Raw genomic sequence first — 72,089 nt, forward strand, 5'->3', positions numbered from 1 at the left:
CTCTGCAGAGTGTTTGAAAACTGATATATCAGCCGTGCTCGCGGTTATGAGCGGCCAAGGGAGCTCCAATGATTAGTGGTACTTGATCAGAGACATTGTGGTACAGGTGGCAATGAGATTGATGGTTTTAGTTATGACTATGGTGCTGGTAAGTGGTATTCTTTCCGTTTGGAAAGGGTACATCGGGTTAATAACTTGGGTTAATGCTAAAACTTGGCTTTCTACTAGTAAGTAATAATCTGACCAACTAAAAGCAACTGCTTGACTTATCCCCACATAAAGCTAGTCCACTACAGCCAAACAGGATACTTGTTGAGTATGTTGATGTGTACTCACCCTTGCTCTACACACCAAACCCCCCCAGGTTGTCAGCATTGCAACCACTGCTCAGGCGAAGATGAAGCTGTGGAAGGAGACTTCCAGGAGTTCCAAGACTACGACGAGTTCTAGGAGTGGGTTAGCGGCAACCCCCAGTCGGCTGCCTGTGAAGGCCGCGTTTATCTACGTTTCTTTTCCGCACTTTGATTTATTGTAAGAACTATATGGACGTCTCAGACGTATGATGTAATCAACTATTATTCCCTTTTAATACTATTTTGAGCACTGTGTGATGATGTCCATATTATGTAACTGCTGTGTACGTGAATAACTGATCCTGGCACGTACATGGTTCGCATTCGGTTTGCCTTTTAAAACCGGGTGTGACATAAGTGGTATCAAAGCCGTGCTGACTGTAGGACCGCTAACCTATAGTAGAATGGTCGTTCTAAGGACTATAGACCTCTGTCCCTTCCTTGACTTTGTCATCCCTTCAAAAGTTGGTCATACCGACCAAACCTATGTTCTACTATATATTATACCTTGCTGAAAAACATGTTTTATTCTAATCCTTCATTCACTTATGATTCATTATTTGCTGGTCATATTGATTCTGTTCTCACCCTTTTGCTTGCGATGTCTTTTGTAGATGACTCGACTTAGACACACTGCACGTAAGTCAGTCATCCCCTTCTTACTCTCCCGCCTTGCTGAGCGTCCGCTTCGCCGTCCCGTGGCCGGACAGTCCAGCCACTTGGAGAGACTGCACCACCGCCTGCTTGAGGAGCAGGAACGTCGACGACAGGAGCAGGAGCAGCAGGGCTCTTCCTTCTCGCTCCACCAGGAGATAGGGTCTGTGAGGAGCTGCTCCCCTGTGCTTCCTCTGGAGCCGCCCCCTGCACCACCACTGGGCGCCCCAGCTTCTGGAGTAGCTGCTGGAGGAGACCCAGACGACGGAGATGGCGACGACAGCTCGAGCCACGACACCGACTTCTCTGCTAACCTTGAGCCGGAAGGATGGGTTGCTCGACCCATCACTCGCGACGCTGCTCGCGGGTGTCACTTCCACGATGCGCTCGACACCCTGCTACGTCGGGCATTTGACCGGCATACTTGGTCCGTCGAGTATCGCTGTGTGGTCTACCAGCATAGTCGCGGGGTCCACCCGGACCGCTGGGAGGCAACCTGCTTGGTGCGCTGTCCGGAGAACAGTCTCCAGGGTGCTGAGGTCTGCTCAGAGCACTATTCTATCTCTGAGCGGGACTCAGCTGAGGCAGCCATGCAAGATGCTGCACGACGTGCGCTTTCGCACTACTGCTCGGTTTTCGGTGGGTCAGCTGATGGTCTTGACCTGAAGTATTACCCCCGCCGTTCATCTGGCAGCACAGGAGGCGTGATTGTCTCACCTGTCGGTGAGGGCAATCCTAGGTTGAGCAGCACAGTCAACCTAGCCGCCGTGCTAAACACGGAGCTGGACCATGCATTAGACGAGCTGAGTAGGGCTCGTGCTGAGATCGCCTTGTTGCGGGCTGAGCGCGCGGAACGTCGTCACTTGGATGGTGGTTCCCCCGCTCCCGTCGGGACTCAGCACCCGTACCGCTCACCTCAGCGTGGACACCAGTCTTATGGCAATCCCGACTGCAAGACCAAGATAACTCTAGAACCATAGATCGTTAGAGTTGGATCTTGTAATTAATACGAAATATATATACATAGAAGCTTCAGTCTTAGCGTTAGTCTCAGTTTTAGTTAGTCTTAGTTAGACAGGGTAGTTTGCTATATCCTGTGCATTTATGTTTGTCATGATGAACTTTGTTTGGTTTGGATCTTTGTAATGATTGTCACCAGAGTGTGGGTATCCCCTGCATTTTGGTTTACCTATTATGGTAATAAAGTTAGTTATATAGTTGGGAAACCCATTATTCTCCTTTCCTCTTTATCTGAGAAGCTGTGTGGTCTGTGTTGGAGATCAGCGAAGATGCTCATCTGTTCAGTGCTGTTGAAGAATTCTATTCTCTTTCCTTATGCTGCAAGATTTGCCAGATCAGTTCTGATGTGTGGTTGCATTCTGCAGATGTCAGAGAACATGCGCAGAGGAGGAAGGCGTGCTCAGCAGGAGCGAGCCGCTCAACAGGAAGAGGTGCCCCAGCAGCAGCACCTGCCGCCCCCGCCCCCGATATCCATCGAGCAGATGTTTCTGATGTAGACTCAGGCAATTCAAGCCATCGGTCAGACCTTGGCCGCCATTCAGCAGCAGCAGCAGAAACAGCAGCAGGCCCCACCTCAGCCTCAGATGCCTCAGATGCCCAGAGACAAGCGTGCTGAATTCATGAGAGGTCATCCACCAACGTTCGCTCATTCTTCTGACCCCATGGATGCTGAAGATTGGCTGCGCACTGTGGAGCGGGAGTTGCATACCGCTCAGTGCGATGACAGGGAGAAAGTTCTGTATGGTCCCCGTCTGTTGAGAGGAGCAGCCTAGTCATGGTGGGAGTCTTACCTCGCCACCCATGCCCACCCTGACGCCATCACTTGGGAAGAGTTCAGAGGAAGTTTTCGTCAGTACCATGTCCCTGCAGGTCTGATGACAGTGAAGAAAGAGGAGTTCCTGGCTCTCAAGCAAGGGCCATTGTCGGTCAGTGAGTACCGAGACAGGTTTCTGCAACTGTCTCGTTATGCTCCTGAAGATGTCAACACCGACGCCAAGCGACAGTACCGTTTCCTGAGAGGCTTGGTTGACCCTCTGCAGTACCAACTGATGAATCACACCTTCCCGACATTCCAGCACCTGATTGACAGAGCAATCATGACAGAGAGAAAGCGTAAGGAGATGGAGGATCGTAAGCGCAAGATCAGTGGACCCCAGCCTGGAAGCAGCAGTCGTCCTCGTTTCTCAGGCAATCAACCTCATCAGTTCAGGCAGAACCAGCGTCCACCTCAGCAGCATCAGTAGTTTCAAAGGCAGTATCCTCAGCACCAGTACCAGAACCGTCAGAGCAATCAGTCAGGAGGTCAGTTTCAGAAGCAGAATCAACAAGCACCTCGTCTTCCCGCCCCAGCAACCCAGCAGAACAATCAGGCAGCACCAGCTCAGGTTGGAAACAGAGCGTGTTTCCACTGTGGAGAGCAAGGCCACTGGGTGATGCAATGTCCGAAGAAGGCAGCCCAGCAGCAGTCAGGCCCCAATGCCCCAGCGAAGCAGAATGTGCCTCAGCCTGGAGCAGGCAATCGCCCTCAGCCGCGCTATAATCATGGAAGGCTGAATCACTTGGAGGCTGAAGCAGTTCAGGAGACCCCCGGCATGATAGTAGGTATGTTCCCAGTCGACTCCCATATTGCAGAAGTGTTATTTGATACTGGAGCAACGCATTCTTTCATTACTGCATCATGGGTAAAAGCACATAATCTTCCAATTACTACCATGTCAACCCCCATTCAAATTGACTCAGCCGGTGGTAGCATTCGAGCCGATAGCATTTGTTTGAATATAAGTGTGGAAATAAGGGGGATAGCGTTTCCCGCCAACCTTATAGTAATGGGTACTCAGGGAATAGATGTCATCCTAGGGATGAATTGGCTAGATAAGTATCAGGCAGTTATCAGTTGTGATAGAAGGACCATCAAGTTGGTGTCTCCACTAGGAGAGGAAGTGGTGACCGAGTTAGTCCCGCCTGAGCCAAAGAAAGGAAGTTGTTATCAGATAGCTGTTGATAGCAGTAAAGCAGACCCAATTGAGAGTATCAAGGTTGTGTCTGAGTTCCCAGATGTGTTTCCAAAGGACTTACCGGGTATGCCACCAGAGCGGAAAGTTGAATTTGCCATAGAGCTTCTTCCTGGAACCGCCCCTATCTTTAAGAGAGCTTACAGAATATCTGGACCAGAGTTGGTTGAGCTTAAGAAGCAAATTGATGAGCTGTCAGAGAAAGGTTACATCCGGCCAAGCACCTCGCCTTGGGCCGCCCCTGTCCTATTTGTGGAGAAGAAAGATGGCACCAAGAGGATGTGCATCGATTATCGAGCTTTGAATGAAGTCACGATCAAGAACAAGTATCCCTTGCCCAGAATAGAAGATCTGTTCGACCAGTTGAGAGGAGCCAGTGTGTTCTCCAAAATTGATCTGAGGTCAGGTTATCATCAGCTCAGGATCCGACCTTCGGACATTCCGAAGACGGCATTCATTTCCAAGTATGGTTTGTATGAGTTCACGGTGATGTCATTTGGTTTGACCAATGCGCCAGCGTTCTTCATGAACTTGATGAACAGTGTATTCATGGATTACCTTGATAAGTTTGTGGTGGTATTCATTGATGACATTCTGATTTACTCTCAAAGCGAAGAAGAGCATGCAGATCATTTGAGGATGGTGTTGCAGAGATTGCGAGAGCACCAGTTGTATGCAAAGTTGAGCAAGTGTGAGTTCTGGATCAATGAAGTCCTGTTCTTGGGTCATATAATCAACAAAGAAGGATTGGCTGTGGATCCGAAGAAAGTGGCAGACATTCTGAACTGGAAAGCGCCAACAGATGCTCGAGGAATCAAGAGTTTCATTGGAATGGCCGGATATTATCGGCGATTCATTGAAGGGTTTTCGAAGATTGCGAAACCTATGACAGCGTTGCTACGCAACAAAGTTGAGTTCAAGTGGATCCAGAAATGCCAAGAGGCCTTTGAAGCGCTGAAAGAGAAGTTGACTACAGCGCCTGTCCTAGTCTTGCCTGATGTGCACAAGCCCTTCTCGGTGTATTGTGATGCTTGCTACACAGGTTTGGGATGTGTGTTGATGCAAGAGGGAAGAGTTGTGGCTTACTCGTCCCGACAGTTGAAGGTTCATGAGAAGAATTACCCAATCCATGATCTAGAGTTGGCAGCAGTGGTTCATGCACTGAAGACATGGAGGCACTATCTGTATGGACAGAAATGCGATGTTTACACAGATCACAAGAGTCTGAAGTACATATTCACTCAGTCAGAGTTGAACATGAGGCAACGAAGATGGTTAGAGTTGATCAAAGATTATGAGTTGGAGATTCATTACCATCCAGGCAAAGCAAACGTAGTGGCAGATGCTTTGAGCAGAAAGAGTCAAGTCAATCTGATGGTCGCTCGTCCGATGCCTTATGAGTTGGCCAAGGAGTTCGACAGGTTGAGTCTCGGATTTCTGAACAATTCGCGAGGAGTCACAGTCGAGTTGGAACCTACCTTGGAGCGCGAAATCAAAGAAGCGCAGAAGAGTGATGAGAAGATCAGTGAGATTCGGCGACTGATTCTAGATGGCAAAGGCAAAGATTTTCGAGAAGATGCAGAAGGCGTGATATGGTTCAAAGACCGCTTGTGTGTTCCCAATGTCCAGTCTATTCGGGAGTTGATCCTTAAGGAAGCTCATGAGACAGCTTATTCGATTCACCCTGGCAGTGAGAAGATGTATCAGGATCTGAAGAAGAAATTCTGGTGGTACGGAATGAAAAGGGAGATCGCAGAGCATGTGGCTATATGTGATAGTTGTCGAAGAATTAAGGCAGAGCACCAGAGACCTGCTAGATTGTTGCAACCGTTGCAGATCCCTCAGTGGAAATGGGATGAAACCGGTATGGATTTCATAGTCGGATTGCCTCGCACTCGAGCCGGCTACGATTCCATCTGGGTAGTAGTGGACCGCTTGACCAAGTCAGCCCACTTCATACCTGTCAAGACCAACTATAGCAGTGCAGTATTGGCAGAATTGTATATGTCTCGGATCGTTTGTCTTCATGGTGTGCCAAAGAAGATAGTGTCAGACAGAGGAACGCAGTTCACCTCTCATTTCTGGCAGCAGTTGCATGAAGCTTTGGGCACGCATCTGAATTTCAGTTCAGCTTATTATCCGCAGACAGATGGTCAGACCGAAAGGACCAATCAAATTCTTGAAGACATGTTGAGAGCCTGTGCGTTGCAAGATCAGTCCGGATGGGACAAGAGATTGCCTTATGCAGAGTTTTCCTATAACAACAGTTACCAGGCCAGTTTGAAGATGTCACCATTTCAGGCGCTCTATGGAAGGAGTTGTAGAACTCCGTTGCAATGGGATCAGCCTGGAGAGAAGCAAGTGTTTGGGCCAGACATTTTGCTTGAAGCCGAAGAGAACATCAAGATGGTTCGAGAGAATCTGAAGATAGCGCAATCGAGGCAGCGAAGCTATGCAGACACAAGAAGAAGAGAGCTGAGTTTCGAAGTCGGAGACTTTGTCTATCTGAAAGTGTCACCGATCAGAGGAGTCAGAAGATTCGGAGTGAAAGGCAAGCTAGCACCCCGCTACATTGGTCTGTATCAGATTCTTGCAAGACGTGGAGAAGTGGCCTATCAGCTCAGTTTGCCAGAGAATTTGTCTGCTGTGCATAATGTCTTTCATGTGTCTCAGTTGAAGAAGTGCTTGTGTGTGCCAGAAGAGCAGTTGCCAGTGGAAGGTCTTGAAGTCCAGGAGGACTTGACCTACGTTGAGAAGCCAGTGCAAATCCTTGAGGTTGCAGACAGAGTCACCCGAAGGAAGACCATCAGAATGTGCAAAGTTGATAGTCGCCTAGAGGGGGGGTGAATAGGGCGAAACTGAAATTTACAAATATAAACACAACTACAAGCCGGGTTAGCGTTAGAAATATAAACGAGTCGGAGAAAGAGGGCGCAAAACAAATCCCAAGCGAATAAGCAAGTGAGACACGGAGATTTGTTTTACCGAGGTTCGGTTCTTGCAAACCTACTCCCCGTTGAGGAGGCCACAAAGGCCGGGTCTCTTTCAACCCTTCCCTCTCTCAAACGGTCCCCCGGACCGAGTGAGCTTTTCTTCTCAAATCAAAGCCGGGAACAAAACTTCCCCGCAAGGGCCACCACACAATTGGTGCCTCTTGCCTTGATTACAATGGAGTTGTGATCTCAAGAACAAGTGAGAAAGAAAAGAAGCAATCCAAGCGCAAGAGCTCAAATGAACACGGCAAATCACTCTCACTAGTCACTAGGGCTTTGTGTGGAATTGGAGAGGATTTGATCTCTTTAGTGTGTCTAGAATTGAATGCTAGAGCTCTTGTAGTAGTTGAGAAGTGAAAAACTTGGATGCAATGAATGGTGGGGTGGTTGGGGTATTTATAGCCCCAACCACCAAACTTGACCGTTGGCTGGTGGCGTCTGCTCGATGGCGCACCGGACAGTCCGGTGCACACCGGACAGTCCGGTGCCCCTGCCACGTCATCACTGCCGTTGGATTCTGACCGTTGGAGCTTCTGACTTGTGGGCCCGCCTGGGTGTCCGGTGCACACCGGACAGGTACTGTTTGCTGTCCGGTGCACCGGTATGGGCATGTCTGACGTCTGCGCGCGCTGTGCGCGCATTAAATGCACCGCAGAGAGCCGTTGGCGCCGGAAAGAGCCGTTGCTCCTTTCTTATGTAACATTTTGGACCACGTTTGCACCACATGTTTTGTTTTTGCAAATTCTTTTTGTAAATCCATTTCAAAGATCTTTTGCAAATAGTCAAAGGTAAATGAATAAGAGTTTGTAAAGCATTTTCAAGATTTGAAATTTTCTTCCCCTGTTTCAAATGCTTTTCTTTTGACTTAACAAAGCTCCCCCTAAAAGAGATCCACCTCTTAGTGTTCAAGAGGGTTTTGATATACCATTTTTGAAATACTACTTTCTCCCCCTTTTGAACACAATAGGATACCAAATGATAAATACTTTTGGAAAGCATTAAGTTTTTGAATTTGGTGGTGGTGGTGCGGTCCTTTTGCTTTGGGCTCATTTCTCCCCCTTTTTGGCATGAATCGCCAAAAACGGAATCATTAGAGCCCTCAGAGTAATTTCTTCCCCTTTGGTCATAAGTAAATGAGTTAAGATTATACCAAAGACGAAATCCGGTCCTTTTGCTTTGGGCTTTTACTTTCTCCCCCAAAGACAAGGTCCTTTTCTTGGAGCGATGGCGAAGGATGAGTTACGGAGTGGAAGCCTTTGTCTTCGCCGAAGACTCCAATTCCCTTTCAATATACCTGTGACTTGGTTTGAAATAGACTTGAAAACACATTAGTCATAGTATATAAAAGAGATATGATCAAAGGTATTCAAATGAGCTATGTGTGCAAGCTAGCAAAAGAAATTTCTAGAATCAAGAATATTGAGCTCATGCCTAAGTCTGGTAAAAGATTGTTCATCAAGAGGCTTGGTAAAGATATCGGCTAATTGATCTTTAGTGTTAATGTAAGAAATCTCGATATCTCCCTTTTGTTGGTGATCCCTAAGAAAATGATACCGAATGGCTATGTGCTTAGTGCGGCCATGCTCGACGGGATTGTCGGCCATTTTGATTGCACTCTCATTATCACATAGCAAAGGAACTTTGGTTAATTTGTAACCGTAGTCCCGCAGGGTTTGCCTCATCCAAAGCAATTGCGCGCAACAATGACCTGCGGCAATGTACTCGGCTTCGGCGGTGGAAAGAGCGACCGAATTTTGCTTCTTTGAAGCCCAAGACACCAAGGATCTTCCCAAGAACTGACAAGTCCCTGATGTGCTCTTCCTATTAATTTTGCACCCCGCCCAATCGGCATCCGAATAACCAATCAAATCAAATGTGGATCCCCGAGGGTACCAAAGCCCAAACTTAGGTGTATAAGCCAAATATCTCAAGATTCGTTTTACGGCCGTAAGGTGTGATTCCTTAGGGTCGGATTGGAATCTTGCACACATGCAAACGGAAAGCATAATGTCCGGTCGAGATGCACATAAATAAAGCAATGAACCAATCATCGACCGGTATACCTTTTGATCCACGGACTTACCTCCCGTGTCGAGGTCGAGATGCCCATTAGTTCCCATGGGTGTCTTGATGGGTTTGGCATCCTTCATCCCAAACTTGGTTAGAATGTCTTGAGTGTACTTCGTTTGGCTAATGAAGGTGCCCTCTTGGAGTTGCTTGACTTGGAATCCTAGAAAATACTTCAACTCCCCCATCATTGACATCTCGAATTTCTGTGTCATGATCCTACTAAACTCTTCACATGTAGACTCGTTAGTAGACCCAAATATAATATCATCAACATAGATTTGGCATACAAACAAGTCATTTTCAAGAGTTTTAGTAAAGAGTGTAGGATCGGCCTTGCCGACTTTGAAGCCATTAGCAATAAGGAAATCTCTTAGGCATTCATACCATGCTCTTGGGGCTTGCTTGAGCCCATAAAGCGCCTTAGAGAGCCTATAAACATGGTTAGGATACTCACTGTCTTCAAAGCCTGGAGGTTGCTCAACATAGACCTCTTCCTTGATCGGTCCATTGAGGAAGGCACTTTTCACGTCCATTTGATAAAGCTTAAAGCCATGGTAAGTAGCATAGGCCAATAATATGCGAATTGATTCAAGCCTAGCTACGGGTGCATAGGTTTCACCGAAATCCAAACCTTCGACTTGGGAGTATCCTTTGGCCACAAGTCGAGCTTTGTTCCTTGTCACCACACCATGCTCGTCTTGCTTGTTGCGGAAGACCCATTTGGTTCCTACAACATTTTGGTTAGGACGTTGAACTAAATGCCATACCTCGTTCCTTGTGAAATTGTTGAGCTCCTCTTGCATTGCCATCACCCAATCCGAATCTTGAAGTGCTTCCTCTACCCTGTGTGGCTCAATAGAGGAAACAAAAGAGTAATGTTCACAAAAATGAGCAACACGAGATCTAGTGGTTACCCCCTTATGAATGTCGCCGAGGATGGTGTCGACGGGGTGATCTCGTTGTATTGCTTGGTGGACTCTTGGGTGTGGCGGTCTTGGTTCTTCCTCATCCTCCTTTTCTTGATTATTTTCATCTCCCCCTTGATCATTGCTATTATCTTGAGGTGGCTCATCTTCTTGATTTTGCCCTTCATCAACTTGAGCCTCATCCTCATTTTGAGTTGGTGGGGATGCTTGCATGGAGGAGGATGGTTGATCTTGTGCATTTGGAGGCTCTTCGGATTCCTTAGGACACACATCCCCAATGGACATGTTCCTTAGCGCGATGCATGGAGCCTCTTCATTACCTATCTCATCAAGATCAACTTGCTCTACTTGAGAGCCGTTAGTTTCATCAAACACAACGTCACATGAGACTTCAACTAGTCCAGTGGACTTGTTAAAGACCCTATATGCCCTTGTGTTTGAGTCGTAACCAAGTAAAAAGCCTTCTACAGTTTTAGGAGCGAATTTAGATTTTCTACCTCTTTTAACAAGAATAAAGCATTTGCTACCAAAAACTCTAAAATATGAAATGTTGGGCTTTTTACCGGTTAGGAGTTCATATGATGTCTTCTTGAGGATTCGGTGAAGATATAACCGGTTGATGGCGTAGCAGGCGGTGTTGACGGCTTCGGCCCAAAACCGGTCCGGTGTCTTGTACTCATCAAGCATGGTTCTTGCCATGTCCAATAGAGTTCGATTCTTCCTCTCCACTACACCATTTTGTTGAGGTGTGTAGGGAGAAGAGAACTCATGCTTGATGCCCTCCTCCTCAAGGAAGCCTTCAATTTGAGAGTTCTTGAACTCCGTCCCGTTGTCGCTTCTAATTTTCTTGATCCTTAAGCCGAACTCATTTTGAGCCCGTCTCAAGAATCCCTTTAAGGTCTCTTGGGTTTGAGATTTTTCCTGTAAGAAGAATACCCAAGTGAAGCGAGAATAATCATCCACTATTACAAGACAATACTTACTCCCGCCGATGCTTATGTAAGCAATCGGGCCGAATAGATCCATGTGGAGTAGCTCAAGCGGCCTGTCGGTCGTCATGATGTTCTTGTGTGGATGATGGACTCCAACTTGCTTCCCTGCCTGGCATGCGCTACAAATCCTGTCTTTCTCAAAATGAACATTTGTTAATCCTAAAATGTGCTCTCCCTTTAGAAGCTTATGAAGATTCTTCATCCCAACATGGGCTAGTCGGCGGTGCCAGAGCCAACCCATGTTAGTCTTAGCAATTAAGCATGTGTCGAGCTCAGCTCTATCAAAATCTACTAAGTATAGCTGACCCTCTAACACACCCTTAAATGCTATTGAATCATCACTTCTTCTAAAGACAGTGACACCTACATCAGTAAAAAGACAGTTGTAGCCCATTTGACATAATTGTGAAACAGAAAGCAAGTTGTAATCTAAAGAATCTACAAGAAAAACATTGGAAATAGAATGATCAGGAGATATAGCAATTTTACCCAATCCTTTGACCAAACCTTGATTTCCATCCCCGAATGTGATAGCTCGTTGGGGATCTTGGTTTTTCTCATATGAGGAGAACATCCTTTTCTCCCCTGTCATGTGGTTTGTGCACCCGCTGTCGAGTATCCAACTTGAGCCCCCGGATGCATAAACCTACAAAACAATTTTAGTTCTTGACTTTAGGTACCCAAATGGTTTTGGGTCCTTTGGCATTAGACACAAGAACTTTGGATACCCAAACACAAGTCCTTGACCCCTTGTGCTTGCCCCCAACATATTTGGCAACTACTTTGCCGGATTTGTTAGTCAACACATAAGAAGCATCAAAAGTTTCAAATGAAATAGCATGATCATTTGATGCATTAGGAGTTTTCTTTCTAGGCAACTTGGCACGGGTTGGTTGCCTAGAGCTAGATGTCTCACCCCTATACATAAAAGCATGGTTAGGGCCAGAGTGAGACTTCCTAGAGTGAATTCTCCTAATTTTGCTCTCGGGATAACCGGCAGGGTACAAAATGTAACCCTCGTTATCCTGAGGCATGGGAGCCTTGCCCTTAACAAAGTTAGACAAATTTTTAGGAGGGGCATTAAGTTTGACATTGTCTCCCCTTTGGAAGCCAATGCCATCCTTAATGCCAGGGCGTCTCCCATTATAAAGCATGCTACGAGCAAATTTAAATTTCTCATTCTCTAGGTTGTGCTCGGCAATTTTAGCATCTAGTTTTGCTATATGATCATTTTGTTGTTTAATTAAAGCCATATGATCATGAATAGCATCAATATCAACATTTCTACATCTAGTACAAATAGATACATGCTCAACAATAGATGTAGGGTTTGCAAGATTTTAATTCTACAACCTTAGCTTGTAATATGTCATTTTTAGTTCTAAGGTCGGAAATAGTAGCATTGCAAACATCAAAATCTTTAGCCTTAGCAATTAAATTTTCATTCTCTAATCTAAGGCTAGCAAGAGATACATTCAATTCATCAATCTTAGCAAGCAAGTCAACATTATCATCTCTAAGATTGGGAATTGAAACATTACAAACATGTGAATCAACCTTAGCATTTAAGATAGCATTTTCATTTCTAAGGTTGTCAATCATCTCACGACAAGTGCTTAGCTCACTAGATAATTTTTCACATTTCTCAATTTCAAGAGCATAAGCCTTTTTAACCTTAACATGTTTTTTGTTTTCTTTAATTAGACAATCCTCTTGGGAATCCAAAAGGTCATCCTTTTCATGAATAGCACTAACCAATTCATTCAATTTTTCCTTTTGAGCTATGTTAAGGTTGGCAAAAAGGGAACGCAAATTATCTTCCTCATCACTAGCATTGTCATCACTAGAGGATTCATATTTAGTGGAGGATTTAGATTTAACCTTCTTTTTGCCGTCCTTTGCCATGAGGCACTTGTGGCCGACGTTGGGGAAGAGGAGTCCCTTGGTGACGGCGATGTTGGCGGCGTCCTCGTCGTCGGAGGAGTCGCTTGAGCTCTCGTCGGAGTCCCATTCGCGACAAACATGGGCATCGCCGCCCTTCTTCTTGTAATACCTCTTCTTCTCCTTTCTTCTCCCCTTCTTGTCGTCGCCTCGGTCACTGTCACTAGATATAGGACATTTAGCAATAAAATGACCGGGCTTACCACACTTGTAGCAAACCTTCTTGGAGCGGGACTTGTAGTCTTTCCCCCTCCTTTGTTTGAGGATTTGGCGGAAGCTCTTGATGACGAGCGCCATTTCCTCATTGTCGAGCTTGGAGGCGTCTATGGGTTGTCGACTTGGTGTAGACTCCTCCTTCTTCTCCTCCGTTGCTTTGAATGCAACGGGTTGAGCTTCGGATGTGGTGGCATCATCAAGCTCGTTGATCTTCCTCGAGCCTTCGATCATGCACTCAAAACTTACAAAATTCCCGATGACTTCCTCGGGGGTCATTTTAGTATATCTAGGATTACCACGAATTAATTGAACTTGAGTAGGGTTAAGGAAAATAAGTGATCTTAGAATAACCTTAACCACCTCGTGGTCATCCCACTTTACGCTCCCGAGGTTGCGTGCTTGGTTCACCAAGGTCTTGAGCCGATTGTACATGTGTTGTGGCTCCTCCCCTTTGCGAAGCCGGAACCGACCGAGCTCCCCCTCAATCGTTTCCCGCTTGGTGATCTTGGTGAGCTCATCACCTTCATGCGCGGTTTTGAGTAAATCCCAAATCTCCTTTGCGTTCTTCAACCCTTGAACTTTGTTATACTCCTCTCTACTCAAAGAGGCTAGGAGTATTGTTGTTGCTTGAGAGTTGAAGTGCTCGATTTGGGCCACCTCATCCTCATCATAGTTCTCATCCCCTACGGATGGTACCTGCGCACCAAACTCAACAACATCCCATATGCTTTTGTGGAGCGAGGTTAGATGAAATCGCATTAAATCGCTCCACCTAGCGTAATCTTCACCATCAAAAGTTGGTGGTTTGCCTAATGGGACGGAAAGTAAAGGTGTATGTTTGGAAATGCGAGGATAGCGTAGAGGGATCTTACTATACTTCTTGCGCTCTTGGCGCTTAGAAGTGACGGAGGGCGCATCGGAGTCGGAGGTTGATGTTGATGAGGTGTCGGTCTCGTAGTAGACCACCTTCCTCATTCTTTTGTGCTTGTCCCCTTTCCGATGCGGCTTGTGGGAAGAAGATTTTTCCTTCTTCTCTTTGTGGTGAGAAGAAGATTTCTTCTCCTTCCCTTTGTTGGAGGAGCTCTTCTTCTTCTCCCTCCTTTTGGTACGGGACTCTTCCGATGAAGTGCTCCCGTGGCTTGTAGTGGGCTTTTCGCCGGTCTCCATCTCCTTCTTGGCGTGATCTCCCGACATCACTTCGAGCGGTTAGGCTCTAATGAAGCACCGGGCTTTGATACCAATTGATAGTCGCCTAGAGGGGGGGTGAATAGGGCGAAACTGAAATTTACAAATATAAACACAACTACAAGCCGGGTTAGCGTTAGAAATATAAACGAGTCGGAGAAAGAGGGCGCAAAACAAATCCCAAGCGAATAAGCAAGTGAGACACGGAGATTTGTTTTACCGAGGTTCGGTTCTTGCAAACCTACTCCCCGTTGAGGAGGCCACAAAGGCCGGGTCTCTTTCAACCCTTCCCTCTCTCAAACGGTCCCCCGGACCGAGTGAGCTTTTCTTCTCAAATCAAAGCCGGGAACAAAACTTCCCCGCAAGGGCCACCACACAATTGGTGCCTCTTGCCTTGATTACAATGGAGTTGTGATCTCAAGAACAAGTGAGAAAGAAAAGAAGCAATCCAAGCGCAAGAGCTCAAATGAACACGGCAAATCACTCTCACTAGTCACTAGGGCTTTGTGTGGAATTGGAGAGGATTTGATCTCTTTAGTGTATCTAGAATTGAATGCTAGAGCTCTTGTAGTAGTTGAGAAGTGAAAAACTTGGATGCAATGAATGGTGGGGTGTGAAAGTCGCCTAGAGGGGGGGTGGATAGGCGAAACCTGAAAATTAAAACTTTATCCCCCAACTAGATCCTTTGATTAGTGGTTAGAACAAGATGAACAATTATCGGAGTATAAAAACTAAGTTCTTGCTAGTAAAGAGTATAGCTTTCAAATAATGCGGAAGTGATAAATCAATACAACTAATAATTCTATGATAACAAAGCAAGAAAGCTTAGATGGAAAAGGGCACTAACTCAAGTTCTTTTCTTGCAGAGTGTTGCTTCACTTAAATGAGATTTTAACTTGAAGCAACACCAAATGATATGGGCAAAGAATAGTGCAAGAGAACTTAGAGTAAGGGAAAGCAAACAAATCACAAGCAAAAGCACAATGAACACGGGTGATTTGTTTTACCGAGGTTCGGCCCTCGAAGGCCTAGTCCCCGTTGAGGAGTCCACTTAAGGACGGGTCTTTTTCAACCCTTTCCCTCTCTCCCGATCACACAAGGATCGGCGAGCTCTTCTTCTTCTCAAGGATCACTCTCGATCCCACAAGGACCACCACAATCTTTGGTGTCTCTTGCTAGCTTTTACAAGCCTCCAAAACTTTGGAGGAAGTTTGAATGGGAGTCAAAACTCCACGCACAAATGAACACAAAGATGTAGTACACACTATCTCTCAATGAATCTCACAAGGCGCTAGGGTTAAACTCAATTGAGTAGCTCTTGATTGCTTGCTCTCCCTTTTGTGGCACTTGTGTTGGTTGTAGTGGACTAAATCTTGTGTATAGGATGGATCAATGAATATAGGTGGTTGGGAGGGCTTGAGTATGTCAACTAGATGACTTGGAATGTTGCTTGGACTCCCACCTCTCAAAGTGGCCGGTTGGGGTGGTATTTATAGCCACCATCCAATTTTGTAGCCGTTGGAGAAGCTGCTGGCGATGGGCGCACCGGACAGTCCGGTGCACACCGGACATGTCCGGTGCGCCAGCCACGTCATCCTAGCCGTTGAGATTGGAGCTGGTCGACCGTTGGAGGCTTTGTCCTCATGTGGCACCGGACAGTCCGGTGCACACCGGACAGTCCGGTGCCTCTCTGATCTTCTGCTCTGACTTCTGCCGCGTGTACTGTTCTGCACTGTTTACTGTCAGAGTCGACCGTTGGCGCGAAGATGACCGTTGCTCCGCTGGCACACCGGACAGTCCGGTGTACACCGGACAGTCCGGTGAATTTTAGCGGAGCAGTCTTCGTGAAATCCCGAGGCTGCCGAGTTCCTGAGGCCGCGTTCCGTTGGAGCACCGGACACTGTCCGGTGTACACCGGACAGTCCGGTGAATTATAGCGCGCCGGCCCTGGACTTTCCCGAAGGTGGCGAGTTTGAGTCTGAGTTCCCTGGTGCACCGGACAGGTACTGTTCACTGTCCGGTGGCACACCGGACAGTCCGGTGCGCCAGACCAGGGGTGCCTTCGGTTGCCCCTTTGCTCCTTTATTTTGACTCTTGTCTTATTCTTTTTATTGGTTTTATGTTGAATCTTTGGCACCTGTAGAACATATAATCTAGAGCAAACTAATTAGTCCAATTGTTTGTGTTGGACATTCAATCACCAAAATCATTTAGGAAAAGGTTTAAAGCCTATTTCCCTTTCAATCTCCCCCTTTTTGGTGATTGATGCCAACACAAACCAAAGCAAATATATAAGAGAATAATTGAACTAGTTTGCATATGGTAAGTGCAAAGATTGCTTGGAATTTAAACCAATATTGATTTCATAAGATATGCATGAATGGTTCTTTCTTTATTTAGCATTTTGGACCACGTTTGCACCACGAGTTTTGTTTTTGCAAGTTCTTTTGTAAATCCTTTTCAAAGTTCTTTTGCAAATAGTCAAAGGTAAATGAATAAGAGTTTGTAAAGCATTTTCAAGATTTTGAAATTTTCTCCCCCTGTTTCAAATGCTTTTCCTTTGACTAAACAAAACTCCCCCTAAAAGAGATCCACCTCTTAGTGTTCAAGAGGGTTTTGATATACCATTTTTGAAATACTACTTTCTCCCCCTTTTGAACATAATAGGATACCAATTGATAAATACTTTTGGAAAGCACTAAGTTTTTGAAATTGGTGGTGGTGGTGCGGTCCTTTTGCTTTGGGCTCATTTCTCCCCCTTTTTGGCATGAATCGCCAAAAACGGAATCATTAGAGCCCTTGAAGTGCTATCTTCCCCTTTGGACATAAATAAATGAGTTATGATTATACCAAAGGCGAAGTCCGGTCTTTTAGCTTTGGGCTCTTACTCTCTCCAAAGACGAAGTCCTTTTCTTTGATGCTCATTTCTCCCCCAAAGAATAGAGAGTTGCTTGGAGTGATGGCGAAGTATGATATACGGAGTGGAAGCCTTTGTTTTCGCCGAAGACTCCATTTCCCTTTCAATCTACGACTTCAGCATAGTAATATACTTGGAAACATATTAGTCGTAGTCATGGTACGGGAATAATAGGATATATGCATTTGTACCAAAATGAAAGAGATATGATCAAGAGATATGTCAATTAAGCATGATCATAGTTCTATTTAATATAGATTTCTCCCCCTAAATATGTGCCTTGAGAGGAATACATATTTTGGCCTTAAATGCCAAGTGCACATAATTAGGTTAATGAGAACAAGTCTATATCATAGAGAAAGTGAAGTGCATATAGTATATGAGTGATGCTCAAGACAGTTTATGCACTTATGAAAGCATGTTGCAAACATTTTAAGCATTTTCCTTTAAGGATTTCAAAGAGACTTAAGGACCATCCACCTTTGGAACAAAGGCAGCTTATCCTCGTTACAAGGTTAAGCTTTAAGCTCTTTGACAATAGGATCACTTCATCTAGTTTTAGCAAAGATGCAATAATGCATGAGTGAGGTTTTAAGAGGTTAAACTAGGTATGAAGCAGGGATAAATGCAAAGGACATGCTTTCTCTTCCTTATGTATAAGATATGCAAAGAATGCTTATAAGAGGAAGATTTAGGTACAAGTTTAAATGAAAGGAAGTGGTTTTACCCTTTTGTACCTTCTCATAAAGACGTTCTCTCCATTGTGCTTATGTCCTTGGTCTCGTTTGCTTAAGACCTATGCTTAATAAAAGTGTGTGAAAATATTTTGCACAAGAGAGAGTTCTATAACTAGTGATCTTTTTCAAGTTATTGTTAGCATAAATCAAGTGGATCACAAGTTGCATAAATGAATCATGAATTCTCCTTTTTCCTTAGTGCATATTAAGATAGATGTCAATTAAAATTACCAATTGAGAATTATCAATGACAATTGAAATCAAATTGAAATTACATGAGGCACTAAGAAGTATCAGTGATAATTGAAGTTGTTCAATGATCAACCAATCGATGCGATCAAGAGAACAACATAGGCATTAGATTTACAATCAAGCTCAAAAATAGGAGAATCCAATAAGCATGCTACTTTAGGAATGAAAGCAACAATCCTTGATACAAGCGACATTATTTTAACAAGTTGGATTGATGTGAAGTAGCATACTATATGAGAAACATTATTCTCATGCAAGAGACTATATGAAATTACTAAGATAAAGCAATAGTCTCAACATAATCAAACTATAATAATGGACTCCCCCTAAAGATATGCATCAAGTAATTGAAAGAATTGATTTCGATGCATTCACTTTTAAGGACATAAAAGGGAGAAGCATTATACATTTTGATCAAGGCTCATAAATTCAGCAATAAACAACTTGAGCCTTGTAACCTCATAAAGAAAAAGGATTTAAAATGCTTACAACCACACCATTGATTGTTGTGAAAACCTTATTGTCCAAGTAGGTGTTGTTGTCCTTGATGTTCTTCTTTTTCATTTGAGTGTCCTCCCTTTGTAGTTGTCTTTTTTTTCCTTCCAGACTTATTGAAAATACTCAAGAGAGATGTCAATAGCGCAAGGGAGTATATGGTGAAGGATGATTACTTTAGATAATCAGCATACAAAATTCATCATCCACAAGTCACACAGACATGAAGTAAAATCCTTAACATTAGTGCATTTCATTGGAGAAGAATGAGTGAGCACCTTTTAAGCATTTTAATAATCATTGGAGATTTTACTTTATCATATTGAAGTTAGTTAATCATCACTTGGAAGCAAATCAATATGATAACACATATATATAAATATCGCAAAGGCATTAAATAGATTCTAATGGACATGAGCATTAAGAAAATGATATTTGAATGCACACTTAGTTAATTTCGGTCCAATAAGGAATCTATTCCTCTCAAGGGTAGAATATGATAATTTAGATTAAACACCCATTGAGATGGGAACTAACCTTAATTAAGAAGATGAGTTCTCATACCTTTGCTTTTACCTTTCTTCTTTTGGGTGAAGATCAACCCATGAGGCTTGTGTACTTTCCCTTCTATGCATATTTATAAGTAAGCTCAAGATATACGTTAGCAACACAAGCACTAGTTTCCATTTAGTAATTATTTTGATAGGGAATGAAAAGGTGAATTACTAAAGCATGGAAACTTTATAATATGAACTAGATTATTCATAGATGATGTTATGCTCAATTTTAACTCATAAAACAAGCATAACTAATCCTTTGAGATTATAGGAATAAATCTAAGTCATGATTTGGAAAGCGATAAATGTGAAAGAATCATATCCAATTGAGCAATAAGGGATACAACATGAATTATTGGATAGAATTTCCTAGACATGATGAGATACGCATTTCCATAGAGAAACTTATTCTCTACAAGTGAGACTACTTAAATTACTTAGATAAAAACATTAGTCTCACTTTTCTAGCTATAGAGAGAATTTTTCCTTTTATAAGTGTTCTAAGTATTTGAATTTCTTATATGACACCTTATTCTTTTAAGAACATGAAATATCTCTTTATACCTAGAACATGGCAATAATAGAATAATTAATGTAAAGACATGCCATGTGAACTTGCAACAATTTAAAACATGTAGATTGTCATAGTATAGAATTGATAAATACACAATCTACCGTATGAAAGGAATTTCTTCAAAGAATGATGACATAATTTTAAAACATCCTTAAGTGCTTTCTATTTCTATGTGACTACACAAGACACATGACAAATTAAGACAATTGCACTTAAGAATATAAATGTTACCATCCCTTGACTTTCCTCCATGTTGTAGGATTTGAAATTCCGCACATGATAATTCTTTAATTCCTACAACATCAATATCTTCCCGAGATGATATGAGTTTTGAATACAATAAACTGAAGTAACCTTGGGTCAATCTTGAATATGTAAATCATTTGAAGATTGATAGCTTGAGTTGATAAGAATTGAATTAACTCCCTCAAGCACCCCAAAGGTTCATACCATCTCCTTCTCCTACAAGGCTTGTCAAGCATATTTTGGTACCCATCGCTTAATGGGTCCATCATGGTTAGTCAACAAAGATCTAGCAACCCAAAAGTCCTTTGTGTTAGTACTAGGTAAACTCATTACCTTTCTAGCACAAGTTGCAATTTTGGGTTGCCTAGTTATATGAGAATCAATTGACAAGTTAGGAGTGAAATTGTTACCAATAGGACAATCCTTGCATTGATGTCCCTTTTTCCGGCATGTGTAGCATAGGCGTTTTCCAAGTTTTGAAACTTTCTTCCTTCCTTGTTTGTTGCTTGCTACATGGTTAGTAAAAATTTTCTTTTCTAACCCAATGCCTCTTTGCTTTAAATGGGGACAAGATCTAAGCAAGTGTCCCTTCTTGGAACATTTAAACAAAGTCTATCATCCTTGTTAATAATCAAGCCATTAATATAGGGACATGACCTAATCAAGTGCCCTACTTCAAAGCATTCACTACACCTCTTAATGTGAAGTGTGGCTTGATCATTACCTTGGATGTTACCTTTTGTGGAGGCGTGGTTGAGGCTTTTGGAGGAGGTGTTGAATTTCATCTTTTGTTTCCTCCTCATGGCAATCCTCAAATCCTTGACATTTTCTTCAAGGGATGTAGTGCATGCCACGGTTGTTCCCGTCTCAAGCTTCTTCACCATGTGATCACGGTTATCTTGAGAAGATTGGGCAATGCATTTCCCTTTTAGTTGTGTCAAGCTCTTCTTTAGCCTCTCATTTTCTTCTTTGAGCTTTTGATATGAATCATCATTTGTTCCTGCAAATTCTAGCTCAAAGGAAGATTTGCTTGTTGACAAACAACAAGCATTAGCACATGGTAATATAGTATTAATTTGAATACATGTGCACGAGTGAGGTTGTTGGGATTTTAAGTTCTCTATCACAACCTCATGAGCAATGTTTAATATGATATGATTATCCGTAAGATTTTCATGAGTACATAAAAGCATATCATATTTATCTTGAAAAGCTAGATTTTCAACTTTTAGCTTTTCTACTTGGTCCTTGAGCAAGGTATCCCTATTTACTAATTGAGCGATACAATGTGAAGCGTTATCTTGCTCAATTGAAATAGTTTCATACCTTTGGACCAAATCATCATGAGAGCATTTTAGCTCCTCATGTTCTTTAGTCAACTCGTCAAAGTGTTGCATCTTTATGGAGAGAATATCTTCTAGCCTTTGACGAGCTTCGCTTTGTTCTCTCGCTCTTTCTAGAAGTTTGAGCATGACCGCCTTATCTTCTTGGCTTAGGCGAGCGTAGAGATGCACAAAGCTTCTTTCTTCCTCCTCATCCTCATTTGTGCTTCCGCTATCATTTTCATTAGCCACACAACACATGTGGGAATCGAAATGGGAAGACAAACCTTTTGGAGAGATGGATTCATCGTTTGGTCTCCATCGTCCATTTTCTCCTTCTTCCTTGCAAGGGTTAGTATCACAAAAACTAAAGGAAGTAGAGGCATCAAATGAACTATTATGTTTGGACTCATCAAACTTGATTTTAATTCTAGTCCAAATATCATGCGCATCGGGAATGGATTCGTCATAGTTTGATATGAAGGCACGATAATCTTCTTTGCTAAGAGAATTGTTTAAGATGTCAAAAGCTAGGTAGTTTAAGCGATAACATCTTTGATCCTCCTCGGAATTAATTTTTCCATTAAAACTAGAGGGAAAAATACTCTTGTCAATAATTTGTTCTAATTGAGGATGTATGGTTCTAAAGGCATTTATCACACTAGTAGACCATGAATCATAATTAGAACAATCATCAAATAAAATCTCAAGAGTTACCTCCTTCCGAGTTGGGTTCTCCTGGGTCTTGTTCTTTTGGGATCTTCTACGAGCCATCACTTCGAGTTGTTAGACTCAAGATGAAGTGCCTAGCTCTGATACCAATTGAAAGTCGCCTAGAGGGGGGGTGGATAGGCGAAACCTGAAAATTAAAACTTTATCCCCCAACTAGATCCTTTGATTAGTGGTTAGAACAAGATGAACAATTATCGGAGTATAAAAACTAAGTTCTTGCTAGTAAAGAGTATAGCTTTCAAATAATGCGGAAGTGATAAATCAATACAACTAATAATTCTATGATAACAAAGCAAGAAAGCTTAGATGGAAAAGGGCACTAACTCAAGTTCTTTTCTTGCAGAGTGTTGCTTCACTTAAATGAGATTTTAACTTGAAGCAACACCAAATGATATGGGCAAAGAATAGTGCAAGAGAACTTAGAGTAAGGGAAAGCAAACAAATCACAAGCAAAAGCACAATGAACACGGGTGATTTGTTTTACCGAGGTTCGGCCCTCGAAGGCCTAGTCCCCGTTGAGGAGTCCACTTAAGGACGGGTCTTTTTCAACCCTTTCCCTCTCTCCCGATCACACAAGGATCGGCGAGCTCTTCTTCTTCTCAAGGATCACTCTCGATCCCACAAGGACCACCACAATCTTTGGTGTCTCTTGCTAGCTTTTACAAGCCTCCAAAACTTTGGAGGAAGTTTGAATGGGAGTCAAAACTCCACGCACAAATGAACACAAAGATGTAGTACACACTATCTCTCAATGAATCTCACAAGGCGCTAGGGTTAAACTCAATTGAGTAGCTCTTGATTGCTTGCTCTCCCTTTTGTGGCACTTGTGTTGGTTGTAGTGGACTAAATCTTGTGTATAGGATGGATCAATGAATATAGGTGGTTGGGAGGGCTTGAGTATGTCAACTAGATGACTTGGAATGTTGCTTGGACTCCCACCTCTCAAAGTGGCCGGTTGGGGTGGTATTTATAGCCACCATCCAATTTTGTAGCCGTTGGAGAAGCTGCTGGCGATGGGCGCACCGGACAGTCCGGTGCGCCAGCCACGTCATCCTAGTCGTTGAGATTGGAGCTGGTCGACCGTTGGAGGCTTTGTCCTCATGTGGCACCGGACAGTCCGGTGCACACCGGACAGTCCGGTGCCTCTCTGATCTTCTGCTCTGACTTCTGCCGCGTGTACTGTTCTGCACTGTTTACTGTCAGAGTCGACCGTTGGCGCGAAGATGACCGTTGCTCCGCTGGCACACCGGACAGTCCGGTGTACACCGGACAGTCCGGTGAATTTTAGCGGAGCAGTCTTCGTGAAATCCCGAGGCTGCTGAGTTCCTGAGGCCGCGTTCCGTTGGAGCACCGGACACTGTCCGGTGTACACCGGACAGTCCGGTGAATTATAGCGCGCCGGCCCTGGACTTTCCCGAAGGTGGCGAGTTTGAGTCTGAGTTCCCTGGTGCACCGGACAGGTACTGTTCACTGTCCGGTGGCACACCGGACAGTCCGGTGCGCCAGACCAGGGGTGCCTTCGGTTGCCCCTTTGCTCCTTTATTTTGACTCTTGTCTTATTCTTTTTATTGGTTTTATGTTGAATCTTTGGCACCTGTAGAACATATAATCTAGAGCAAACTAATTAGTCCAATTGTTTGTGTTGGACATTCAATCACCAAAATCATTTAGGAAAAGGTTTAAAGCCTATTTCCCTTTCAGGGTGGTTGGGGTATTTATAGCCCCAACCACCAAACTTGACCGTTGGCTGGTGGCGTCTGCTCGATGGCGCACCGGACAGTCCGGTGCACACCGGACAGTCCGGTGCACACCGGACAGTCCGGTGCCCCTGCCACGTCATCACTGCCGTTGGATTCTGACCGTTGGAGCTTCTGACTTGTGGGCCCGCCTGGGTGTCCGGTGCACACCGGACAGGTACTGTTTGCTGTCCGGTGCACCGGTATGGGCATGTCTGACGTCTGCGCGCGCTGTGCGCGCATTAAATGCACCGCAGAGAGCCGTTGGCGCCGGAAAGAGCCGTTGCTCCGCTGGTACACCGGACAGTCCGGTGCACACCGGACAGTCCGGTGAATTTTAGCGGAGCGGCTGCCACGCGAACCCGAAGCTGACGAGTTCCGGAGACCGCGCTTGGTTGGAGCACCGGACATGTCCGGTGCACACCGGACAGTCCGGTGAATTATAGCGCGCCGGCTTCCGGGAATTCCCGAGAGTGAAGAGTTGGAGTTGGAGTCCTCTGGGCGCACCGGACACTGTCCGGTGTACACCGGACAGTCCGGTGCCTTCAGCCAGAGGTGCCTTCGGTTGCCTCGTTGCTCCTTTGTTGAATCCAAAACTTGGTCTTTATATTGGCTAAGTGTGAACCTTTTGCACCTGTATAACTTGAGTACTAGAGCAAACTAGTTAGTCCAATATTTGTGTTGGGCAATTCAACCACCAAAATTATTTAGGAACTAGGTATAAGCCTAATTCCCTTTCAAAAGTCAAATGGAATCATCACTCTGAGGAAGAAGCAACCTAGGAGCGTGAAGATGATCTGATGGCTAAATACCCCGAGCTCTTTGCTAGCCAACCCTGAATCTCGAGGGCGAGATTCTTTTAAGGGGGATAGGTTTGTAACGCCCTGAATTTGGGGGTAGAATTTTTTTCTTCTTTTCTCTCACCAAATTCGGGCGTTACTCTCTTTTCTCTTTCCCCGTTTGCTCCTTCTTCCCAATTTCAAACCAGTATAATGGCATGTGTCCGTGTCATGTATAAACCAAAACCTAAGTGTCATGGGTGTTGCATCATGCCGAAGCACATTTCTTTGTCTGATGTTGAGTGTTCGTCTCGTTCCGTTCCGGATTTTGATTCGCGTTTTAAGTTCGTTTAGTGGTCCGCGCTCGTCGTGGGTTTTCGATCCACGAAGTGGCTCGGCCCAACCCAACTTAGCCCAGCCCAGCTCAGCCGGCCCGGCCCGCCCTGGCCTGCGCGCCCCCGGCGCCCAAAACCCCCCCATGTGCCCCCATCCTCTCTCTCTCTCTCATTTGGATCTCCCGCGCAACAACCTCTCCTCTCCCTCTTCCACCTCTCTCTCCCCGTGGTGCCCTAGGATTTGGAGACGGCGATCACCGGATTTTGGACCCCGAGGTGAGCTCCCCTCCCCTCCCCTTCTCTTCTCTCTCTCCCTCTCCCTCCTCTTCTTCCCCCCGCGCGCGCCCTCCCTCTCCCCCTGCCCGCGCGCGACCCCGCCCGTCCCCGCCCCTGCTCGGCGCGGCGGCGCCCGACCTCGGCCCTCCCCGGCGGCGCTCGGCCGCCTGCCCCTGCCCGTCCCGCGGCGGCTCCCCGCCCGGTCTCCCTCCCCGGCGGCGTGCGGCCCCCGCTCGGCCCCCTCGGCTCCCCGGCGGCGCTCGGCCCCGCTCGGCCCTCCCCGGCGGCGCTCGACCGCCTGCCCCTGCCCGTCCCGCGGCGGCTCCCCGCTCGGCCCCCTCGGCTCCCCGGCGGCGTGCGGCCCCCGCTTGGCCCCGCTCGGCCCCTCCCCCTCCCTCCCCGGCGGCCCTCGGCCCCGTCCCGGCCTCCCCGGCGGCGCTCGGCCCCCGCCCGGCCTCCCCGCTCGCCCGCGCGCCCCCACCCCCCGGCTCGGCCGCCATGGCCGGCTCGGCCGCCCCCGTGCCCTGCCCCGTGCCCGCCCGGCTCGGCCGCCCCTGGCCGGTTCAACCGCCCCCCCCCCCCCCGTTCGGCCGCCCGTTCCCGTCCCGGCCTCGCCCGACCGTATCTTCGCTCGCCCGCGCTCGCGGTGATTATTCGTTAATTAGCGTGTTGCGTCGCGCGCTTCGCCGCGCGACGGATTTGTCTAAATTCAGATTCTATCTTGTGTGCGTCATGCGCTTCGTCGTGCGACGATCCATTTTTGTTTCAGGTTGTTTAAGGTGTAACGCCGCGTGTGTATTCACGCGACGTTCCACTTTGGACTCAGTTTAGTCGACGTATGCCATCGTGCGCTTCGTCGCGCGACGTTTAACGTCTCCTCGTATCTAAGGCAAAGTGTCTCGCTGCGTGCTCGGTCGCGCGACGAGTCGTTAACTTTTTAATTTGTTTTAGAGAGCTTTGTCGCGCGTCTCGCCACGCGACCATTCTTTTTATTTATCTCCACCTGCTTATAATAATTAGACATGAAACATGACTTTACTTTACGCTAAACATAGTGTCTACATTAAATTTCCTTCCATTAAGCGAGTAGCTAATTTATAATCATGTAACGTGATCGTTTCTCGACTGTCTTTTCCTCTTTCTCTCTTAACCGTACTCGCGAGCCCGCGTGGAACGTCTGTTTACTTATTGCATTCTATTGTATGGTGTACTGTTCTTTTCTATTAAATGTGTGGATGTATGTATGTTTGCACTCGCATAGAGAACGATCCGGTTGAAGAGCCCGAGGAACTCGCAGGAGAAGCCCCTGAGCAGCAGTCGGTTGGTGGAGGCAAGTGTCCCTTGACCTATCTCTGTCCTATTCATTCTTTAATTCACCTCCCGCTTTACATATTTATGCCTAAGGTTTGACTAGCTTTTGTTATCCCTATCCTTGCTTACCTATTTGGGTTGGATTATTACTGTTTAGCTTTATGCTATTGCTCAACTCTAATCAATGAACATGATGAGATTATCTATGATACGCTGTTTTCCCTTCTCTTATGATGATGTTGTACTTGTGACCTTCAAGGGGGCTCGAGCGGTTTCTCGAGTGCCTCTCCGTAAGGACCTGTTCTATGGATGACCGCCCGGGAAAACAGTGCAACCATGAGGGTGGAATGGGATGCCCTTAGCTGAATAATTAGAGGATCCGGGGTGTAGTTCACTTAGCCGTCGTGCCGTCAATGGGGCTCGGTGTATGCGGCTCGCTCTGCCAAGGTTGATTTGTCCCTTGGGGAGGAGTGCGGTACATTTAGGAAACCTAACGGGTGGCTACAGCCCCGGGGAATCTTTGTAAAGGCTACGTAGTGATGCCCTGCTAGGTCACCTAGGTAGTGGTCAATGGGGAGTAGCTCTCTCCGGGCAGAATGGGAATCACGGCTTGTGGGTAAAGTGCACAACCTCTGCAGAGTGTTTGAAAACTGATATATCAGCCGTGCTCGCGGTTATGAGCGGCCAAGGGAGCTCCAATGATTAGTGGTACTTGATCAGAGACATTGTGGTACAGGTGGCAATGAGATTGATGGTTTTAGTTATGACTATGGTGCTGGTAAGTGGTATTCTTTCCGTTTGGAAAGGGTACATCGGGTTAATAACTTGGGTTAATGCTAAAACTTGGCTTTCTACTAGTAAGTAATAATCTGACCAACTAAAAGCAACTGCTTGACTTATCCCCACATAAAGCTAGTCCACTACAGCCAAACAGGATACTTGCTGAGTATGTTGATGTGTACTCACCCTTGCTCTACACACCAAACCCCCCCAGGTTGTCAGCATTGCAACCACTGCTCAGGCGAAGATGAAGCTGTGGAAGGAGACTTCCAGGAGTTCCAAGACTACGACGAGTTCTAGGAGTGGGTTAGCGGCAACCCCCAGTCGGCTGCCTGTGAAGGCCGCGTTTATCTACGTTTCTTTTCCGCACTTTGATTTATTGTAAGAACTATATGGACGTCTCAGACGTATGATGTAATCAACTATTATTCCCTCTTAATACTATTTTGAGCACTGTGTGATGATGTCCATATTATGTAACTGCTGTGTACGTGAATAACTGATCCTGGCACGTACATGGTTCGCATTCGGTTTGCCTTTTAAAACCGGGTGTGACACCAGCTCTCCCATCATTTCTGGAAGAAGCTGCCCCTACTTTCATCTCCAATATGTTTTCAACCTGCAACACAGTAGACAAATGGAAATAGAAACCAGTAGATACCAAGTAACAAAAATAAGGTAAATTTCAGCTGCAAATGACCAAAGGAAAGATATCAGTCCATCACTCCATCTCACCAACTAAACTGTCCCTAGACTAAAACATACTCCTCCGTCCTAGAACATAAGGACTTAGAACTCATCTGTGCAATCTTCTTAAAATCAGCCATTTTGTGCCATGGATTAACCCAAGATGGCCAGAAATTAAACCAACAGGAGCTGGCCTCTATTTAAGAAAGGGGCACATAGACTTCTTCATTGCTGCTTAATTTGTCCAAAAATTTGAAGTCCTTATATTCTAGGATGGAGGGAGTATCCATCAAATATTTTACTCCAAAAACATAATTGGTCCAAATAAACCTCTTCTCAAAGGCCCCTTAGTTTAACTGTTGTGCTGATCCAATTCGGTTTTCAGAGTACGTTGACATGTTTCGTGTACCTAGTCGACACAGGACTACATAAAACAACAAAGAAGTCTCCATTCAGTATGAACATGATGTAATCTCATTAGATGTTATGTTACCCACCAGGATTTTGGGGCAAGGGCAAGGGCTATCATTTGGACCTTCCATAACCAGTGGGTAAAAAAGATCATGCATGCAATTTTCAGAAATTCTCTGAACCCACAAAAGGAGGGAGAAGAGAGGGTTTCAAAAAGATTAAAAGATAACAACAGATAGTTGAATCTCCTATGTAAGCAAAGAAACCATTACACGCACCAATGGCACATTTTGTGATTCAATATCTGTGTTCACGCCATTGAAATTCCTAGCCAATGGAATAACATGCTCACCCACTTTGCACCCTTGATCTCTCTGGACAAAAAGAAAAATATATATTAAAGCAAATCATGCTTTCAATGCCAGTCTTTGTAGCAACAATTCAACAGTAGTTACACAAATATTGTGATTGTTTTCACTAATTAGTTAAAGCATCGTATTAAAGCTAGAAAAATCATCGACAATCATAATTCAAGATCCTGATTTTCTTTTCATGAGCAAAGGAAATCATGAGAGTATGAAACTGAAACCCTTCAGAAAACTTAAGGAATAAAATAACTCCAGTTCTCCAGATGCATATGTGGAATCTTTACCTTTTTGTACAATAATCATTCCAGAGGGATCTAAACCATCTATATTCTCTTTTTCCTGTTGTAATTTGAACCTTTTCCAGCTTCCCAAAAAGTCAATCACACGTCATCAGTTGCGTCACGACGACGTCCACAGCCGTGGGATCCTCGGCACCGGTACTGGCCTGTGCATCCACCATGTCGCGCGATGGGGAATCTTTGCTGGAGCACAAATAGAGAAAGATGGCGACGTACGGCCCCGTCCCCCTCCGTCCCCGCCTGCAGCGACCTCCCGGCTGCCGTATCCTCCTTCGCCGACGCGTTCGTGGACTTTGCCGTGTCCGACATCTTCTTCCCGACCTTCCCCTCCTCCTCCTCGCTCCCTCCTCGCCCGAAGACTCCAACCACCTTCCTCCCTTCCCCATCCCGGCTCGTCGCCATCGGAGACCTCCACGGGGACCTGCCCAAGTCCCTCTCCGTGCTCCGCCTCGCCGGCCTTGTGCCCCCGTCTTGCACCCCGACTCCCCCTCCGCCTCCGGCCTCCTCATGGCCCGCGGGGCCCACCCTCGCCGTCCAGCTCGGCGACATCCTCAACCGCAGCGACGACGAGCTCCGCCTCCTATACCTACTCCACCGCCTCTCCCTCTCTGCCGAGACACGCGGAGGCGCGTTCCTCCCCATCCTCGGCAACCACGAGGTCATGAACGTCTCCGGCGACTTCCGCTTCGCCACGCCGCAGGGTTTCCACGACAGGGCGGTGTGTGGGGGGGTGCTGGCGTGCGCGGGATTCGCGGCGTGGGCTGCTGAGGCGGGCGTCGCGGGAGCGGCGGGTTGCTGGCGCACGGGCGTTGCAGGAGCGGGAGCAGTCTACACTGCCTCCTTAATAGTTAGTAGAGATTGTTTAAAAGTATATACTGAGTAAAAATCCGCGTGAAGACGTGGGTTTAAAATTGTGTATCCATGGGTACAATCATGGGCATGTTTAGTTAAACTCTACGCTAGGACTGTGGACGTGTTTTTGCCCCATCCGATCTAAACCTAATCCATTGCCATCCTATATTGATATAGGATCATGGGCAGGTTTAGTTAATCCACGGCGAAGAAAAAAATACATGCTGCCAAGTGCCAACTGGCAAGAAATGAAGAAACTGTCCTCTGGCAAGAAAAGCGGGAAAGGCGATGGGCTGGGCCGGCCAGGAGAGTCGCTCGATTCGCAGGCCAGGCAGATCGCGGTCAGATCCCCACTGCCTTGGCGGGAAGCCTATCAATCCTCACCCCAAATCCCCCGCTACTCCCCGCTCCGGCTCCGTTCACGACTACGGCGACGAGCACCACCCTCACCCCCAGCCCCACACCGCGCCACGCCGATGTACTCCCAACTCGTCGACGGGGACTCCGACTCCGAGGGATCCCTGATCTCCGACATCTCCGCCTCCCCGCCCCGCGGCCGTTCGCCCTCGCCCCCGCCCCCGCCCCCGCCGCCGCCCGAACACCGTCCCAACCCCAAGCACACCGCCACCGTGAAACCTAAGCCTCCCAAGTCCAAGGCGAAGCCCAAGCTTGCAGCATCCGCCTGCACCGCCGCTGTTTCGCCGCCTCCCCTCCCCTCCGCCGCGCTCTCCGACCCGCACGGTCTCGTCTCGCGCATCGCCGCTGCTCCCGCGCTTGTCACCGCCACCAGCACCGTCTCTTCCTCCTCCTTCCGCCGTCTCGTCCAGTCGCGCAACCCCTCCTTCGATCCCGCCGCCGCTTTCAGCGCTCCGACACCCGCACCCACTCTGGCGCCCACCGAGATAGCAACCGCAGCGACAGCGCAGTGCCCTGCGCCGGACGCGCCGCCGCAGACCAGGCCCAAGCGGGTGCATCCCAACTCGGTGTCGGAGGTGGTCCCGCCCGCGGCGGAGGCAGAGCAACCGAAGCGGCCGAGAGGGGGTGCCGAAGGAAACTTTGTGCGGCTCAACATCAATGGCTACGGTCGGAGGAGGACGTTCAGGAACGCGCAGGCCAGGCGCCCTACGAAATACCGCTCCTGGCGGCGGCAGCGACATGGCGGCGCAAAGCCTCAAGGCCGTGGTGACGAAGAAGGGGATTTTGTGGCTGAAGCTATGATAGAGCGGGAGAAGAAGAGGGCAGGAGGAGATGGTGGTGTCCTCGAGGCCGTCGAAGCAGCGCGAGAGGACCCGTCTGAGCAGAATCTTGAGAATTTGCTCAGAATTATCTATGGGTACAACTCTTTCCGCGAGGGGCAGCTTGAGGCAATTCAGAAGGTTGTTGCAGGAGAGTCAACTATGCTTGTGCTCCCTACTGGTGCGGGCAAGTCACTATGCTATCAGGTGTGGACGTGTGGTGAGAACTTTGAGATCTTCATTTTGGTAATGGCAGTTCTGAAAATGACGGTGATGCTATATTTTAGGTACCTGCTATGATTTTGCCTGGACTAACACTGGTGGTAAGCCCGCTACTCTCCTTAATGGTGGATCAACTGATGAAGCTACCTGCATTTTTGCCAGGTGGCTTTCTTGCAAGCAATCAGGTAAATATTATGCATACATATTCTTTTATGGGAACCCTAGCCATCCTTATTCTGATCGTTATTTTACACTGTCAAATTCTCTCAGACAAGCGATGAGTTTCATGAGACATTACAAAGGTTGCGTGGAGGGGAAATAAAGGTAAATTGGTCTGACTCCTACTTTTATGACTACTAATGTAGCACCCTCTGCCAATTTTAGTTACAGTAACTCAGCCCTGATGCTCCCCTAAACAGTGAGCAATGCTTTGATGAAAATATTCTTTGTGCTTCATATATTGAAAACTTCGCTAAAAAATTGAATCTATGATACACAGATTTCTCAATATATTGAAAATGAACCCAATCTGATCTTGTGCTTCATATATCCTTTGTGTTGATGATGTTTACACTAACATGTTTAGCTATGCTTAATTCCTTTCCATTTATGATCAGGTGCTTTTTGTTTCCCCTGAAAGATTCTTGAATGAAGAATTTCTGCTAATATTTAGGGACGGGCTACAAATATCCCTAGTTGCTATTGATGAAGCTCACTGCATTTCTGAATGGTGAGTTGATATATCCTTGTAGTTCAGTTGATATACTGCATGCTGTTCTTTGCAGTTAGTACCATAGCTTCTCTCTTTTCTGCTTTGTATCTTCTTGTTTTCTTTGATACATCCTATGATCGTTGTTTTTCTCCCTTCTTGCTTTTTATGTACTTGCTCTGCTCTGATCATTGCTTATTGTTAGTTCAACAATAACTATGTCTTGATAGTTGATATTGAACAATGGCAGGTCTCATAATTTTAGACCTTCATATCTAAGGCTCCGTGCATCACTACTTCGAAGAAAACTTAATGTTCAATCTATTCTTGCAATGACTGCAACTGCGACAACTCAAACCTTGGAGGAGATAGTGACTGTCTTAGAAATACCATCTGATAACCTCATTAAAACATCTCAAATAAGGGACAATCTGCAGCTGTTTATCAGCATGAGCAATAACAGGTAGGTCACTTTATATCGTTCTATTCTAAGTTTCTGTGGGTCATTTTGATGACAAGGCGGGATTGTTTAGTATGGTTTACTTATGTAAGAAGCCATGCCACCTGGTTTCCATGGGCACATGTTGATCCAGTCCTTTAAAAACACAGACTGAAGGATCTATTGCTGTTGTTGAAGGCTTCACCTTTTGTTGACATGAAGAGTATAATTGTCTATTGCAAGTTTCAGGTGGTTTCCTTTCTGTTTTCTCAAGATGTCACACATTTATCCAGTACCTAAATCTTTCTGATACAGTTGCAAAGATATAACATTTTTTCTTGGCAGGGAGAAACTGACTATGTTTCAAAGTACTTATGTGATAACAACATTACTGCTAAGGTTGGTATTCACCTTGACTGAAATTTGTTGCATTTATTGTTTATTTACATCTGATTCTGTTTTGTAGAGCTACCACAGTGGACTTCTTATGAAGAACAGGAATCGTGTACAGGAGCTTTTCTGCTCTAACAAAATAAGAGTGGTAACGGCAGTTCTTTGGGAGAACACATTTTATCAAATGTATTACACAGGTGTTGATGTCTAACCTTTGTTGTCTCCTTCCCTGTCACTAAAGGTTGTTGCAACAGTGGCATTCGGAATGGGTCTTGATAAGAGTGACGTTGAAGGGGTATGAGCATACAAAGTTCAAATGTGACATCCTATAGCTTTAAACAAAGTTACACTCCTTATCACTTGGACTGATTCAAGCATTTCCTATTTTAAAGGTGATTCACTATAGCTTGCCAGAAAGCTTAGAAGAATACATACAGGTATATTTCACGCGGAATGTTTTTTTTTCCGTTCTCTTTTCTCTTCTCTAGACATCTTACGGTGCTCTTTTCAGGAAACTGGCCGTGCTGGAAGGGATGGACGACTGTCATATTGTCATCTATTTCTTGATTCAACAACATTCTATAAAAGTCGTAGTCTTTTGCACAGGTGAACCTTATCTTCTTGTCCATTTTTAAAAAAACTAGTAATTTACATTTTCAATCTGCTCTAAGTTTCCTACAGAATGACTTCAATTAACCCTTCTTTTTTACAGTGACGGTGTTGACGAATATGCTATGAGCAAATTTCTTTTCCAGGTATTTTCATGTGAAAATTCAGTGGGGTGCATTTGCTCCTTGGTTAAAGAGTCGACTTCGCGCAAGTTCGATATAAAAGAGGAGGTTTGCATCTGCCTTATTGCATCTGGTTTCTTTTTCCACATGTTCTTGCTGCATTTTGGGCAGTTGTGTCACAATATTCTACCCTAAGCTTTAAATTTCCATGCTACAAATTTGTTAGTCATAGGCTCATAGCTACTTGGCTGTAAATCACTTCTGCATGGTGATAAGGTTTTAACTTATAGTGAAATCATGATCACCATGACAGCTGTTTTTTTGCTACCAAAGGTTATTATTCAATCACCTTGTGCACATCTAGGCACTGTCCTGATCTGTTAGGCACTCGAGTTCTGATCTCCTGAAAGTGGTAGTCATTGCTATTGCATTGATATCCAATATCAAATTCAGAATAGCCCATCTAACTTTCAGATGTCAGTATCAAACTTTGTCATTTCATCCTGCAGGTGCTCTTCACAGTCCTAACACAGCTAGAAATTGGTGGTCAGCAATATCTCCGTTTACTTCCTCAGTTCAGTGTTACCTGCACCCTGTACTTTCACAAGGTACATCTAATGTTTGTAGAGCGATCCCATTGTCTAGAATTCTGGATGCAGTTGGTTTATTATAAATGGTGCACTATAAACCAGAATCTTGATTACCTTGCTCAGCTGATGAGCATGGTTGATGTAAAGAGTTAAAGAATTGACTCTTTACTATCAAAGGGACACCTTGCGAAAGGGAGCATAGCCGAGTTGGCCAGGTGGTCTAAGTTGCACTTCTTATATCCTGAGTTTGACTCCTTGTGGGAGCGAATTTCAGGCTGGCTGGCTGGGGTTAAAAAAATCGTCTCGGTTCTATAGTCGAAGGTCCAACCTAGTTCTGACATAGGCAACGGGCGGGGCTAGGGTTAAAAAAATAACCTCGGCCCCACAGTCTAACGTCCGGCCTAGTTCTCACATGGGTGGGTGGGGGTTAAGGGGTTTTGTCAGTTTGCATAGGGCCTTTTTATCAGGAATGATCGGGGGTGGCTTAGCCCCTGCAAGTCGAGTTTTTTTTTAAATTAAAGGGACACCAATGACTAGAATTATACCATGTGCTTTGTTATTCTGTTTAGCTATCATACTCGCCTCCTTTTATTTTACTTTTCCTGATTCATTTATTTACATCAATGCAGACGTCACCACAGCTGCTTGCAGACAAGGATGTACTAGTTAGATCAGTTCTGGATAAGTAAACATTATCTGCTTTTGCACCCCCCCCCCCCCCTGATGCAGTACTGAGATTCTGATTCTCCATTTTTTGAATTACAGGTCAGAGACTAAGGGTGGACATTTTGTCTTCGACATGACAAAGGTAGCTAATGATCTGAGCATCACAGTGAATGAAGTATTTGACCATTTGCAACAGCTAAAGGTTTGCTTGAACTTAATACTTCTTTCTTTTCCTTATTAATACCAACATTTGAAGGAGTTCATCGTTTTTCTTCACGGCTGGCTGCCTGCCATTATTCAATACACAATTGAGAATGCATGATGACCAACCTTTAGCTGAATGAATACTTATATCTTAACAGTTGAATTGCTGGGGTCATGCTTGGTGCATTGCACCCATGAGGACTGAATCTTAACCAACTCAGTCTACAGTGTTGCATGTATAAAATTTCTTGCATTTTTTAAGCAATCGAGTCTGAATGTTTTTTTATGTAACGCGTCACATCATCTGTACAACAATAGGATTCCCTGGGAAACAATAGCTCTTTAGAGTAGAGTTATGCCAATAAATTATTGGATAATGATTACCCCATTATTTTTTACATTGCTTTATTTACCATTAGGATGTCATGTAGATAACGCATCTTATTTTTAAGAAAATATACATGTACCTGCTGATCTGTGATTTTTTTGAACAAACGCAGGAAAGTTGCGTGTCATTATATTAAGAAGAAAAACATAGGAGAGACGAGACTTCTCAACCCCTAATACAAAGGCCTAAAGGCCCAGGCGCCCTTCACACTAACACAACGCGCCACACACAGGGCAACAACACGACCTAAGCGACTATCAGCAGTAAACTACTAGGCTCCTCTAGGGAGCTAGCATAGGAGGAGGTTTTGCAGAGCTGATGCGCCAGTCAAGCACCAAGCGCTGCCCTCCTCAACCACAACACGCATAACTTGCTGGGTGCAGGGTACAACACCCAAAACACACAAGCATTCCGGTGCTTCCAAATCTCTCAAGCAACCAAAATGATTAAGGAGTTAAGTCCTTTTCTTAGACTCTTCTCAACACTTTTGATACTTTGGCGCCACCAGTTTGAAAATCGTGTGCATCCAGGCTGAGGGACAATGGCTAGGAGGCCCAAATTGTTGAGGATTAACGTCCATACTCGCCGAGCAAACTCACATGAGACATGAATATGTTGGATAGTCTCCTCGGCCTGATCACAAAGAGGGCATGCAACTGGATGAGGCAGTCCTCTTTTTTCAGTCTATCGGCTGTCCAACCCCTGTTTTTGATGACCAACCATACAAAGAATTTGCATTTAAGGGGGCTCAAGTCTTCCAGACACGCCACCAAGGGGCAAAAATGATAGAGCCAGTAAAAAATGCATCATATGCCGATTTGCTGGAATAAGTACCATGACCAGAGAGGCGCCAAATATGCTGGTCTGTGTTGTCGGGCTGAAGATCTACCCCATCAACCAAGTTTCAGAGCTGCAGATACTCCACGAAAACTTGTACAGACAAGCCCCCCTTATATCTAACACCCATTTACGATCTGTGAGCCCCTCCGCTACTGTTTTCCGTTTTAATGCCCTTTTAGGAATCATTTGGATCAGGCTTGGACGGTGTTCAGCCACAATTTTACCAAGAAGCCAACGATTTGTCCAAAACTTCACAAATTCGCCACTGCCTACCACGGAGACAACAACCACATCAAAGAGTGTATTTGCATTACAGTGTACTTGGACATGGAGTGCCTTTGCATTACAGTGTACTTTGGATCATTCTTCTGAAGCCAAAGCCACCGGACAGGTGGACACGTAAGGCCCATCCTAGCATCTCAAGGTTGAGAATACCCAGACCACCATACTGCAAAGGCCGCTGGACAGATTCCCAAGAAACAAGGCAGTTACCTCCATTTGCATCACCTTGCCCCTTCCAAAGAAAGCCTCTTCTCTTATCGATTGCCTTAAAACCCCATTTAGGGAGTTCCAGCGCCAACATAAGATAGATAGGGACAGAAGACAACACTGCCTTAACCAGGACAAGGCGACCAGCCCGACTCAAGAGATTGGCTTTCCATCTAGGAAGTTTATCAGCAACTTTATCAACCAGTGGCAAGAGATCGGAGTTAGAGAGCTTACGGATTGATAGAGGAATCCCGAATCCCCAAGTAGGTGCAAGGAAAATTTTGTATTTCGCAAGGCAATAAGGCAGAAATGGTGGCCAACTTCTCTCCACATTGGATGGGAGTAACTGAACTCTTGGAAATATTAGTTTTTAGCCCTGTAGCATGACCAAAGATGTCTAAAATGCTGATAATTGCTGAGATATCTTGGTGGGAGAGCTGCAGGAACAGAACATCATTAACATAGAAGGAGATACAGTGTTTGGCTTTTTGAGAGACAATCGGTTGCAGGATATGTACTCGGAAAGCATAACTGACCATGGCATTCAAAGCCTCCATCACAAGGATAAACATCATGGGGGACAAGGGATCGCCCCGACGAAGACTAATGTATTCTCCAGGCTCATCATTGACAAGGATCCTTGTGGAGGAGGTGGATAGCAGCAGACTAATAAGATTGCACCAATTTCGATCAAATCCCAAGTGCTGCAACATATCAAGCAAGAATGATCAGGAAACCGAGTTAAAGGCCTTGGAAATATTCAACTTCAATAGGATGTGAGGCTCTTTCTTATTGTGTAAGGATCTGGCAAGCTGCTGCACCAACAAGAAGTTGTCTTGGATACTCCTTCCTTTGATAAAGACACTTTGATTGATAGAGACCATGCTTGGCAGGTGGGGTGCTAGCCGAGCTGCTATTACTGCTAGCTGATCTGTGATATAACCTGGTGGTTCTACTTTGTGTTGTCTAGTTGCACTTTGGTGTTCTTTTAGTAATTTTATCCATATCTATCGCACAGTTACACTGCAATGAGTTGTGGCTGTTGACCTTATTGAGAGCATAAAGATCGACTATGTAGTAATATGTTTAGTATTATGGATGTTTACTTGCTAGTGTTGTGCCTTCTTTAGACATTGTCTAACTTTCTTTTGCCTCAGATTTCTGCATTTTTTTTTCTATGTTGACCCTTTTTAGTTTCTATTTCTCCTCAAATCAGTTCTCTGGAGAAATTTCATTTGAATTAAAAGATCCAGCCTGCATTTACGTGATCTTAAAGAAGCCAGATGACTTGAATGCGCTTTCAGCAGATATCACAAGATGGCTTTCTGAAGTAGAAAACTCGAAGGTACACTGCAAGTGTCCTCCAAATGCTCCCTTTCTTCAATAAGTGTTCTGTTTGTTTCTTATCCAAACTTCAAATGAAGTTATTCGAGTTCCTAAGTTTTTTTTATCTGTTTAGCCAATATATTTCTGGAGATATAACCGTGTTTCTAGCTCGTCTTAACCAAATCTTTGACGCTTTGTTGTACAGATCAGTAAATTGGATGCGATGTTTGATCTAGCAAACTTTGCTGTCAAGGGTTGCCAAAGGACTGATGGCTGTTCTGGCTCCCAGCACACTCCGTGCATTCAAAAGAAGATCATACAGTACTTTAGTAAGAACTACTCCACCTCAGACAGTGGCCAATGTACTCAGCCACAAAGGGGCAGGTTTGTGCGCTTCATCTTCCCAATTCAAACAGACAACGATGATCCACTTGTACTTTGAACTGCTTTATTCCAAAACTTCATTTGACTCGGCATTTCATCTTGCTTCCTGCAGCCCATTCTTGCAAGCTGACATAAAGGTACGGACAGTCGCTGCATTTTCCATCATGATTTTTTTGTCGTCTATGACAACACTTTTAACTGTACCACAGGTGTTCCTTAAAAGCAATTCGTTTGCGAAATTCACGCCAAGGGCCGTTGCTAGGATTATGCATGGCATATCAAGCCCGGCTTTTCCATCTGCCACCTGGTCCAAGAACCACTTCTGGTCTCTTCCCGCCACTTCTCTCCCTCTCATGTATATATTTTTCCTTGCTACCAGTTTATGTATCTCACAGGCTGGAATTTTGGTTGGCAGGGGCCGCTATTTGGAGGTTGATTTCCCAGTGGTCATGGAAGCTGCCAAGGCCGAGCTGGTCAAACTCGTGGGAAAAGGAGAGTAGCAGTGTAGTACTTACCGGCACGGCAATAGGAACAGTTGCTTTCACTCGGTACGTGTCCTGTGCCGAGTAGAATGCTTGCAAGCCGCAACCGCAATCGATGATAGAGAGCTGCTACATGTTCGTGCCTTCTTCCCAGCTTGTCCGCAGTTGGTCCACCACAAGCATTCTAAATGGTTACACATCTGCTTGGCATCACCTCCTCACTTCATACAGATGGCGGTATTTATTCAAGCGATGCTGATGCGGCCAGCCAAGCTGGTGTTAGCACCTAGAAGGGAATATCGGAGAGAAGAGAGGTAGAAGAAGGGTTGAAGAAGAAGATAACAGCGAGGAAGACGATCTGATTTGATATCTGATAGCCAAAATGGTTCATGACCCCTTACAGCCAGGGTTTGGGTGTTACTTGTAACCACACGACCACTCGGTCCACACGACCAATCGACCTGCCAACATTTACAAGGCCCACTCCAGCCCAAGCTAGACGGACGCTAGTTTTCATTAGACACCGAGCCCGCTCTCCTGGCACGCCTGTGCCTTTTCCCGCGATGCCTCCATCTTCATATACTCCATGTATAGTCATCGTCGTCGTAGCAGCATTGTCCGTATTCTTCTGGTACCATCTTTGACTTGAGGAGAAGATGATATGCTGACATTCCCCACTGCTTGAAATGCGGCTTGTCCTCAAGCCGCTTGACTGAGTATTCAACAACAATGGATGGTGCAATTCAAGTTGAGAAAGCTTGCCAGAATCTTGTGTCAGTGTAGCAGATAAAACTAGCTTTGCCAATCTTGCACAGCATCTATCCTTAATTCCACACACCACACACCTATCCACGTTATGCCAAAAATGATCTTGGCCAATTGAGTGTGTTCGGTGAATCATTGTTATCAACCAGGATTTATAAGCATTGGCTAGGCTGCTATGAACAGCACTGTGTAATCCAAGTAGACACAGGTTGAAAACACACTCGTCTTCCCAGGCCCAATTGAGCAGTCTCAACTCAATTTGGTACATCAGCAGCACCATTGCTCTGTCAGCAGGGCAGTTGAGAGTCAGTAATTCACCCAAATCTGAATTTGCAAAACACCAACTGAATAAGTGGTTCCAATTTGCCACAGTTTCAGCATGCATAGTTCTGAAATGGTGACGCGTTGGGGGTGGCCATGGAGGCTGTCTAGACACAATGCAAGAATTCCCTACAACAGTATCTTGGAGGGTACGTGCGGCTACCTTGCCAACATTTATGAGACCATCAAAGCAGGGTTGAAGTGGTATAGCACTTTGAAGATAATGTTTCCAATGGCCAATAAATAAATCCCTCCGTATCATCTCAACGCCACATTGATAATGCTCAAGCACATTCCTAAAAAATGGTTCCTCGTTGCAATAATCTCTTCGAACAAATAGTAAGGACAGCATGTAAACCAAAGCCTCACTCACAGTGCCATATCCGATTTTTTTGAACATGCAGTCAGATGTGTACGTATCCTTTGCAAGTTTAATGAAATGTAGAGGAAGCTCTTGAGTATCAGATGCACCACATACCAAACATAGCCAACCATTAGACAACCATTCTGTCTTCATTTCCCAGCCCACATGTTGTCCTCCAAAGTAGAAAATGACCACTGTAACATCATCTATGTCCTTTTCAGGCATCATATCAAAGAACCCATGGGCCTCGTTGAGCATATCAACCTTCACCCAGCCATCTATAACTTTGTTAAATGCATTTGAGGTTGGCCTCAGGCCACCATCAAACATATTTTTGAAGTAAGCAACTGCATCTTCTCTTAACCAGACCTGGGTTAAATCCGCTTCTATCACATGAATTCTGCAATTAGACTTCATACACATCAAGCAAAACAAATGGTGGCATGGGAGCTGGAGTAAACTTCTGCCAGTATTTTCACTAAGACAAACTCTGCACTCATGTAAGCTTTGTAGAAATATTTCAGGAAATATTTGCTCGCTTGAACCAGACACAATCTCTGAAATTGTAATACATGTCGCTGGCATAACTGGCAATCCAAAGTATCCTACCGAATGCATCATCTGTGGACCAGTAATCTTCAGTGACAGCCAGAATTCCCAAACAGGTGGTGGCCAAGGCGGAAGCCAGACTTGAACACCATCACCCAGTATCCCATACTGTACAGGCGGTGGCCATGATTGCCTATGCTGCACTGCATCCCTTCTGCAATTGCACGAGTGCAAGAAACGACACTGTATGATGCTAAAGCAATTCGTCAAACACCTGATGGGCGTAGTGGCGAGAACCTCGTCCTCCTTGCTCGTCGGCGTGTACGATCGCATACACGGCTTCCCGTCAACGCTGGTGCAGTCGAAGACATGCGTGCCGATGGGGATGCCGAGCGCCTGGTCCGGCGACGGTAGGGAGAAGTGGATGAGGCGGACATGGCTGGACAGCTTCGTCCTATCGACGAACCGACAGCAGATCTTCTCGCGCAGGTTGGGTAGCGCGGCGGTCGCGGGGACCTTGTCGGCTTCGCTGTGGGACATCTCAGTGTAGCCGCTGCTGTGGACGGCGATGACGGGGACGACCCAGTCGTAGGGAGAGTCTGGATCTGAATCCAGGAGGTTACGGTGGAAGCAGGGCTCCTCGTCGAAGATGGGACCCTCGTCGAACTCGGAGGTAGGAAGGATGTCGACGTGGTTGCCGTCGCAGTCCCGGAGTAGGTGCTGACGGTGGAGGATCGGGTTGCGGACGGAGTAGATGCCGCGGTTGAGGTATATTGTCGAACACTTGGTGGGCGTGATGGTGAGAACCTCCTCCTCCTCTGCGTCGGTGTTGGGGAGCGGGTTGAGCCTCGCGGGGCTCCCCGCGTCCGCGACCGCGACCATGGCCTCCTCGGCCGAGGGAGCCTGGGCAGCAAGGGAGGTGAGAAACTCTGACTCCGACTCTGAAGGAGAAGTTGTCGACGACCACGCGTGCGCCAGCGTCCAGCCCTACGCGGCCGCCCCTCAGATTTGCCACGGTTGTCGTGCTGCGTTGCTCGATCGCGTCGCATCTGGCTCCCAGCGTTGCCGTCAATCGCTCCTCCATCTGGCCCAAAGCTTCCAAAATCTGCTGCATCGCGGATTCCATTCCGACCACAGCAATCGAACGCGGATGACAATCAGGATTGCGCTAGTCTGATACCAAATGTTAGCACCTAGAAGGGAATATCGGAGAGAAGAGAGGTAGAAGAAGGGTTGAAGAAGAAGATAACAGCGAGGAAGACGATCTGATTTGATATCTGATAGCCAAAATGGTTCATGACCCCTTACAGCCAGGGTTTGGGTGTTACTTGTAACCACTCGGTCCACACGACCAATCGACCTGCCAACATTTACAAGGCCCACTCCAGCCCAAGCTAGACGGACGCTAGTTTTCATTAGACACCGAGCCCGCTCTCCTGGCACGCCTGTGCCTTTTCCCGCGATGCCTCCATCTTCATATACTCCATGTATAGTCATCGTCGTCGTAGCAGCATTGTCCGTATTCTTCTGGTACCATCTTTGACTTGAGGAGAAGATGATATGCTGACAGCTGGCTACGTGGGACTTCTGCCATCAGTGGGCTAAGGTTTACTCCAGTTGGCAGCCGCGCGAAGAAAAGGGGGAAAACGATGGTATACGTGTATCCAGGAAGCAATGATGCCGAACCATCACTGTAAAAGCAAAGGCAGCGATTGATGAGGCGCTATGTTTGATTGTGTAAACGTTGTTCACCACGGCTGGAGATTACGAACTGTGTGCGCTCAGGGGTCCCAGATCCTTCTTTCACCCATCACTGCTTGGGGTCGCTTTACGCGGCCACGATCGATGCTTGGCCATTTCAGGGGCCAGGGCACGTTTCGTGTCATCGATCGCAATGCTTCCGTTTCGTTGCCATCGTCGTCGACAAGACACAGTACTGTCCAAAGCGGGCCGGTGGGTCTTGCAGTTCCTGTTCGCTAGATCTGGTCTGGAATTGATTGCACGCCGAAGTGGCGAACGCTCTGCATCTTTGGATCTTCCTCTTGCCACGTCTGTGGACCTGCGTCAGTCTGGATGAGGCGCAGCAGGCGGTGTCTGCTCATAATTTGTCCGGCGTCTGGCTTCGCGGATGGGATCAAATAATTTGAGCTGGTGGAACGATCAGATGCAATGCACATCCAAGTCGTTGGTGCTGCCTGTTCTGATGTTTGATTGAATGCTAATTACAAATATTAAATATAATTTAATTGTAAAACTTATTATAGATAAAAGACTGAACAACGTGACGAATTTATTAAGTCTAATTAATCTATAATCAACAAATATCTCCTGCAGCATTATATGGATGAATTATGGTCTAATTAGGCTTAATAGGTTCGTTTTGTCATTTAGTCTTCATCTGTATAATTGGTCTTTTTAATTTAACTATATTTAATACTTTTAAACGGGATCTAAACATATCAAAATTTAGTAAGTATGAATTCAGTGGAGCCACGAATCTAGATGCTTTAAATCTTAATATTACAATGTTTGTGCGTGACAGACTACAATCGTATATTTGATATCCATAAAAAATAAATTTAATATTAAAGTGAATATATGATCAATATATGAGATATTAAACTGATAAGAATAAATATTACACTTTATTTTAGCTAAAAGACCGTAAAAGATATGAGTTGAAAATTAGCCCTACCTTTTTTATAGTTCATTCTGTCGCTCGTTATCCTTTAACTAATGAAGTGGTACTATGTGGAAGCGGGGCACTGTGTGTGACTTTCTATCGTGTCGGACTTGGATGGTTTCTCGTGATTCATTTGTGGCTTAAACGGCCTTTGGGTCAATTGGTAGATGAGAAGCGGAAGAGAAATAAACCTACACGCTTCACACGTAACGTCCATATATCAGATATTAAATTGATAATAATAAATATTACACTTTATCTTAGCCAAAAGTCTGAGAAAGATATGAGTTAAAAATAAGCCCTACTTTTTTTATAGCTCAAAGTGGATATGAGAAAATGGTGCTTTAATAATTAGTGGATTTGAAAATGAGCTAAAGATATGAGCCTTACCTTTTCGTACAACAAGTCCGCATTGTCTCGTACACACGACATATGAAAGTGTGAAATTGAAATAAGTAGAGATAAAGAGAAATGTTTTATATAATCTAGCGATTGGGCTGTTAGGAAATAAAATAGACACAAAGATTTATGTGAAAAGAGCAAACAAATACGAGAAAACAGATACACTATCAACCACAGAGTATAAGTTACAGGGAGGACCTATATTTTTAGGCGTAAAGAAAAGCATATTGCAACTATATAAAAGAATTAAAGGTATATTCCAACAAATTTTCCCTTGACTCTAAATTTATAGAACTGTTTCCCAAACACTAATAGGATGCTAAATTTGAATATCAACCAAGTCTAAGTCATCATTAGACTTGAAATTGGAGCACAGCTTCGTATCATCAAAATAACCTCTCTTCTGGAACGCAATAGAATCAGCTTCAACATCAACTGATGAACATTGCAAGTAATAGAGATTATTCAAACAGTTGCCTTTCAAGATAATACGATTGCTACGAGAAACTTTAAGACCAGGCGTCGACCACAATATATATAAAAACAATTGGCTAACCCTAGCTCTGATACCACTTGTTAGAAAAAATAAAATAGATATATTTTTTAGGAAATAAAATAGACACAGATTTACATGAAAACCCCCTCAAATATAGAGGAGCAAACAACCACGAGGAAACAGATTCACTATCAACCACAGAGTATAAGTTACAGGAATAAACTATATTTATAAACGTATATAAAAATATATTCCAAGTATATAAAAGGAATTATAGACATACTAGATATATGCCCGTGCGTTGCTACAGAATCAATATATCCATTTACGAACATAGTTGTTTCATAAATTAAATTATTTGAAAGGAATCAAAGTTATATGATATGATCATTTTAGAATTTGCATGATTAAGAGAGCTGACATAATCAGATAAGGACATGAACACATATGAAATTTTACCAGTCATCCATGAAAATTTAAAATGGCAAAGATGTCATATATAGAAAGCAAAAAAACAAGAAATTACCAATATACTCACTATCGGAAACTTCACACAAACAACATCATACCCCATACATAACCTTCCTTCAACTCCACATTCACTTCTTGTCTGCCATGCTAGAATTAAGAAACACCTTCAGCACAAAGCACACAAAACAAATCAAGTAATCTAAGTCATTGGGTTAGTCATTAGTGTTTACCGGTACAACGAAAAACCGTGCCATCATGTTTGGTGACTTGCGCAGTAGCCATCACGATTGTCGCAACACACAAGCCAAAGAGCCTGTACAATGGCCATACGCTGCAACGACACACAAATTATTTGATCAAATATACAACATAAATTCTATACCAACAACCTCGTATAGTGGAACATCACATAATATGTGGAAAACATCACATAATAAAATTAGTGTTGCGGTTTAGATCAGGTAGGACATATGGTTGCTATTTGTACTAAAATAAACTCTCTACATCACCATAGCCAGGAAGACCATCCACCCAGTCCCACTTGCCACTGCTCCCCATCTCATATTCCTCCCACATTGCAAGCTTCCCGCGCACTCGCTTACCTGCGAACCACACCTTCCCATCGCCTCCGAGAACTTTGACCTTATTATTGCCCCCGGCAGCATCGGTCGGTATGGCGCCTCCCTGCGAGGCAGCCTCGCATAGGCCAGTGAAGCAGCAATACATATTGGGCGGCATGCGCCCAGCTTCCTCCCACTCCATGGTGGCCAGATCTTGGCGGAATATTAAGACCGTGGAGCACGGCGCGTCCATGGCGAAGGAGGACCTGAGCCCGCCGATCATAAGGACCCGCCGATCATAAGGAATGAAGAAATGTTGGTGGTCCTTTTTAACGATTCCTTGTGTTGAATCAGGTAGCTCATACAGTTGCATTGTTGACAATTTTGTTTCCCCGGCACTCTCATACAGTTCATCAGACGGTGGGGCCCTCAAATCTGAAGTAACTTGATCGTCGAGTGTGCTAACTACGACTTAGGCCCCGTTTGGTTTGAGTGACTAAAGATTAGTTCCTCCATTTTAGTCTCATTTAGTTCCTAAATTACCAAACGGTAAGACTAAAATAGGAACTAAACTGTTTTAGTCCCTAGTCCCTTAAGATGTGGCTAAAAGGGACTAAAACATATTAATTCCATATTTTCCCCCTCATTTAGTTCAATTGTAATAATAACAAGAGAATGTTTAAGGGCATTTTAGTCTTCTTATGAGTAATTTAGTATATTCTTACTAATTTTAGTCCCTAGAACCAAATAGGTTAGGGACTAAACTTTAGTCTCATAACTAAACTTTAGTCCCATATCCTCAATGTAGTTGCTCAGGATGTAATTGCTTCAATTCATGGTGTGATTTACAACATCCGTGAGAGTATCAAGTTCATAAAAGCTTCTCCAAATCGTGAGGAGAAGTTTGCTGAGATTGCTCTGCAGCTGGAGATTCCCAGTACCAAGACTCTCTGTTTAGATGTTACAACCCAGTGGAACACAACTTATTTGATGCTGTTGGCTGCCTTGGACTATAAGTAGGCGTTTTCTACACTGGAGACATGTGATGATAATTACAATGAATCTCCTTCAGCAGAGGACTGGAAGAAAGTTGAGTCTACCTGTAATTACCTGAAACTGCTATATGACTCTGCACATAGTGTCATGGCTTCAGCAAATCCTACTGCAAACATCTTTTTCCATGAAGCTTGGAAAATTCAGCTTGAGCTAGCCAATGGCACAGAACATGAAAATCCCATCTTCAGCAGTATTGCCAAGGATATGCATGAGAGATTTGACAAATACTGGAAAGATTGCAGCCTGGTATTAGCCATTGTTGTTGTCATGGATCCACGTTTCAAGATGAAGCTTGTTGAGTTCAGTTACTCTAAAATTTATGGTGCTGAGGCTATGAAATATGTTAAGGTTGTCAATGACTCTCTGCATGAGCTGTATAAGGAGTATGTGGCACAACCACTCCCCTTGACTCCTGCTTATGTTGAAGATAATAATGTGGCTGCTAACGCAAGTGTGAACCAGGGAAATCCTTCTTCCACTGGTGATGGTCTTCTTGACTTTGATATGTACCTTTCTGAAAATAGAAACAAGTGCAAACTAATCCAAGTTACACACTACGGTACTGACTAATATAATCCGCTGGTATAATAAAATCTGGCACTGGCTACTTCCTGATCTTGTCTACAAAGGCCCGATCGATGTGACACTGCTGTTGCTGCCATCCTTTGAAAAGGCATGTGCTTTAGCTTCGAGATGGTAAGCTTCCTTCTCCTCTGTTTCTCGCTTCCAGATCTTCGTCCACAGTGCCGTCGGGGATTTAGAGCCACGGGAGCAGCACTGCCAAAGCCGCGCGCTGCCACCTCCGTGTTCAAGTAACACCCGTGTTCAGGAACAACGAGAAACAGAAAGACACAAGGCTGAGACCTGCACTCGTAGAAGCAAGCGGTTTGCTCATTCTCAGGCTTGTCCCAATTATGCCACCCAGCAGGCTCTATGCATAGATCCATGAAAGTTTCTACAAAAACAACCCTCCCGAAGGGCTCCCAGGGCTGGCCTAGGTACATGTAGGTAGCTTCTCCGTTACCAGTAATAATACACCTGGATAGTGTCATGTCATTGGGCAGGTAAGTTTGTTAGTAAGAAGGAAATGGTAAACACACAGCTTGGAAGATTATCTAGCCTAGTCTCTAGATAATCATGTAGCGGGCAGGATTGAACAGACCCTTAAAACTGCAACCACTTTCATGTAATTGGCGCACAAATGTTTCTTCGAATAATTGATGATAAAGCATGTGCTTTTCATCTGTCCATCCAGTAGATGAGCATACCACGAGAACATCCTGGGGCATGAATGGAAGAACTTTACCATAGGTCCTCCAAAAGAAATGATGACTACAAATTTTAAAAACTGAGATATGAGTATTTGTGGTCTTTGGACTCTTGGTCTCTAAGTGACATGATAGAAATCTGGGAATACTGCTCAAGCATTACAAGGGTACATCCAGAAGAAAAATCTGCATTAAAAAGAACAGTTAAATAACCAGCTACCACCTCCACCACCACAACAACAACAGTAATAAAAGATTTAACCAAAATGAGATAAATAACAACTAATCCATTAAATTGGTAAGTACAACTCAAATGAATTACCATTTTCTACATGTCTACTTGGCCCTTAAACGAACTTGAGCAGGTCCATCTTCTTCTTGGTGTCTGACCTTAGTCACACGCTGTCAGCAACCTAATCTCACGAACTCAACCCAATATCATGAAGAACGCTAAGCATATAATCTGGTACAAATCGGAGAAGAGTTTGGAAGGGTAGCAGCTAGGGAAGTAGAATGGAGAAGCACAACAACTATCCTCTTCTAGAAGGGAGAGGATCTGGGTACATAAGAGAGGAGAGGGAAGGAGAAGATGAACAACAGTAATCTGATGCTTCGGTGCCTCTCCTCCTGGTCCTCCCTGCTCCTATGTAGTGTTCCTTTTAGCTTCCTAGGCCGGCATGGGCCGTGTGGGCTCACATTTCCTAACATTCCCCCCTTCTTAAAAATCGGCTTGCCCCCAAGCCGATGTGTAGCATTACTGCCACCCGGATCCTAGGGAAATTGCAAGCACGCCCCAAAAGCACCAGGAACTTGTGTTGTACTGTTTGCCGCTGCAGCCTCCGCATCCATGGCCTGTGTAACCCGTGCTGTCTCTTTAGGATTCTGCCTTGAGCCCCTGTATGAGTATATCACAAGGCCAACTGTTGTGCCAGCAAAAGGAACAAAGTACATCCAATCAACCTTCTCTTGGTGAGCGAAAATACGGATTAGAACAGCCCACATCTCTTCCCAGTAACCATCATAAAGATAAGCCTGAACCCTCTTTACAATGCTGGTTGCACCTGGAATAACCTCACTTCCAAAGTCATTGGCTTCAGAAAATTGTTCACGGAGGAGCTGAAGCATTACATCTTTGCTAAAAACATAGATACCCATGCTAGCAATATAAGGCATTTCCTTTGCCCTCACGTCATCAAGGCTAAGTATGGTGGTGTCAACCATCATTTCTGTGAACTGCTCTCCTTTCGTTTTCTCAGCAAACTCAATGATCCTCCCTTCTTCATCGATTTTCATGAGGCCAAATGCAGTTGCACGTTTCTCAGCCATCGGTAGGGCAGCAACAGTAATATCAGCATATGTTTCTCTGTGTGCCTAAATGAATTTTTCGTAGTCCATTCGGTACAGATGATCACCAGCAAGAATTAGAAACTCCATCACATTATGCTCCTCAAACAACCACAAGTACTGCCTTACAGCGTCTGCAGTACTCTGAAACCAGTTTGGATTATCTGGGCTCGGCTGTGCAGCTAAGACTTCAACAAACCCTTCATTCTTGTACCCTCCAATGTTGCTCCCATAGGCTCTTGAGAGGTGACGGTTGAGGAAAGCAGAGTTAAATTGCGCTAGCACATAGATCTTGGATATGTTGCTGTTGAGACAACTGTTGACAGGAATATCAATCAGTCTATAGTTGGCACCCAATGGCACTGCAGGCTTGGCACGCTTCTTTGTCAAGGGGTACAATCTAGTCCCAGCACTACCAGCACTACCAATAGAAGCCTCATCATCGCTGTAATCAAGCCGCGGCGGGACTGCCCTTGGTGGCGGCCATGGTTGCTTCATTCCCCTCACAAGCTTTGCAGAACCAGGACCAAAGCGAGCAATGTACTCCTTCATCGAAGCCATATGTTCCTGCTCCCATGGGTACTGCTTCAGTGGACACTCTTCAAGCTTCAATTCAAATCCACAACACAGTCATGCCCCTGGAAGTAATTTGTAGGCTCCTCATCATGGGTAGCCAGCAAGCCATCCTTCTTAAACAAACCGACGAAAGTCCTAGCATTCCAGACCAGCATAAGCACCCGGACACCTTCTGTCAGCACACTGCTCTTGAGCAACTCGCCAAAGGTAACATTGCCACCAGGTTTTGGCCTGTTGTTGTCCCTGAGCAAGGTAATCTCTGTGTCCACGATCCAGTCCGTGATGTCAACCAATTGTCGAGTCTTGTCTGCACAAAGGCCTTCCATATTTGCACCTGTGCAGTAGCTATTGATTAGAGCATTGTACATCACCGCAGATGGTACCTCCTCGCCCTTAGTCAACATTTCGTCGAACACCTTCGCGGCGTCCTCCATCCCATCCACCAGGTCTGTCCCCGTTCTGACTATGGACGACAGCAGGCTGTCCACCATGCCTTTGCTGATGCTCTGGGGGTTCACCTCCACGATGTCCTGGCCTCTCTTCACCACCACGGGTTCGTTGTCCAGCACGTTGTCGAGATGGTCGAGCATCTCCTTGTACCAACAGGAACCAAAGTCCGGATCTGCCTCGTTGTGGTGCTGCGTGTAGACGACGGGAGGAGACGCCGCTGGCTCCCTCCCCACCCCGCCGGTCCATGTAGATGTTCTCCATGTCGTGCTGCACCAGGAAAGCGTCCAGTGTGGCACTATTGTCGTTCCCGCCGGTGGGGGCGCAGCCAGCTCGGTGAGCCGCGGCCTCCCCCAGAAGGAGCCTAGACGCGGGGTGGGGTGGGGGGCCGTTACTTGACGGTGACGGCTGGAGAAACTCACATCGGCGAGGGGAACGGACGGGGACGGCCCACGCCAGTGCTGGACTGCTGGTAAAGCAAGCGGTGCGGGTGGCGTTGGACTGCAGAATGTAGATGCAGACTTGAAGGCCGCCGGGTGGGGGTGGTGCGACCGGCGTGGGTGGATGGGCTCGCCCCCCAAGTCTCGCTCGCGCATCCCTGCTTGATCTGATGGCTGCCAGGCGTCGGAGACGATGCAGCTCGCCAGCGGAACCGGGGCACCGCCCTCCCTGTTGAAGTCCTGTGGATCCGCGCTGAGGCAGAACACGGGCCTTTCCTCCCGCAATCCCTCGAAGAGCGGCAGGAAGAGCGCACCGCGGAGGAGGTCCCGCACCTCGCTGAGCTTGGCGGACGCGATGGAAATCCCCGAGTCATCGCCGCCGCTCTGGCCGACCGCGCAAGGGAGAGACGGGAGCCAGTCGGGACTTGCCCACGGGGTGGTGGTAGAGGACCCGGCTCCACCGCTGCTTCCGCTTCTCGGCTGGGGCGGTGGCGAGCAGTCGCGGACGTGGACGCGACGAGGAGGCGGACGTGGGTAGCCCGGAAACGGCGAAGTAGCGGCAGAATCGAGGTGCCTGCTTTCCTTGTGCCTCTGTTGCCGCCTCGGCTCGCGACGTTGCGGGCGCTGGCGGGCGGGCGGGAGTAGGGAGGCGCTGGCGCGGGCGTGCAGGAGCTGGATTCGCGGCGGATGCGGCGCGCGGGAGCTGGATTCGCAGTGGCTGCGACGCGCGGGAGTGCGGAGGACGGCGGGGCGTGAGGTGCGGGAGGCGGTTGCGGGGTAGGGAGCGGGGGCAGTCTACACTGCCCCCTTAATAGTTAGTAGAGATTTTAGTATGGACTCTATACACTGTATATCCGGCGATAAGGACCACGGAGGCACGGACCAGCCGACGCCTACACTTTGCTGTGTACGTGTACTAATACATTTACGCCTACACTTCGCTCGGCAACGATTCGAGCAAATCGACGGTTGATACCTACAACCTACGTTTGCGTGGACGATTTGCATCCATGGCGACAGCCGTAGCTCGTACCGTCGTACGGGCAGGCGCGTAACGTAACGAAACTATACGTGTTAAATAGACAAAAAAAAATAGAGAGGGAACTTTTTTTTTGATAAGGAGGGAAATAAGAAATTTTAAAAAGACTGAAAAACATATAACAAATATTTGAGAAGAATTAGTATATATTTTTAAAATTATTTATGAACATATGTACACCAAATCCATGTGACCAGATTTCCCACGACGAGAAAAGAATAAACAGCGAGGCCTTCGTCAAATCAAATCATAAACCCAAACCTCCTCGTCCTCTGTCAGACTACCACTCTCTCCCTCGCGGACTCGCGGTTGATTCCTCGCGGCGGATTCGCATCTTCCGCGTCAGGGACAGGGAGAGTACTCCGTCGGACGGTTGGAGGAGAACAGGGAGAGGAGCTCTGAGATGGAGACGGCCGCCTCGGCAGCGCGCCTGGTGAACTACCCGCTCGTCGCGGCGCTTCTCGCGTTCGCCGTCGCGCAGTCCTCCAAGTTCTTCACCACCTGGTGAGTCAAACCCGCCGACTGTACGTCTTCCGCCCCGTCCCGCCGCTGCATTTCCGTGCGGTGATTTGGGTCCTCCGGTGGGCGCGTCGCTGCTGCTTACCCTTTCGGTGCTCCCGTGCGGGCGTGCGAGCAATGCTTAGCCCAAGTGAATCGTATGGAATTTTCGTGGTTTTGGGATACGTAGATCGTCCACCGAGTACATACGTGTTTCCTGGCTGTGTTTAGTGATTTTTGGTTATTTTTGTTGGGTCACTCAGTTTGCCAGCTAGGCTGCAGTTCCTATGGTAGCTGTAGTTCCCTTCCCCCCCGCGTAACTGATTCAGTGTTTAGACTGCAGATCGTATGGCAGCTGTAGCTCCCTTCCCTTCACTGCATCAGTGTTTTAAGTTAAAGGGCATGTTTGAATGCACTAGAGCTAATAGTTAGTTGACTAAAAATCTCTATATTTAAACTTCACTCTGTCAACAACATAGTTTACAATGCAAAAAAAATTTAAAAAATATTTTAGATGACTATGTGAGTGCTGAAGACAGTCTTAACTAGACTGTTTAGATATCTTTAATCAATTTTAACAGCTAACTATTAGCTTTAGTGCATTCAAACATGACCTAAGTTAGTCACTATTTTATGGTCTGTCGCTTCTGCTCTTGCAAAAGAGGTAGCCACTAAGTATTCACATGATATATTGTATATCGGCGGTAGCAGAAGTACCGAATGCATGTGCTGTGTGAGTAGGAATTGGACGGCAATTTTAGCGGCGTTAGAGTTTTTTTTTTTCGTTTTTGGTATGTGTTGTACCGGAGCAGCGGAGACACCACTTTGGGAGCACATTATTAGTTATTTGGCTTTTGCCGTTAGCACTTAGAATTTGTAGTGTTGTGCAATTCAGGTATGGAGCACTTTGGAACCCAGAATTCTTCTCACCCTTTAGGTCTCTACTGCCCAAAACCTGTATTATGATTCTATTGTGACTGCTACACCAAGTATCCCAGTATGTTCAGTGGGAGCAGATTGGATTATTTGTTTTTGGGTGTATACTATTTAAGTTGGTTGCAAGGACACAATGGCTGTAAGTATGGTGGGCAATCGAAATTACTCTATTCTTCCTTGGTTTTATTTTTTTAGCATTTACCTTGATATTATTGGAAGATTATATCACTGTATTATTAGTTATTGGTCTTCCTGTAATCTGAGAACATATTTGTGCTGTCCGAATTAGGTATGAAGTGCATTGGAACCAGAGTTGTTCTCACTCCTTAGGGCTGTACTATCTAAGACCTATATTCTGCTTCTATTGGGAATGCTAAAACAAATATCCCAGCATGTCAGAGCCTCAGAGGGTTGCACCAGCTTGGTTGTGTCAATTGGTTTGTATTGCTTGTATTTGGTCACATTCTGTTTTTGTTAGTTACAAAGAATAGCTATAGGTATGGTAAGTAATCTAAATAAGTCTTGTTCTTCCTTAACGTATATTGGAAGATTAGATCAACATAGATATAGATTGTCACTTTGGTATCTGTTTGTCGTGCATGCATGAAAATAGGCCCTGCCATTGCCATTTGGTTTAACTGTCTCACTGTTTTCTGCACAGTACTATAATGATATTTTTTTTGACATGGCTGATATTTTTGACAAAATTGATTGATTGGTGACTGTTTGATGACGCAATCATGCAAACACCTAATTGGCATCAGGGGCAGAAATTTTGAGAACACTATGTATTCTAACTGGAATTTGGTCACTCATATACCTTGTTCTCATGATCTCATCTAGTTTGCTATAAGAATTGATTTGCTCTGCTCTAATTATATGGCCATAATTTGGATTTGAAAAAGAAGTAAAGAAACTCACAAACATCAACAAGTTATATGTATATTTTTAATGACATATTTTAAGTCCTTGTGTATTCTGTAATTGAATTCATCGTAGCATAGGATTTTTTTCCACCACGGATGAACCGAATTTCATTATCCAAAAGCAACGAAATCACAAAAGTTTAATGATTCATCGTGTGATACTCAATCGCGCTAATGAACTGCCAGATTGAACTGAACATACAGGGTTCAGCCGACAGGCAACCAAAAACCACCGAAACACAACATAGAATAGAAAAAGGACAGCACAACCGACGACCAAGTTTAACACTACTCACTATCAAGGCTACGGACTCTATGACAAGCCCAGATCAGCTAATACAGCACAGGCTGGGTCCAAGCTGCTTGCCTTCCATAAACACACACTGTAAACTTCTTGTTTAGATGATCGTGAGTCTGTTGTCTCCATAGGAAATGCCGGTAATGATGCCTAAATCAAAACCAAATTCATGTATTGATTTTTGGTCCATATCACCTTAGTGTATACTCTGATAATGGCTTTTCTATTTATTCCTACACTTATGCTGACAATACTTTAGTGTAGGTACAAAGATGGCCGGTGGGATGCCAGACAGTTTATAGCTTCTGGAGGGATGCCATCATCCCACTCAGCTACAGTGACAGCACTCGCAGTGGCTGTGGCGATACAAGAAGGCTTTCATAGTGCAACCTTTGCAACTGCACTAGTCTTTGCATGCGTGGTGCGGACATTATTGAAGTTATTTATTCATTATTTAATTGTTTGTCTAGTTGTATAGAATGTTGGACTAATTTGTTTGTACTCCCTCCATTTTAAATTACAAGACGGTTTGATTTTTCTAGATACATTACTTTTATAATGTATTTAGACAGTGTATATCCAAGTGAATAGCAAAAATTATGTATCTAGAAAATCCAAAACATTTTATAATTTGGAGCTAAGGGAGTACTAAATAGTTAGTTTGATTTAGCTGTTCTACATCAAAGTACTCTGCAAATCTTTTACATATTAAATTACTGCTTGAACTGCATTGTGAAAGGACTTCTAGCTGATTTGATAGGAGGTCCGAGTAGCACTCTTTAGTTCTTGGGTTCGACTCCAGGTGAGAGTGAATTTTTAGGCTAGGGTTAAAAAAGATCCTTTAGTCTGTCTCATGCCAAAGCACATAGCTAAGGTTCGATCCGATTGTGGTCGTTCTAGTGGAAAAAGGGTTTCAGGGTTTTCTTGACCTAAGATCTTCTTAATGCAATGTCTAGGGGCTGTCTTACTCCCTGCACGTTGAGTTTTTTTTACTGCTTGAACTGCATCTTGATAGCAGTACTCAGAGTTCATCTACTTGCAGTGAGTCAAGGATGTGCATATCTTGCTAGATATTAGTGAATGCAACCTTTGGTTTGACTTAGTTTGAACGTCTGTTTGCAGGTTATGCATGATGCTTTTGGAGTTCGGTTACATGCCGGAAAGCAGGCAGAGGTATGCCACCGCCACCCTAAAATGTCATATGGCCTTCTGTTTAAACGGAGCAGAGAGCACCAACATTTTCTGCAAATTTTCTATTTTACGTTAGTTACCTTGAATAGTTTTCTGCTTTTGGCACAAAAATCTGTATATTTTCCTGGATGATATATGCCTTTTTCATGGGGCACTTAATAAATAAGTCGTTGAAGAGTATCTTTGTCTGAGATGATTGTTCTGTTCTTAAACATTTCACTTTTATGCCTGAAAAGCTGAATGAAAAAGATATTTTAAAATTCTTCATTGACATCCAAATGTGATTAGCATGAAGTAACCTTTTCTTATGAAATGATGTTTGTATCCTGTTTACATGCTCCGTCACCAGCTAATGACAAATAAATTTGATTTAAGAATTTGAAGATATAATCTCTCATTCATTATGGTATTTCCAAATTCGTATAGCAGCAAGGCAGTTCGCTTATGCTGTTTATGCAAACTCTTTCAGGTGCTGAATCAAATTGTCTATGAGCTACCAGAAGAACACCCATTATCAGAGACAAAGCCATTGCGTGAAATCCTTGGACATACTGTTCCTCAGGTTGAATTAAATGCTTTGAATTACCTCCCTTGATGTTTTAACTATTCTGTGGCCTTGCCGGTTAGGAAAGACAGTCAATATTCAAATAAGATGAAGTCATTGGGATATAGGGCCGTTCCTTTTCAGGTGATCATATAATGATGTCAGTCAAACAATCGATATATGAAGATGCTAGATGCACTTTGGTAACTATCGGCTACAGCTTTTCCTAACCTGTGATTGACAATCAGTTTCAGCGTGTAAAAAACCTATTACCCTGCAATCCTGAAAAATGCTTGAAATGCAAATGAAATTAAGAACATTTTCACATGTGCGGATAACAAAGTGTGCCTGTTTCTTTTATCATCTATACCATTCCTATCAACTCTGAATCTCTGATGATTCAACTTCTCTTGTAATTGTCTGACACAATAGTTTGACATTCAGATAGTACATGCAACATTCTAGGTGTAATATATTCTTTTCTTGGACATGTCAGGTTGTGGCCGGTTGCATCCTTGGAGTTCTCATGGCTGCCGTTATGCACCTGTCTCTCGGGAGTTCTTAGTCAACTGTTGTTCATGGATGTCATGACAGATGATCACCTAATGTCTCGCTGGTGATGGCTATAAAGCATGAAGCATGATCTCCGCATGGATCTGGTTGTCCAAGTGTTTGGTAGTACGAAGTTCTAACCGATTTAGTTCTGGACAGTAGGATATAGGTTGTGTAGCTTGAATCGGTTACTGTAAATCTGAAAGGTTTTGCTTTCAACTCCAACTACCAATCACGGTGTAATGGAAGCTTTGTTATACAATCAACAGCAGTAAATTCATTCTGAGGTAACGATCGGTATAGTTGATATATCATGCCATCACATTTGCTTCCCGTTCCAAATTGTAAGTGGTTCTGACTTTTTTAACACAACTTTTACTACACGCACTATATGTATTTAGTAAAACCATAAGTGATGGGCAGATATGTTAAGCCTGCCATAGGTGCCTGAAGCCCATCATGGTTTCTATTATTGATTCTACTCATAGTAGACAAGGATATCCGATAGTGGTACTATTTCCATCAACAGCCGGTCATTAGGGGTGGTAATGGATCACGATCCAAATGCCCTTCACAAAAATTTAAAGCCCTTAAATAATTTTAGTTTAAAAATAAATAGAAATAGAGCCTGATCCTAATCCGATTTGATCCTTAAAATTTGTAGTGTAAAATTTAGAGCCCACTACTACCTCTACTAGTCATCCTTGACTGTACATGTACATGTATACTAGACCTATAATTAATCTATTATTTTTTCATGCAATTCAATTGCTTTCATAATATTCCAAGTCTAGGTTTCTTCGCGCACCCACTATGGTCGTGCTCGTGCCCTCTTCGTACGTGCCTCCATTGTTTGCCCTCTTCGTGCTACACAATCAAAAATGAAATTTCCTTAAATTAAATAACATATGTAGTGCATATTTGAAGCATTTGCCTAAATAAAGAAATTATATTCGCATCTCATGTTGGGTTCTTGGATTGTTACTATCGGTACCTTAAATATAGAGTACTTATTTCTACTATGTTAAAGTAAGACTCCAGTAGCTACCATTGAGAATTTCATGGGTGACTAGCCCGACATAGGGCTAAGGCCCACCATATGGAGTCGTGGCCAGGTCTGGCTCGTCTCCTGGGCTGGATCACCATATCCATAAAGTCACATAAAGGGAGGAATCGACAACTTTAACTATAGCTGCAAATGGAACCCGGACCTCCTCGTGAGCCCATCGGATCACTAGAGAAAGGGGTCCGGAGGGACCCTACGACTCTGGAGAAGAAGATACTCTTTGGCTGCACCCGAGGTGGATCCGGGTCCAGTATATGCCATCCGGACCTCAAGCCAGGTGAGGTCCGATGTCGCCATGTGACCGGGGCCAGGACAACTGAGGCCCGGACCCCCTTTGGACCCGATCCATGTTTTCGGTCAAGAAAGGTTTGGGAGTGCCATGTCCCCGCATATTCCTGGTCCTGCCCTTTGTCCAAGCAGAGGTCTGGTGTCGACTAATGGCCATACGCACCTGACGTAAGCCATCGGATGATGCCTGGCGTAAGCCTCTGACATAGGGCCCGCCAGCATTGAGTGCAAATGGGATGCATACTTGCCCGCACCAGCAGCAAGCAACGTAACCACAACATTAAATGTGTGCGGCGCACCACGCCTGAAACATGTGGATTTTACTGTTAACCGCACGTTATCGAGGCAAAGGCATTGACCCAATGCATCATTTGTGCGCCTTTCGTTATGACTTCCTCTGTTCTTTGTGCGTTACTGAGGCATGAAGAGACGGGTGGAGGAGACGCAACGACACCCCCCACACCTACGCACGAAGCGTAGCAGGCTATACCGCAACCTACAACAAGGGCTACATATGAACTCCGATTAAACGAAACTGGGGATAGGATATCAGGAGCCAGCACGACGACTAAGAAGGGATACATGCTCAGGAAGATCTAGCGTCGCTAGGCTTATTCGACGCCTCACATTGTACTTTGTAATTACTCCTGGGCCCATTTGTCGGGGCTCCAGCTCCCTTGTAACGTGCCTCCCATTGGACTATAAAAGGGGTGACACTTGCGTCACATAAGGGAGGTCGATTTCACACTCTGACCGACGACTCTCAAGTTCTCAAGCAATATAACCCACAGTAGATGTAGGGTATTATGTGTCAACGGCTCGAACCACTCTAAACCCTCGTGTTCTTGTGACCATCTGTAAGTCCAGACAAATAACTAAGCCCACTCCTCATCTGTAGACTAGGGCGGGTGAGAATTGGCCATCTGACAGTTACATTTATGTTTGAAATGCTAAATCAGATTTTAATTTGAATATTTAAAACTGGAAATAAAACAGAAACTGAAAAACTAAAAAAAGTAGAAAAGAAAAAAGATCCTAGCTGCGCGGGCCGCTCCCTTACCTCAGACTATGCGCAGCGGTTTTCCTTAATTTTTTCCCTCTATATGCTACTATACAGCCACTTCAGCAAGATTCTCTCCTCTATATTCACTCTTCCCGCAACGGTTCCTCCTACATATTCCCCTATCTTTCACTCTACACATAAAATATACATATCATTCCAACCACCATCAACTACCTTCTTTTTTCCATTTTGTATATGTACACATACGACTGGTTCAAATATTTAGTTTTGTACTTTTTATTACAACGATAATCTCCAATAATTAGTGTGCGGCTCATTATACATGCAATTAATTTTTCATTACTTTCGAAATTCCACGCATGCATAATTGATTATATTGCATCGTCCAAAATTGTATTCAATTTTAATTCTCTTCAATATTAATCCTCGAGCATTTATTAGCAACTAGGACGAACTTTTTTTCAGGAAAAAAACCAACTGCGAAGAACCCATGTCCAAGAGTTGGCGGCCGCTGGTGTCCTCGAGACGCTCGTAGGGGGTGAACAGGAACCCCTGCATTTGCCGTGAGGCTGTCCGCACGAGTTGCCACGCGAGGCCCCCTCCCCTTGCCCTGTAGCATGCATGGCGGCTACAGGGTGCCCGACAGCGGTGCCCCTGCCAGGCCCCCTACGTGGCGGAAGTAAACAACACTCCGCTACCGCCAGCGCCAGTCCGCTACCAAGGGGCACAGTAAAAGGCTGCGCTGCGGGATGAAAAGGTGGGTTGTAGCCTCTAAACCATGAACAGGAATAGGAAAGAGAAGGGCTAGGCCGCTAGGGTGCCGCGCTGCATACAGTCTCAAGACCCGACCCAGCTGCACTTCCCCGCCAGCCCAGCTTAAGCCCGACGCCGACGAGTGGCCCTCTGGCCAGTGACTCCGGTCGCGCTCACGTTATTGGGCTCTAGCCGCTGACAGGCGGCCCCCAAGTGCTGGCTTCTCTCCTCAACTGCGCGCACACGTTCTTCACTGCCATGTGGGGCCGCTACATCAGCACGTTTGTTTACCTGAAGCAAAGACGGTACGGGAAGCCGCAACCTCGGCGGGTTGTTGCAACCGATCGCCGGCCGGGTCTCTATGGCCCCGGTGTATATATACGGACGCCTCCCGAACTCATTTTTCCTTTATAGTACACTCTGTATCTATTTTTATCAGATTTTGTAATTTCAAGCTCGAACTCGTTGATAGTATATTGTCTGACACGTAACTTAAAGTCTTTATCGATGGACGAATGGTATCTAACTTCATATCAAGATGACCAACATCATGTGATATATTCATTATTTCTGGATTGTCATCATGAACAGACATGGCCGCATCAAAATCGTTACCATCTACATTAGTTCTTTGCGATGTGAAATGAGATGCAAAATTAGAAGGTTACTATTGAATTCGATTCATCTCTTATCCTCAGCGTCCCAACATTTCATACAATTCATCCACATCAATAATGTTTAGTCCCTCTTCATTTTTTCGATAAAGGAAGTTTTATTGAATTTTCAAGTCCATACATCGAGATGATACAAAGTCTTGAAAAAACACACACTTCCGGCCTCTGTATAACAGAATGCATACAACCTAAAAAAAAGAAAAATACCACATGGTAGAACTCAAGCACTAATGACAATCTATTCTAAGGCTAGACTGCCACCTATATGCCTGGGTAAAAAAACCCCTTGATCACTAGTATCAAGTGTTGAGATGCCGCAAAAACCATATCTTGTGAAGTTGGTCGCTGCAAAATAGCCCATGAACAAAGCCAATGAATAATTTTGAAGACAACCTACAAAGGAGATAAGTTATGTTTTTTTATCAAATACCAAACTATTTCTGCAAAAGCCATAACGACCAGTAAGTAGTAGCCGCCCCTACCAGAACTAGTTGATTTTTTTTCTTTTCCAATACCCCAAAACCAAGATCCGAACTATTTCTTAGTCCCCCATCACTGTCTTCCCCATCATGAATTGCATCTTTCTCAATGACCAAACTAGACTAATCAACTCCATCAGTACAACCATCAACTCCACTGGCACCATCAACTGCACTACTACCACCACTAGAAGATAAGCAAACTATGCTATCAGCTACACTGCCACCAACACCACATCCATCGGAATCATCCATGGTTCTTTTTTTTTGAAAGGAAGCGGCAAAAGACTTGCCTCTTCATTGTATTAGATGAAAAAATAAGATAAACCACAGGACCGAAAAACACACCGAAAAAGAAAAAAAATACAAAACACAAAAAAGCCACCATCCACTGATCTATCTAAGCTACACTAAAAAAGGTTCTCAACTTGATCTTTCACCAGTTGTGCAACTTCGACCGTAGATCTCTGTTGTCCCTGGAAAATTCTGTTGTTTCTTTCCAACCATATATTCCACCAGAAGCAGATGAGAAGCCCATCGAAAATCTTCTTTGACTCTTTGCAGCAACGACTCCTTAATCTCTTCCACCAGTCGTACAACGATCCAGGGCTAGAAATGCCACGTAGGAAGGACAGATTGGCCCAAGAAAGGATCCTGCCCCACGCCTCGGCAGAAAACGGGCAGTCTTTACATAAATGGGCCATAGTTTCCTGTGATAAGTTGCATAGGCAACAAATTGGATTGCAAGGCCATCCCCGCTTTCGGAGGTTGTCCGTAGTCAGAATTCTGTTATGCAACAAGGTCCATGCAAAGAAGCGACATTTGGGCTCAGTTCTCGCCTTCCAGATATGACAGATTTTCATTTTACAAAAGTTCGTGGTGAACTGAATTTTGTAGGCGCTACTTGTGCTGTATTTCCCATCAGCCGTCCACCTCCATAAAATAGTATCATCGAGATAACTGAGTTCATGTGTGTTATTGATACCCTGCCAGAGGGAGATGAATTCTTTTATTTCTCCATCTTGTGTGTAAGGAGAGCAGAAGTGCATCCAACGATTGTTTCTAAGGGCTTGGTACACCGAGATATTCTTCCTCTTGGCTTTCATGTATAAGGTTGGTGCAATGTTCCTTGGCGTCTGACCACGAATCCAGCTCGATCTCCAAAAATCAGCCGTTTTGCCGTTTCCAATTGTTACAGTTGTGGATGCATTGAATAGATCAACATCTCCAAAAATCATCCATGGTTCTTCCAGCTAGCTTTGTATCTCTATTCTATGATTAGCATCAAACCTAAAATTAAATGGCACAATTAGCAGAAAAAATAAAAACTACCTGCATCCTGTGCTACCAAGTCAAATTGGCTAGCATTCTCACCTTTTTTTCAGTAGGGAGATTACTCTGACAGATTTACAAACCGTCCTCGGTCTCCAACAGATTTGCAGCACTTCGAGCTACACCACGGAAAGGGAGGGAGCTAACCGGCTAGCAGCGCAGGTGCTGGAGAAAGGTCGAACCCGCTTCCAGGTGGTGAAGACGGCGAGAGGACACGGCCGAGGACGACGACGACGCTGTGTGCCTTGCCTTCCCCGATCTGCTCCAAGGATGGCGAGACGGCGACGCTGTGTCCCTTCCCTTCCCTTCCCCGATCTACTCTGAGGACGGTGAGAGAAGCTTCAGGAGCAGAGGTAGACTAGAGTCGGGGACTCCAGGGAGACGGGAGGGAGAAGATGGTATGAACGGATGTGAACTCTAGTCTGTGTATGAGCAGTTTGGACATTTCCAAGGACAAAATCCATTAGTCAAACTTAAAAGTTACATGTGAACTATTTCGAAAAAGTTGTCCAATCAAACGGCTTTGTTTTACAAATGCACCGAAGCGTGCTCTTTACTTAAAGAACAACGATAAAGGGATCCACTGTAACAATTTTCTCCTCGTAGCTGTGCCACCGTCACTTCGATTCGCTACTACTCGCCGCGCCGTTCCGCCGTCAATGCCACCGACGCGCTTCACTCCAGTCTCGCTCTGCGTCCACCTTCTCCAGTCCTAGTCGCCCGCCGATGGTGCGGCCGGCGGCGAAGCACTTGGTGGCGCTCGCCGTCGTCGCCATTCTCGGCATCGGCCTCGTCGCTGACTACCTCTGGGCTTCGTCCTTCTCCGCATCGTACGCCAGCTCCGCCGCTCTGACGCCGCCCGTCGCGAAGAAGGTGAAGCATCCCATTTCTCACTCCCAATGCTTAGGGATGCGAGACTGCTGCCTGTCTCCCGCTGCTGAGGCTCAAGCGTTACTCCTCCGTGGTAGGGTTGGGGAGCGTAGTACCGACGTGCGTACGGGATTGGAGGGATCTGATGGTAATCAGAGAGGAATTGGGAACGTATGCGTGTTGATCATCTGAGCTAAACGTACTTGCCTGGTCGGGGAATTTACTCGACCTAATGCAGCCAGCAGTCCATATATTTGCAGCCATTACGTGTTAGGCTTGGAATCTAGCGATGGATTTGTGGGTTCATTTGAATTTCACACCTCATAGGAATGGAGGTACTCTGCTTGTGATCCTTGGCTATAGTAGCCATTTTCCTACAATGCTACAGTTTCAGCTTGTGGATTATGTGAATTAACTTAGTTTTCAATTAGCACAACACCTACACTTTGCTGCAGATTTGCATGGGTGATGCAGTATTTATAATTTCTATAGGTTGTCATAGGAACATGTTGTTTTTGCTTTTATAAGCATATTCAACAGTTCCCTGCAATCTAATTTGAAATCTAGGTCCTATGTGTAAAAGTAGAGTACATTGACCAGAAAACTAAGAGCGTTACAGTTTTCCATGGTCAGAAATATATTGTCCATTCACATTTGTTATCATACTTTTTGCCTAGATGACATTAATTTAGCTTCATAACAACTTTAGATAATATCTTGCTTATGTCTAGTTGACATGAATTTGGCATCAATAGTTTTTGCTCGAATCATTTGGTATCATAAAGTAGTAAACAATGTGTACAGTTCTGTTACATGCTTGGATGCTTCATTATTTTTGTATGTAATGACATATGCGTGAGGAAAGAGGAATTGTCAGTTATCACTTGATCTAAAAGTCTGTTACATTGGATTCTATTGCAACTTTACTTTGTTTTTTATTCTTGTCTTGTTGCTGGTTGCTACAATGGCCTCTCTCAAGACTAGTAATTTTTATAATATTTTCATTGGAAAGCATGCTGCTAGATGCCTATGCTCTAGGCTGTCTTGGCATTTTGGCACTTTGCACTTACACTTTCCTTATGCTCCGGGCAACATTTATGCTTCTATTAAATTGTTTTCTATATTTGTTTTCATCATACAAAGAACTTTATAAGAAGTTGCTGAAGTTCGTATAAAGATATTTTCTTTTACTACTAGGGCTTGTGTTGCTGCAAATGATAAACTTCTTGTTATCGGTGGTCAAGAAGGTGATTTCATGGCGAAGCCTGGGTCTCCTATATTTAAATGTGTCAGAAGAAGTGAGGTATGTTGACATGCACCTCATTCTTATAGCTAATTGATGCACATTATGTGGTCCCTATGTTTTAAGATCAACTGAGATCAATTCCCCGCATTAAAGACAACTTAGCCATATGTTGTGCATGATTAAGTCTAGTAAATAAGCATCTAAGCACCACACACGCTGCGCCTACTTTCTTCAATAAATAATGGCGGACCTAATTTCACCAGAAAGTGGATTGGGCACTGTATTTTTCAAAGAAAACAAACAACTGATAAAGACATTTAGTTTTATTTAACTATGAAGCTATCATATATCACATATATTCAAACATTGGCATAATTGATGTTTTTGAGTTGAGACCAGAATCAATCCGAAAGTACTAGTAGTTTCACTATTTTCTTAGTAACCTTACTATTTGCACTATTTATTTATCTTTGTTATTACCCTCTTTTTTAAAAATTACACTCTGCTTGTGAAGGTTGTGTATAGTAATGTTTATATGCTTGATGATGGAACGACTTGGAAGGAACTTCCACCTATGCCAAAACCAGATTCACATATAAAAAGAACTGATATGACTAAGCCGTTCTTTGTGTTTTTTTTTTTGCGTACAACTGTTTCAATCCCCCCGTGAGTTCTTTCTTGGTTAGGCTATCTCTAGCAGCTCTCCTATCGCACCATTTCGTGTAGAGAATCGATGGCTGTCCTGGGGGATGTGACTGTCGCAATCTTGTAAGCTGTAGCCTCTTCTTTATTGAGCTCTTTCACTCGTCTGTAGTGGGTAGTGAATCGATTAGATACATTCTAAAATGAACTTCAACTTGAGCCATTCTTATGCATGGTTGACTTGGGCTCTCTTCACTTTCGTATCACATGCTTTCTGTGAGTGATGAAAGTATCTCCCCTGATTCCTAGTACTTTATGCCCGTGTTAATATATCATAAAGTAGCTGGATGATTGGCTTGTCATGCGACCAGATGTGCTGGAAAGGGTTGCGGTGCTTGCGTTCTGACGTGAGATGCTGGGCCTGGTGCCGTTGATGACCACAGCATCCATTCCCACGAGTACCTGCACTGACCATGCTCGCAATCACCATATCCAGAGGGCAGCAAAAGTCAGAAGCTGATTCCAGAGCAACTGTCCTTCTGGTTTCGCTGCTCTTGGGACTCGTTTTTTTCCTTCTCGAAATCCATATATTTTTTCTCGAAAGCGCAAGAGAGCTGCGCGAAAATATATTAAGAAGGGGAAAAAGGTCCAAAAAGGACCCCAAGATACAGATAAGCCGCCCTACGGCGGCCAATAACAAGCATAAATGAAACCATCCATGACAAAAACACTGCTACCAAAACAGCACTATAGCTATCTAGCTAACATGTAGACTAGCTAACATGTAGACCTGGGATGGGGGCAATAAGCATAAATGGTTTGATCTTTGGGTTATGGGCTGGTGCAAAGAAGCTGTCGAAATCCATATATTGCTTCTGATTTTTGCAGCATTTCAAGTTTTCCACAGTTTGACGCATCCAGCTACCAGCTGTTCAGCTCTACCATTATTTCCTCGTGGAGTATTGTAGCCTGCAGCAAAAAACCAGCTCAGAGATGGACTTGCTGAGGTCGGCGGAAAGCATTGCTTGACTTTAATCCTTACTCGTTTCTATTGTTGATATAGAGGGTGTTTGGTTAGAGGGACTAAAGATTAGTCTCTAGTTTTTAGTCTCATTTAGTCCCTTTTTTGTCAAACACTAGGACTAAAATATGGACTAAAATGATTTAGTCTTTAGTCCTTCACATATGTGCTAAAAAGACTAAACCATATTAATTCCACATTTAGCCCTTATTTAGTTCAATTGTACTAATAGCAGAAGAATATTAAAATCATTTTAGTATTTTTATGAGTCATTTAGTATATTCTTATTATTTTTAGCTCTTAGAACTAAACTTGTTAGAGAATAAACTTTAGTCCATAGACTAAAGAAACCAAATATGGCCATAATGTTTTGTCTTATAGCTGCGACAATATGAATAGTTGACTTTAATTTGAAGCTATGTGTGGTCCCGAACATACACGTCAGCGACCTTTCTACGGTTACTTTTGTACAGAATCCGACCCCGAGGTCGGGGCACACATCAGTATCCAATTGATAGCTGCTTGCATTGTCCTTCCTTTCCCGCCTGGAGCTTGCTTGACCAGCAGTTCTTTAGATGCTCCCGTTGAAATAGTAAAAGCTGGACACGGATGGACGCACATGCGCTAGACTTGACCCTCCGGTCTTCTCCAGGCATCGTGTGCAGGCTCAGACAACTGATTTCCAATCACACTAGGAAACAATTCGCTAAAAATCTTGTGACTTTTCATCGTAACGACTTCCGGACGTTGATGCCTTCTACTGCCTCCGACGACGCATACCCGCGAGAGTTCATTCGGACTAAACCTCGTTGACTAGACGTGGATGAATGCTGTGTCTTTGTAGTGGTGTGGGCAGTGGGCATGTGGCCTCCGTCCTCCGATCCGTTACCCCTCTCTTGGAAAAAAGAAAAGGCGTAGATAACGGGTAAGAAACATATATCAAATATTACTTGGTAGATAACGGATATTTGTCGGATAGTTTGTCTTGGTAATATTAATTATCAAACTGTAAACCAATAAAAAACATAAATCATATATATATATATATATATATATATATATATATATATATATATATATATATATATATATATATAGAGGACAGGTATAACGGGAGCCATAGACTTCCAATAGTTAAAAGAAGTCCAGGCCGATCACCCTGTAACCTGGTTCAAACCAGCGCACCGACTGGACCAGGCTGTCGGTTGTACCACCCGCGCTCACGTCTATACGCGCAAAAAAAGGAATGCATGCATGAGTCAAATATGTTCCCAAGCATGTGCGTAAATTTAGTAAAGATATGTGTGGCGGTTTTTATTTTTAAATGTTTTATTTTCTCCATAAATTTAGAATCGCTGCAACAGCTATGCAGCTATACTCGTAAGGACCATTTTATGATATATACTGCTACTAAATATGCTAGCCTGTGTAGATAATTATGCAATTCGGTATACTGCGTAAAAATCTGTTACCAGCTGCATGCACACGAATTTATGATGAAAATAATGTGCAATGAAAGGAAATGAATTGCACGCATAGAAACAAAAAAATCGTATTTAATATTTTATTTTCTTCATAAATATAAGATCCCTCCAACAGTCATGCAGCTAAACACATTAGATCTAGTTTATGATTTATACTGATCCAAATTATACTACATGGTGTAGGTATTTATGCAATTCGTTACACTGTGTAAAAAAATCTGGCATGTTGTTCACTGGTGGACGTATCTCCGGGTTGAAGCGTAATAACCTTAAGTTTTGAGCATAAAATCCCTCAATTATAAGCGTAAATACCAAGCCAATCTGAGAGGTTGATAGCTCTAGTATGTTTTTATTAAGATCGTATTTTTATGGCAGTTCCAAAAACATAGCAGCCACATGTAAATGCGGTTATACAGATCCAAAAAATATGGCAAAATGCATGCATGAGTCAAACACGTTCTCTTGCATGTGCGTAAATTTAGGAAAGATATTGTCGGGGACCATAATTAGGGGTACCCCCAAGACTCCTAATCTCAGCTGGTAACCCCATCAGCACAAAGCTGCAAAGGCCTGATGGGCGCGATTAAGGTCAAGGCTCAGTCCACTCAAGGGACACGCTCTCGCCTCGCTCGAGCCTAGCCTCAGGCAAAGGCAGCCGACCCCGGAGGATTCATGTCTCGCCCGAGGGCCCCCTCAAGTGACGGACACACCTTCGGCTCGCCGAGGCCCAGTCTTCGCGGAGAAGCAACCTTGGCCAGATCGCCACGCCAACCGACCGTATCACAGGAGCATTTAATGCAAGGATCGACTGACACCTTATCCTGACGCGCGCTCCTCAGTCAACAGAGCCGAAGTGACCGCAGTCACTTCGCCGCCCCACTGACCGACCTGGCAGGAAAACAGCGCCGCCTGCCCCGCTCCGACTGCTGTGCCACTCGACAGAGTGAGGCTGACAGCAGCTAAGTCCATCCTCGGGCGCCATGGGAAGCTCCGCCTCGCCCGACCCTAGGGCTCGGACTCAGCCTCGACCCCGGAAGACGGACTCCGCCTCGCCCGACCCTAAGGCTCGGACTCAGCCTCGGCCTCGAAAGACGGTCTCCGCCTCGCCCGACCCAGGGCTCGGACTCAGCCTCGACCCCGGAAGACGGACTCCGCCTCGCCCGACCCCAGGGCTTGGACTCAGCCTCGACCCCTGAAGACGGACTCCGCCTCGCCTGTCCCCAGGGCCCAGACTCAACCTCGACCTCGGAGGAGCCTCCGCCTCGCCCGACCTCGGGCTCGGACCCGCCACGTCACAGGGAAGGCCATCATTACCCTACCCCTAGCTAGCTCAGGCTACGGGGAACAAGACCGGCGTCCCATCTGGCTCGCCCCGGTAAACAAGTAATGATGGTACCCCGCGTGCTCCATGACGACGACGGCTCTCAGCCCCTTACGGAAGCAAGGAGACGTCAGCAAGGATCCGACAACCCCGACAGCTGTACTTCCACAAGGCTCAAGCACTCCTCCAATGGCCACGACATCACATGAACAGGGCGCCAAAACCTCTCCGGCTGCCACGACGGCATGTACTTAGGGCTCTAGCTCCTCTCTGCTAGACACGTTAGCACACTACTACACCCCCCATTGTACACCTGGGCCCTCTCCTTACGCCTATAAAAGGAAGGTCCAGGGCTCTCGTACGGGAAGGTTGGCCGCGCGGGAGAACGGGCTGGCGGACGGTCTCTCTCTCTCTCTCTCCCTCGCGGACGATTGTAACCCTCCTACTGCAAGCGCACCCGACCTGGGCGCAGGGCAACACGAAGGCCGCGTGTTTCCCCTTTGCCTGTTTCTTCCCCCCTTCGTGCTCCGTCTCGCGCCGACCCATCTGGGCTAGGACACGCGGCGACAATTTACTCGTCGGTCCAGGGACTTCCGGGGTCGAAACGCCGACAGATATGTGTGACGGTTTCTATTTTAAGTGCTTTATTTCCTCCATAAATTTAGGATCGCTGCAACAGTCATGCAGCTAGACTCGTAATGACCATTTTATGATATATACTGATAATAAATATGCTATACTATGTAGATAATTATGCAAGTCGGTATACTGCGTAAAAATCTGTTACCAACTGCATGCACACGAATTTATGATAGAAAGAATATGCAATGAAAGGAAATGAATTGCATGCATAGAAACAAAAAAATCACATTTAATGTTTTATTTCCTCCGTAAATATAAGATCCCTCCAACAGGCATGCAACTAAACACATTAGAACTAGTTTATGATATATACTGATACAAATTATACTACACGATTTAGGCATTTATGCAATTCGTTACACTGCGTAAAAAATTCGGCATATTGTTTACTGGTGGACGCATCTCCGGGTGGAGCGTAAAAACCTTAAGTTTTGAGTATAAAATCCCTCAATTATAAGCGTAAATACCGAGTCAATGTGAGAGGTTGATAGCTCTAGTAGGTTGTTATTAAGATCCTATTTTTCTGACAGATCCGAAAAACATGGCAGCCGCATCCATGCGATTTCTATTTTTATACAGATCCAAAAAATATGGCAAAATCGTGGGAGTTTCCATTGCATGTGCGCAAATTACGAACAACATAAATTAAGGAATTGTCTTTCCAATGTGCATACAAAAATATGCATGCAGCAAACTGATATACGAACTTCGTGTTTAAGCATAAAATCATACAGTTTTTAGCGTAAATAATACATGTGGTAGGTATAAAACACAATAATCGAAAAGAAAACACAAATTGAATGAGGCCGTCGACAACATATGCATAAATGTATGTCGTCATTCGGGCCGCCTGTACTGCGCCGGATCGGAGGATGTCATGCGCGATCGTCGCTGCGCGCACTTCGCACCTTCCGTGACGTCGCTCGAACCTCGCGCCTCGTGTGTCGCCGTCGCTACTCGCACATCGAGGGGTGCAGCTTGCTCGCCGGCCTTGAAAGTGCCGCCGCCTTGGGGCCCCGGGGACGCCGCCGCTTGCCCGCACAAGGGCACTACCGTCGCTCGCCCTCTGGATCGGGAGCCGCCGTCGCCGGTCTGGGAACCGCCGCCTCTACTTCAAATCGAGGAACCGCCACCACCGCATGTCGAGGTCGGGAAGCCGCGGCCACCGCGGTCACTGGTCAGGGGTCCACCGTCGTCGCTAATGAATCGAGATGGAGCGTGAAAAACTGATCCCTAGCACTCCGGATTTTCTTTTATAGACGTCTGGACCTGGTCCGGCTCGACCGAATTGCACTATCTGGCCTGGGCTTCCTCTAGTTATCGAAAGCATAGGGCTCCTTATATATATATATATATATATATATATATATATATATATATATATATATATATATATATATATATATATATATATATATATATATATACTAGATAAATGTCCGTGCGTTGCTACGGAGTGAAAATATTTAAAAATATTGATAGAAAAGACATATAGATAACTCTATTTCATCATACAATTGATACAAAAGTAGCAGTTAAATTGCCAATGACATGTGATGCTAAGCATCACCCCTCTAGGAGATGTCCAAATCTCAGAATTGCCTTGTCTGAAATACCGGAAGGTGTAGACTGAATTATAGGCTTTTAGAACATAACTGTTGTATTTGTGTATGTTCACTAACTCAACGCTCCCAATTAGAATAAACTGAAGTAGCAGCAAAGGTGCAAAGAGACATCCAATTTTGTCCTGTAGTGTTGCATCTAGAATAAGCCAATTAATATGAACATTGCGACAATTATAACCACATCTGTCAGAAATGGAAGATATTACACCAATCAGTATAGGTAAAGTAAATTATACTCCTCATCAGACCATGAAAAATAGTACACCAGATTCAACAATGAAAACAATATAACCATACAGAGAAGGAAAAAAATACATATATCTCATGTTATGATTATGAACCTTATTCCACTTGCTACAGAAGAACTGCATACAACGTATAAAACTACAGCTTAGATTGCAGTTGCATTAGGTTTTACTCATAAACTATTATTCTGAATACATCAGATTGCAGGAGTAAGGATCCTATCTCCAATGGCAGTGAGGGGGTTGGCCGCCTCGGCGACCTCGATAACGACGTTGGTGATGCCAGGCAGCTCGAGCGGCCACGTGTCTAGTGTGATCTTGACGGCGTCGAAGATGTCGAGATCGTGCAGCCGCACAGTAGAGACACTGCAGCGCAGAGCAGCTCGGCGACCTCCGCCTCGATGAGATCGTCCTACGTCCTGGTGGTTCCCTTGATGATCACGTAGTGGACGCGGATGCCCACGAGGTCCGATGACAGCCACCGTTGCACAGACTACATCTGCTCTCGCTCTGTCGCCGAGAGAA

The 72,089-nt window shown here is 45.0% G+C and overlaps 2 protein-coding genes, 1 long non-coding RNA gene and 2 pseudogenes across 5 annotated transcripts; 3 read left to right on the forward strand and 2 right to left on the reverse strand.

Moving 5' to 3' along the window:
* The first annotated feature begins 30,337 nt into the window (after positions 1-30,337).
* LOC103641779 (ATP-dependent DNA helicase Q-like 5) lies at positions 30,338-39,847 on the forward strand. 3 transcript variants are annotated; one of them, XR_002265934.3, is made up of 21 exons: positions 30,340-31,470; positions 31,551-31,670; positions 31,756-31,809; positions 32,103-32,215; positions 32,445-32,657; positions 32,804-32,882; positions 32,979-33,032; positions 33,100-33,174; positions 33,268-33,321; positions 33,419-33,463; positions 33,538-33,632; positions 33,739-33,865; positions 34,267-34,365; positions 34,977-35,032; positions 35,113-35,215; positions 38,151-38,279; positions 38,466-38,644; positions 38,757-38,781; positions 38,854-38,969; positions 39,060-39,261; positions 39,358-39,645. XR_002265934.3 is itself a non-coding variant. In XM_035963496.1 (21 exons), exons 1-20 carry the CDS (start codon positions 30,505-30,507, stop codon positions 39,142-39,144), a joined length of 2,787 nt encoding a protein of 928 aa, XP_035819389.1. In that variant the 5' UTR covers positions 30,340-30,504; the 3' UTR covers positions 39,145-39,192; positions 39,358-39,600. The 3 variants fall into 3 exon arrangements, 2 of the variants coding, with proteins under 2 accessions (XP_008663336.2, XP_035819389.1); XM_035963496.1 differs by having other exon boundaries at positions 39,060-39,192; positions 39,358-39,600; XM_008665114.4 differs by having other exon boundaries at positions 30,338-31,470; positions 39,060-39,847.
* A 4,111-nt stretch (positions 39,848-43,958) lies between these two features.
* LOC111590437 (uncharacterized) lies at positions 43,959-44,093 on the reverse strand (annotated as a pseudogene).
* A 4,739-nt stretch (positions 44,094-48,832) lies between these two features.
* Positions 48,833-49,957, reverse strand: LOC103642811 (glucose-1-phosphate adenylyltransferase small subunit 2, chloroplastic/amyloplastic/cytosolic-like; annotated as a pseudogene).
* A 2,199-nt stretch (positions 49,958-52,156) lies between these two features.
* LOC100285275 (acid phosphatase/vanadium-dependent haloperoxidase related) lies at positions 52,157-57,140 on the forward strand. The gene is given in 5 exon segments (NM_001158168.1): positions 52,157-52,411; positions 54,830-54,986; positions 55,688-55,738; positions 56,226-56,318; positions 56,797-57,140. Coding segments are annotated over 5 exon segments (471 nt in total). The 5' UTR covers positions 52,157-52,310; the 3' UTR covers positions 56,866-57,140.
* Positions 57,141-62,206: 5,066 nt separating this feature from the next.
* On the forward strand, positions 62,207-66,662 carry LOC103641780 (uncharacterized). Its single transcript, XR_560495.3, has 2 exons — positions 62,207-63,341; positions 64,536-66,662. It is a non-coding gene; the product is annotated as an uncharacterized lncRNA (long non-coding RNA).
* The last annotated feature ends 5,427 nt before the right edge of the window (positions 66,663-72,089 follow it).

This window comes from Zea mays, chromosome 10, assembly GCF_902167145.1.
Source record: "Zea mays cultivar B73 chromosome 10, Zm-B73-REFERENCE-NAM-5.0, whole genome shotgun sequence".
Taxonomy (NCBI): domain Eukaryota; kingdom Viridiplantae; phylum Streptophyta; class Magnoliopsida; order Poales; family Poaceae; genus Zea; species Zea mays.

Coding starts and splice junctions, on each gene's coding strand:
- LOC103641779 (XM_008665114.4), top strand. CDS start 30,505: ATGTACTCCCAACTCGTCGACGGGGACTCCGACTCCGAGGGATCCCTG. Junction 31,471..31,550: donor GCAAGTCACTATGCTATCAG/GTGTGGACGTGT, acceptor GCTATATTTTAG/GTACCTGCTATGATTTTGCC. Junction 32,216..32,444: donor GCTCACTGCATTTCTGAATG/GTGAGTTGATAT, acceptor GAACAATGGCAG/GTCTCATAATTTTAGACCTT.